Source organism: Aphelocoma coerulescens, chromosome 5 (genome assembly GCF_041296385.1).
Source record: "Aphelocoma coerulescens isolate FSJ_1873_10779 chromosome 5, UR_Acoe_1.0, whole genome shotgun sequence".
In the NCBI taxonomy this organism is placed as follows: Eukaryota; Metazoa; Chordata; class Aves; order Passeriformes; family Corvidae; genus Aphelocoma; species Aphelocoma coerulescens.
The window spans coordinates 26,365,661-26,426,608 of NC_091019.1; the positions used below are offsets into that span (position 1 = coordinate 26,365,661).

The window sequence follows — 60,948 nt, forward strand, 5'->3', positions numbered from 1 at the left end:
GGCTGTGGTGACTGCTGAGGAAGACCTGGAATTTGGGAAAGATTATAACTACATGCAGCAGTGGTCAACATGTGAAGCCCACTGGGGACAATACCTGGGTCTGTTCTCTCCTTGGGCATCTTAGCAGTCTGCAAACACTGCAGCCAAACAATTCCCAAAGTGCCTCCATCATGCCTAAACCATGTACTTATCCATCCTCTCTCCCAACGTGGCTGCATGTTCAGCCTCAGCCCAAAGTCACGCAAAACTCAGCTGTTAGCACTTATCTGAGCACCCCCTCCGGACACACAACCCACCCATCCCCTCCAGTCAGCAGCTTCCTAAATCTCTGTCCAGAGGAGTGATTTGCCTCAGGGATTCAGTTCTCTTGGAGAAAAGGTCCTGGTCAGGAGCTCAGCTCACCTTTCCATCACTGGGAGCTGGAGAGTTTCAGACAGCAAATCCTAGGACATAAATAAAAGTTTGGTTGAAACTTGGAAAGTGCCGGACGTGCAAAGAAATGACCTAAAAGGTAAAAGTCAAAGATAAATAAGAACAGTTCGTGTAAACTGTGTGCTCATCTTAACAATAAACAGAGCGGCTGCCGCAGAGAAACTTGAAAGGGCTCCACTCTGCAAAGATGAATGGTTTGCTGAGGCTGCTCTGGGCTCCGTTTGAGGGGCTTCAGCATGAGTAATTGGGTGTGAGAAGCACTGGCTCACCAGGGCCAGAGCAGGCGAGCTCCAAGGAGGGGAGCGTAATGATCACTGGGGTTATTTATTGTTTCGTTTGCTCATTAGCTTGGCATCACCTTAGCTCTCCAGCCGCAGCGCGTGACAGCTTTGAACTGGCGCCCCGGGTGTCGCGGACGCTGTGACATGCGGTTTGATGTGTGCCCCGCAGCTCCCGTAGGATTTCCGCTCTCCGCTCTGCTCAGCCCAGCCGTCCAGCTGGGGATAAATCACCCTTCCCTCCCCAGAACAGCTCAGGGCTTTATTGGTATTATCTATCATTGTATAGTCCTCGTCTGGACGCGTGCAAGCTTACTGTCTCTCAACAGTGAGGGCAGGATTTCAGAGTGCCGGGAGAGCTAAAACATGGGGAGCTAAAGCCTTGTGGGTTTCCCCAGGCTCACTATTCATCACAGGCAGCGTGAGGAACTGGAGACAGGACTGGGATGTAGCACGGTTGGTTCTGGCTGAAGGCTCTTGCCTGCAGAGGGGCAAGCGCTGCAGAAAGCCCATGCACCGCTCCCAAGGAGCCTGGCAGAGTCAGTTCTGCTCTCTGTGGCTCTTGGCTGGAGGCTGGCTGAACTTGCAGTCCCTTTACCCCCTTGGCAAGGGCAAGTCTTCCTTGCTGGCACTGCCTGGCCTGAGCAGTGTTGGAGAAGATGCAATGTTAAAAGACAAGCCCAAGGAGAAAAGAGGAACTTGGAGAGAAACTGTCAGTCCAGGGACACCTGCTCCAGTCCAAAACAGCTGCACAAATGCCAGTTGACTGCTTTTAAATGTAACGTTTGACTGAGGCTTTGGTCCAACAGTTGTGGACTTCAGCAGGTCATCTGCACAAAGGGAGACTGCCAGTATCAACATTTTGTGCCATTAACCACCTTCATTCCTTTTATTTGGCACCAATTTTCCCCTAACCTAAAGAAGGTGTGTGTTACAAGTGACAGACAGAGACCACAGGCTTCCTTAAGCTACCCTGATGTGACTTGTGATCATGACAATGTGTCATGCAACTGCCATGATAAAATACAAGCTCACCAAAACTACACTGGCAGGAGAATGCCAAGAAAACACCTCTGTGGCTTGAGAAAGCTGAATAAGATCCCAAACTGCTCAATTGCAGCAGCATTTACACTGTCCTTGTTCCCTAGCAGATCCGAGATCCGGTCCACTTGTCTTTCCGTCACTTTTTATTAAGAGGGTTTGACCATGTTCTGTTAATGGCTTGCTAGACCCTATTACTTAGGGTGAGCTTTAGAAAAGCACTTATGATCAGAAAGGGGCACATCATCAAACGTGGGTAGGCAGCTCCATTGCCCAACCTCCTACATCCTAGTGATGCCTATCAGTTAATGGAATGAGAGCTCAGTGGCGAAGGAAACACGGGAATTCCTCTCTCCCTCCTTTCATAAAAAACATCTAACTAGCAAAAGCTGATGTAAACAACTAAATGTTTCAAGATACAGCAAAAAGTATCAGGCTTTCAGTTCTGCTGGGGGAAAGCTCAAAAGTCCTCTGCCAAGAATTTTATGCACTCAGACAGGGAAAATTGTCAAGACCCTTTCAGAAGCTCCTAGTTGTTGGTAAAGAGCTCATGACATCTAACACAGAGAACAACAGTAAGCACATGGCTTGGCCAAATTCAAAGTCAGTAATATATCCAGGGGGATGGATGTGAGAGGCATTAGAAGGCAAAAAGGTGTCTTTGATGCTGTAGAGCCACTCACAACAAAAAGGTGTTTTTTTCTGTGAGTGCCCACACAGGAGACATCCCCCTAACTTCTCTGGAGACAGAACTACAATGCTGCCATGTGTTGCTCTGAGCATCCGTCCTGGCACAACCATCCTGCAAATGCCTCTGTAGTCTCACCAGCAGTTTTCAAGTTTTAGATAATACTAACAGCCTTTTACCCTTTCTCCCTAACTCCCTTCCCACCTTCCCATCCCAGCTCGATGCAACACGAGCAGCAGATCTCCCTTTTCAGGGCTGTTTTCCCATTTTTCCCTGTGATGCTCTGCTCTGACATGTGCCCCACATATGGGCCAGTGTTTGGCCCCCTGGGGTTGCAGGCAGGGGGCAGCTGCATGGCATGGATGATACCCTTATTAACACACTTCCTCTCCACATTCTCGGACTGGATGTCTCTGAAATGCTTTGGGTGGTGGTCCCAGTTCTCTGCCACCCCTCCTGCACTGGCACAGAGGACTGCTAGGAGGGGCAAAGCCAGGTTTTGCAACAGTGCCTCCATTCCCTCCTTTCTAGCTGTGAATGCACAGTAGCTCTGTGTCTGGACTTCCCCCACTGTTCCACCTGGAGCCATCCAGGTGAGCGTGGATGCAGTACCCAGGTAAGTGGACCCCAAAGAGTCCCTAGAAGCCTGAGGCAAAAGAGTTCTCCAGCTGAAAAACCCAAGTGCACCTCTGTGATGCTGGCTGACAGACACATTAAAGGCATCTATTTCAGCTCCTTGGAGCCAGATGCCTCCTCCTTCCTCTGCTGGGCAGAGAGCCGGCTCAGCATGGAGTTTTCTCTCCCATTTCCTAGGGATGTCAGTCAAAACCAGGCTCTTGGAAGTTCAAGCGTGGCCAAAAGGAAGCAGATTTCAAAACACACCCCTCCCTCCATTCCCCCCTTCCTAGGCCTTTTGTTTCCAGTTCCCCCTCCTCCCATCAAAGAAAGAAACAAGAAAAGATTCTGGAGTCACCAAGCCATGATCTATCATGCTTTCAGGGGAGTTTCTTCTAATATTAATCAACACAAGCCTCTCTCCCCGCCTCCCCTACCCCAAGGGAACAGTGGGCTTGGAAAGCTCAAGCGGGTTTCGAATGGATCTTGCAGCAAAATTCCTTAGTTCTCAGTTGGAGCGAGATGGTGTCGGTGCAGTTGCCAGGCTTTCTGAGATTCGTGGAAGATAAATGAGATTCACTGCCTATTGCCTAGTGCCATGAAGGAACAGGACACCCAGAAACTCCTCTGGTATTTGCAAATTAGGGCCAGAGCCCCTGCTTTGCTGCAATTGTCCCCAGTGAAGAAGGTGAGACTCCAGCTGGGAGCTGATGACACACACCTTCTGTATTTTGCTTTTCAACCCTGAACTGGATTGCAGAAGCATAAAGATTATCCTAAGTATGTCAGCTGCTGACAGACCTCTGGGGGTGGCTTCAAAGTGGCACAGAGTAAAAGTACAATTTCTCAGGCCACTTTTTCCCCTTCAGGTCCCTCCCCTTGGTCTCTCAGGGGGTTCCAGCAGATCAGCACAGGAGCGAGCTGTTTCCTTCCTGTGCCCAGTGGTGACAGCTTTGCACTAGGACATGAGGGAAGTTTGGGCAGTCTGAAGGGTGCAAAGGGACTAAAGAGATGCAGAGAAGTTGCCTTGCAATCTCTGCCCCAAGTACAACATGAATGCCTCTGGTGTTAAACTCTGCAGATGAGCCAAGGAATGTCCTCAGTGGCTGCCAAGTGGGACACTCCTGTCTGTGCAGTTCAAGATGCTGGGCCTGTAGACAGCAAGAGGCTTACAAAGAGCTTCCAGCTCATCCTTTCCTGGAGGTAAAGCAGGTGTCTAGCCAGTGGAAATTAAAACTATTACTCCATCACTGCTGATCTGGCTGTTTTGCAAAATATCATTTGCAAAACTTTGCACCCAGGCTGTTGAAATAATATTGCCACTAGATTTACTCCAGTCCATTAAAACCTCAGTGGCAGTTCTCTAATCTTTCATGAACCCTTGCCAGCTCTGCTGACTTCATGGGTTTTGGCATGATCTCTGCCCTCACATCCCTTTGACATCTTCTTTCTTTTGTTATTTATTTCATTTAAGCATTAAGAACCAATAAGAAACTGTGTTACTAGTCCTCCTGATAGCTCTAAAGACACAATAGATGAGGGAGAGCAAAGGGAAATCTTCCAAGATCCTGCATGAGAACCTGGGTTTTGAAGCATAAGTGGACTGCACCACCCATGAAAGATCTCCTGAGAGAGTCAAACCAAGTCACAGCAGAAGAATTTTCTGATAAAATAGTGTGGCCAAACACTTTAAGACAGCTAATTAATCTGATGTATAAAGATGGTAACATGAATATCCTCCACTACCAAAAGTAGGGACTGACTAAACTTACAGAAGTCGCCTTCTGATGACAGATAATCTGGTAACAATCCCTTCAGTATATGCTGCCAGCAACAAAGGTGTCCTCTCTAGATCATGATCTGAAGAATAGTCTAGCCATATTTTATTCACTTTTTATCTCAATCTAAAGGGAGATGATTTCATACTCCCTGATTTCTGATTTTCATTCCCATAGAAAAATACTTAATAATAGATTTTTTTCCAGCTATAATAATAATAATAGTGCTGGAGTTTCAAAAATACTATTTGATTTGGTTTGTTTTATCATTTCATTTATTTGTATGTTCTTCTTGCTTCCACTATTTCATTGCACTTCACCATAAACACATGCTGGACACTTGGAAGTAGTACAAAAAGGATAGCAAATATAATGTAGAAAGGAAGGAAGACAAAATGGTATTTTGAAATTTGACACTTTTCCAAAACCAGAAGCAGTATTTTTCTGAAACAATAGCTTTTATAAATGTCTGAGATTATCTTAAAATTCTGTTTCACTGAAAATTATAAACATATTAGTTTTCATTTTTAGTTTAGACAGAAAGGAAACTCATGGGTGACGACATCTCCTGTACAAGCAGTGTTCAGAGGCTGAAGCAGCCCTCGGTCTGTGTCTTTAAGAAGGAGGGATGACAAGGGGCTGGCGTGCAGTGGCTGTTAGCATTTCCAAGATGCTTTGTATTATGGCAGGGCAGAAGAGTTGACAGTCTCTTCTCAGTTCTGTGGTTAGCTGGCTACAGGCATGCAGTCATTACTTTATATTAATGTGAGATGTGAACATTGTTTTGCTGGTTGTAATTATTCTCCAAGTGGTACAACCTTAAAAATTACAGCTTTGGAGGATCTCTTCCTCTGTAGTTCTTCCTGGGAGTCGCTGCCTGGGTCGGTTCCCAATAATGAGATTTTCTAAGGAGGCTGGGAATGTATTGATTGATTTATTTGCTTTTGGATGCTAATTAACTTTGATGTTCTGCAGCCACACTCCTGGCTGCCATACTGCATGCAGGGGAACAGTGAAGCTGGGCCTCTGTTTAGGAACAGGACCACTGTGGGGGTCAGATGGGAATAAGTGTCACTGGTTTGTGTTGCATTTACTTCCTGAGCCCGAAGCAGAAGCCTTTCTGAAGGGCTCTTCTTTTCATGGGACATGCCAATGGACAGGAGCAGGGGAGTCCCTGCACACCAGGCTTTTCTAGTATGGGCAAGGCAGAAGGAGATGCCCCAGTGTGGGGCTGCCTTCCGGTGAACTGAGTGAGAACTGTCCCCCCCATCCAGGAAACTGTACCTTCTGGCAAAGGTTGTCCTGCAGCCTCTAGGGCCTCCAACTTCCACCCTGACCAGAACAAAAGCAAAGCAAAGACATCTGAAACAATTGCTTAAGCAGTGATGAAAGGGATCAGCCTCCCTTTATCGCCACAAAAGACAGTGTCATCAGTCTTTGCACCATATTTCAGCACTGTTCTCTCCACCGACCCTGCCAATGAGGGGCTGTGCAGCTGTGCAGATGTGGTGATGGCTTCAGTGTTGTTGAGTCTAAGGTTTGGATGAAACCCAAGTGGCTTCTCTCACACAGGCGAGAGCCATCAGCAGACATGACCTCTGGTAACACTCAGCTCTCAACGGGATCATAACCAGAGCCTTCCCCTCCATCACCATAGCCCCTCAGCACGCTTTGAAATGAGGTGCTGGAAAGCCAAGAAGCACACATGAGCCCTGCTAGGCTTTGGGATCATGTTGCTGTGGCACAATAATCCTCAGGCCAGCAGAGGGAATTTAGAAAGGAACATAGTTAGCCAATGCCACACACTGATGCTCCCTCCTCAGCCCAATACTGACAAACACACCAAAGGTGTCTGGCCTTCAGCTAGGGCACACAGTGTGCTTCAAGATCCAAGTGAAACTGCAACATTCAAACTCTTTGCATGCTGGAAGTGCAATCATATTTTTCTTCTTTACTGCCTCCCTCTCCACTCTCTCCTGGTTTTGTCTTAGTGTACATCAGGGCCAAGTGATAGGAGTGGAGAGATGCACTCATTTCTTCTGGTACTGCAAAAGAGAGATGGCCTTTTTTACAGGGGAAACAACCCTGTGCTTACAGAATACCATTTTAAGAGCTCTAACTCTTAAATGTTTACATGATGCTGCATCTACTAGAGCAACACGTGATACCCACATTTCTAGTAGCAGCCTCCTCAGCCATCATTTTGCCACACACATAAGTCAGCAAGACCTCCTGCGTGTTGCTCTTGGAGCTCTGGCTTTGTGCCTCTCCTCCAACCAATTTATACCACACTCACAGTATTTAGCAGCTTGCCACAGTGCCAGAGCCAAGGCATAAATCCCTTGTGGGGAGTTGTGCTATAAATGTCCACTTGGACCTCTACACTGCTAGGATGAATCAGGCCATCCCCTGGGGCCACCAGGAAGTGGCCTCTTCCCTGCTCCTAGTCACGCAGTCGCCCTTAGGGTGGAAAGGGCCAGGTACCTACTGCTGCTGATTAGGAAGGACCCAATCTGTCTGGAGCATGGTGCTGTTCAAGCACAGGATACAACATGCTGCCTGTACTTTCAGTTGTGTCCAACTCTGGGTAGTGGCCCCAGTTATCAATAGATGACATAAGGGTTTGAGACCTGGACACGGCTTGGTAGCTGCCTTTTTATGCCATATCTTAAAAGCCAGTCTACAAATGATGCTACTGAAAAGGTGAGTGAGGAGAGCCCCAGTTAAAGTGGAAAATTCACTCTTGAGCACGATGCAGAGAGCCTCACTGAACTTAGGGTGAGACAACTAAAGCTCTGCCATGTGGGGAGGGATCTAGCACAGAAGATGGCCCAATGGAGCAAAATCAAACTGTTTTCACATTGCAGCAAGAGGTGGCAAGATGAGAACAGGCAAAAAAAGCTGTGGAGATACCTCTTCCTGCTTGTGATATGGAGGCACCAGAGAGCTGGTGCTGCTCATCAGCAGGGTGGGTGCAATTATCCCTCTAGAGAGCAGGCAAGTAGTAGGGTGTAATCATTCATTCACAGTAAACTGATCTTTGGTCTCCTGCTTCCTCTCCCTTTCTAATCCTGGCTCTGATCCCCCATGATTACTCAGATATCAAACTTCTCTTTAGCTGCCATGATGTGCACTAAAAATCCAGCCATGTGCCAGCAGTCTGAGCTTAGTGACAGATCAGTGGGTGCTATGGGATCGTTCGTTGAGCTCTCAGACAATGAAGGGACAGTTTTTTCCAAACCTTCTTACTGACTGCCAAATTTAATGAAGATACATATTGGGACAGTCAGCACTCTAGGTGGTGAGACCATCAGTTGTCTTCTGCAATGAAAAGGGCATTTTTTTCACCCCTCTAGTTACTGAAGCTTATTGAGAGAGACTGCAAGAGATGAGTTATCCCAGCTGAAAAGTCTGGGCCTGCTAAATCTCGTAGGGTGGCTAGCTGGGCAGCACTATTGCAACACAAAATGACTCAGCCACATAGCATCTTTGTTGGCATCCCATTAACTGCTGTGGAGACGATTATTTCTTTATTACTAAACCAAGCCTGTCAGTGGCTTGGGGCATTTCTATGAAAAATGTAACAGAGGAGGAATAATAATTCAAAACATGTCAGACCAGAAAGCCATGGCTCATCATATCAGACTCCTTCTGCCTGAAAATCAACCAGTTCAGATCATTCAGAGTGGGTGAACCAATGCCACGGATGCTCATGACTTCACCGAAGGCAGCGCATCCTTCCAGGAAAGCAGGATCCTCTTCTCATACAAGTGCCCTTACAAATATAGAAACAGAGCAGAGCAGAGTAATTCTCAGAGTAGAAGCTACATCAGCAGAACTGACTCAGAAGAGAAATTTGCTTTTCAAAGTTTTCCAAGAGGCGTCAGCTGCTCCTGGGTGAAGTGATGCTAGCAGGCAGCATCCAAGTTACTTTCCCACTGTGGGAACCGAACCCTTTTAAAACTGTTTTGACTGTAACCAAGGAATTAGGGAGATGGATGAAGCCAGCCGAAAGTGTGACAATCTCCTAAAGGCACACAGATGGTAAGCAGACGCTGCAAACTGATTCACTTTGAGCGATCACTTTCCTGAAGCACATTTTGGACAGTTTTCAACCTCTCTGAGGACCTGAGGAAACCCGTAACTTCTCCAAGGCAAAATGAGGGGCAGGAAGGGAGAAGGAAAAAAAGCACGATTTTTCCTTGAAACGCACATTCACACATAGTTAGTTATTTATTTGCCCTTTGACATTGAGAGAAGCTCATCTCCAAGAATGATCACCCGTGGCTCAGCCCAGATGGAGGTGGGCTACAAATTTCATTGCTAGTGCTAACCATGGAAAAAATTTCCCATTTTACCAGAAACCACAATCTCCCATAGTTCCCAGACTGCTCAAGTGATGTATAGCTTGGTAATTGTCCTGAAAGATAAGGGAAAGCCTCCTCTGTGGTTGCATTTGATATTGGCCTGATGTATGGGATTGCTCAGTGCCGCTCGGTGGAGAGTGTCTAGAGACAGTGTGGAATATGTTTCTCTGCCTCTTCTCGCTGGGGAAACTCTGCTGGTGGCAAGCAGGATCCTGAGGCTTGAAAATTGCTTTCCCACATCTAACATCCCTTTCATAGCAGCCTTAGTCAGTTTTTGGCATGAGGACTAGAATTAAAGAGTTGTTTATAGCTGCTCCAGAGCCTCCTCTGCAGTGCTACCACCCCTGTGGCACCCCTGCACCAGGGACTAAGTGGAGCTGCTGAGACAACTCAAAAGGGTAGGAGTGAAATGGGGCATGGTGGGGAAAGTCTTGCAAGTGGAAGAGGGAAATATCTTCTGGAGAGGGAAATCTTCACCCACAGCAAGTGACAGAAGCTCTGTTTCTTGTGTCAGAGGAAGTGTCTGTGGACAAACCCCTGACTGATTGACTATTAGAAACACTGGTTGTTGAAAATCCAGCTAACCAGATGAAGCCTGATACAGAATCTTCCAGCTTGGTGCTATATGGAAGAGATGGACCACTTAAGGTTTCTAATAAGACTCTGTGATGTCTATTTTTCCACTTTCCACAGAGAAATGGGAATCCTGTTAATAATTTGTAGTAAGATTGTCCAAGTAATCGGGACAAGCAGCTGCTAGATGGCATGTCCATCCTCATCCAAACTCAGTATCTCACAGCCGTGAAAGTCGAGGATACCCCGCTCACCCCACGCAAGCACAGCAAAAGGATGATATTTATCTCAGCATCTGCTCTAAGAAAACGCTGGCACACTTTGCAGTTATTTTGCATTGGGGATCTGCAATCTGATGAACATTCCTCTGCGATTTTAAAAGGATTTAAAAGTAAGCTGCACACAGATTTTGCCAGCTTGCTCTCACTGGTTTCAGTGAAGATGTACTAGGCCTGCAAAGAGCACTTATGTGCAAAACAGCTCGTAAAAAGAAATATACAGTGCTTTGTTCTCCCACAGGAGGGCTAGCGAATTATTTGGATAGAACCCACATGAAGTAAGACGTTATTGGTAGATACTATTTTCCAGATCCTCAGCTGCTGTTATGTGGTATACTTCCCTCGTTTATACTAGCTGAGAGTCTAGTCTCCAGGTCTCCAGATCAGAATTAAGCAAGACACCAAGCAGTCTTTAGAGAAAGGAGCTTTTATTTGAGGGGACTGCCAAACACATTAGATTTGGACAACTTTCTCTCAGAGATTTAATCTCAGAGGAACTGGCAGAACAGAAAAGGCCCAGAAACAGGAGTGAATCAAGCACATTAGCATATTTATGCTATGAGCCACAGCGTTTTCCATGTAGCTGCAAATATCTGAAGTCTCTAAAGCAGAGAGTGCCAGTGTAGCTTTTGTCCCTGAAAAACTGGCTTGCACTATACATAAATTGAAAAGGATTTCCCTATCAAGTAATTCTTATATACTGTAAAGAAATTGGGTTCTAGTTCAAAAAAGCTGAAATCATCTCTCCCTTCTCTGAATGTTTTCCACTACAGTATGAAGAAAGCTTAGAAGTATCCCTTGCCTTTTCTGTTTCTGCTCAAGGGCAAAGAGTGTGCTTTGAAATTATTCAAAAAATACAATTTCATTAATTCAGTGAAGTAACACGTTGCATTCCTCTTGCATGCCTGTGAACTTCTCTAGCACTTACTAGAGGGCGAGTCAAGCCAGCCCTAGCTCTCTGTAACAAAAACTAGATCAAATTAGACAATGAATATATTACTTTCTCAAAGTAAAACAGTAACCAAAAATAAGTATTTGAATTTCCTAAAAACATTCAAAACTGATGGGAAGCATACAGCAAAGCTATACAGCTGGGGGGGAGGGAAATGGAGTCCCACATTTTGTGAGTTCTCTCTATTGCTAATCACGGGGGAGTCGTGGTGCACCACTGAAACTTAGGAGTGCTTTATATGGTGCAAATAACAAATATTCGTCCCCAGGAGAGCACTAGTGGAGTTCTAGCCCCAGATTTGAGACTAAAGGGAGACACCAAGTGGAAGAAAGACTCATGACTAATTGCAACTTGCCAGCGGCCCTCAGGGATTTAATTCCTCCGTGTGGTTTGCTGCAGCTTTATGTGCCTAAGTAGGTGATGCAGGGGTGCATTTGGGCACTTCACTGGCCGTGTGGTCATCGAAACTTGCATCTGTGTGAAAAAAGAGAGTGAGGTAAAGGCAGAAAACAGATTCTTTCCAATGCAAGATTTAAAAAGGGTTAACATAGCAAGGAGGAACTTGGATGCCTTAATAAATGAAATTGAAGGGAATTAAGTCTCTAAATACTTTTGTGGATCTGAGCTTATGTAAGAGGTATTAGTGTCATAGGATTGTTTGTTCCTCTCGCCTTGCTCCTTCAGGTAAATCATGCCAGTGTTGCACAATTCCCTGAGAAAATACCCAGCCTGCCAGTACCGGCTCCCAAATGCTCCCATTTACTTGGGCAGACCTTGAACTGGGTTCTCCTTCCTCAGGTTTCCTGAAGTGTTCACATTAACTGGACTGAAAAGGATGACTTCTCACTAGTCTCTGGAGCTGCGGGGTGTGGAAATAATACTGCCTAGGCAAGAGCATCTCTCCTGGCACACCCCTCACTCAGATCAATGGGCATCAGCAATGTTCATTCATCTCAGTCCAATGTAAAAGAAAGTTTCAAGATATAGATGAGTGTTCAAAAACATTTATTCAGCCTTCTATCAGATGAAGCTGGTCTAGGTCAACATGGGTGCCAGAAATGAATCGTGTATGAGATCTGCCCAGATGAGTCCATGTTTCTCTAGTGCCAATTCTCGTCTTCATATTTTGAAAGACAAGGGCAGATGCATTCAGCTCTGCATTCAAGCTACGAACTTAGGAGGAAAGCAATCTTATCAGCACTCTGGATCCTTCTTCCTACCATGCAGAAAAATGAATATACTTAGCCAGGCAGCCCAACCTCAGGAGGACTGTTATGGAAAGATATTAAGGAAAACAGCTCAAATCTTGTGGGAGGTGAGGAATATCATAGTGATTTGGCATTTTGTAACCCCACAGTGCAAAGCTGCACATAAAATCCAGAATATCACTTCAGTCTGTAAATATTAGATCAAAAGAAGCTTATAGGTGAAACTTACTGTGCTCCAGCAATCTACCTTTAGAAACAAGATTGTACTTGGCTCCTGGAAGAACAGTGAATATCCTTGTCGCCCTCTGAACAGGAGGTTGGCATTCAAAATAACCCCAGTGAGCAACCAAGCCCTCTGCAGCCACTTGCTCACTCCCCACCAACAGGATTGGGGGGGGGGGGAATTGGAAGGGTAAAAGCTGTAAAACTCTTGGGTTGAGATACAGACAGTTTAATCAAAAAAAGGAAACAAAGCCAGGCACACAAACAAATCAAAACAAGGAATTAATTCAGTTCTTCCCATGGACAAGCAGGTGTTCAGCCACCTCCAGGAGAGCAGGGCCCCATCACATGCAATGGTTACTTGGGAAGACAAATGCCACCACTCCAAAAGTCCCCTCTTTTTCCTTTTCCCCCACAGTTTACATACTGAGCATGAAGCCACACGGTCTGGAATATCCCTTTGGTCAGTTGGGGTCACCTGTCCTGGCTGTGTCTCCTCCCAACCTCCCATGCACCCCCAACTTTCTCACCACTGAGACAGCATGAAAAGCAGAAAAGGCCTTTGCTCTGTGTAAGCCCTGCTCAGCAGTAACAAAAACACCTTTGTTATCAACCCTGCGTTCAGCACAGATCCTAAGCACAGCCCTGTGCCAGCCACTGGGAAGGAAAGTAACTCTACCCCAGCCAAAATCAGCATGCCTGCAAAAGACACAAACAAAACACCTTGTCTCTCCAAGGAAACAGAGCACACCTGAAGAAGCAGGATACTGCTATGTAAGAGGAAGCAAAAAAAAAAATTTGGTGTCTACTACAGAAGCCTCAGGAATACAGTCCAGTTCTTCAGGTATTCATCTATATCTACAGGTGTTTAAAAGGACTGAGCCTGAATGCCACCCGTTTGAAATTAATTTCTGGTTATCAAGGATGACTGCAAAAGACACAAGGAGGACTGTAAAATTGGATTAAGTCCTAGATCCACCTAGTTTCACGAAGTTCCACTTAGAGTGTTGTTATCCCAGGCATGCCCATGGGCTCAGCAAAACAAGCAAGAGCTCCTTAGTGACTGGGAGGCATTTCTGAAACCCATCTAGAAATTTTCTGTCTTATCTGCCTCAAATGAGCAAGCCCATGGCAACCGTCATGGACTCTTAATCCAGAGACATCTGTGACCTGCTCCAGACCTTTTGAGATTTGTTTCTATGAGGACTTCTTTTAAAAGGGAGAAATTATGGTAAGCACAGGATGGTAAATCTTGATAATTTGTTCCAGCAAATTTCCTATCTCAAGGGTCAGATAGATATCCAACAGGTATGAGGGCACAGGCTTCCATACTTGCTACTGCTTAATAGATCACAAAAATGTAGAGTTCAATAGTCCCAAATCTAGTGCCTAGGAAGATACATCCCTGTGTGCTGGATTTTCCAGCACTTATTGAGGGGGATCAACATTTTCTCGCAAAATACCAAGTTTGGGAGTGCAGTCACCTCTGTAATAGTCAGCCGTGAGGGACCCATACCAGGATCCAAAATAACCCAACTACAGACAAATCTGCTTCCCAGTTATACGGTGCCTCTGGCAGAACAGTTTACTTTTAGCTTATCCAAGTCCAGCTTCTGGAAAACTTCAATTTGCCTGCATTTCTCATTTCATCCAGGGGAGGGCAACTGGTCATCAGGAAGATAAGATCCGTTTACTAAAGCTGCCGTGCGCTTGGTAGTCCTAAAGCACAGAATATTAAAAGTATTTTAGTCCTGAAAGCATACCTTTCGATAAACATGTCTTCCCCTAATATAAGTTAAAATAGTCCCCTCTTGCCACACAAGCTTCAGCAACCACTGCACTTCTATGGCTGTTCACTCTAACCATTATTATTTGTATATAATTAATATGATAGTAAATCACAGCTTGGGGCAAATAAAAGAGGATTCCACTTACGAAGCCATGAACACACTTCAAATTAGACTTGACAAAATCTGTAATTTTAAATTGTGCTTTGCATTCTTTCTATTTTATATTGTGCTATCAAACAGACACTAATCATGAACTCTACGTTGTTTGGATATTTTGTTTTTAACTTTGAGTTTAAACAGAAACACCCCCACCCCCTCCCCTGCACATAAATTCTTTGCTCTATTTTTGAATATTTGTCAAAGCAGCTTTGAAAGAACATATTCTTTTAAAGTCAGGCAGTTTGTACTGATAATTACAGCCCTTGTCACTACATCACCTGGACCACTCAATGTCTTGGTCCTATCAGCAAAGAAATCCTTCCTCTCTTGAAGTCACAGTAATGTGTGGCCAATTCAAAGACTTTTTAAGGGAAATTGATATGCAAACATTAGAAATCCACGTGTCTTCCTGTTTCTCTGTTCTCCCTAATGCCGAAGACTAATTTCCTCCTTCTGGTGCATGCAACACTGGGCAGCAACCTGTGCCAGCCAAACCTCAGACCCTTTATTCTCAGAGATCCTCTGAGACTAAAGAAGTTTGGCCCCTTCCACTCTGCAGCTTGCAGCCAAACAACCCTGAGACCTTCCATCCCAGCTTCAGAGAGACATGAAGAGCTGCCTGTACATAAAATGATGGAAACTTTTTTGCCTGCATCTGACTGTTCCAGGCATGGCCCCTACCCAGACAGACATGGGTTTACCAACAGAGAATGAGGGGACTGTAGCTCCCTCCATCATTAGCAGCCACCCATAATTAGCAGCCACCCATGCCATATTTGTATTTTCCATTGCAAAGCAGTGGGAACTGTGCAGCTTCTCACAACCCTGGGCAAGGTTGCAAGCAGCCATAAAAGCACAGCCAGCCAGCTCTGTGCAGGGCATTAGTATTCCCCTGTGCCTGAGGAAACAGACCTTGCGTACAAATGATTCAGAACCTGTACGAAGCTGCATCGCAAGGACTTGGACTCCTGTGCAGACTTCCCTTGTTTACCCACAGAATAGGCCATGACTTGATTTGGTACAGAGATTAATTCCTCCTAAAAAGAAAGTATTCATTTGACAGGGAATGGTTTTTGTGTTTGAAATGAAGATGGGCCAAGGCAAAAGCAGATTGCTTGGCTCAATGACCCAAATTGGCTGATCTCTGGCTGCCTTTGAAATGGTATTCGGTTTTCGGCCTTACATGCCACATAATGGTGGGTTTCTCCAGCCTGGGTGTTTTCTTACAAGCACTTTTGTCTAATCACTAGCTGAGAATCCAGCCCGATGTGTACATTGTAAAAGATGCTGTTTATACTTGGGCTTTTAGTCTGCCATCTGTGCACAGCTTAGCTGCAACATCTCAGTAGATCTGTTTCTCCTCTGCTGCCAAGTCCCTGTTGCAAGCCTTCAGAAGAGCATGATTCACGTCAGACTTTCTAATAAAATACAGGCACTTTGGAAGCTCTCTTTTAAAACCTATTCCCTTCTCTCAGCAAACGCAGTGGTATAGACTTAATGCTTTTTCTAGACTCACTGGTTCATATCCGAGTGGCACTCAAGCATAACCAGCCATACATGCAATCACTGATGCATACATACTCCCACCCTGCCCTTGCTAACACGTATCCCATTCTCAAAGCCTCTGACACAAATGAATTCAGGCACCAGAGCTGCTGGCACAATCCCTTTACACCACACCTTATAATCACTTTTTATTTAAGACCCATTTTCTTTAAGGAACAGCCTTTGCACTAATCCTCAGGGGAAATATTTTGAGCCCAGGCTTCCTTGCTCAAAGTAGGACACTTTTTGTAGGAATCAGAAACAAGCTACATGCTCAGTACCTGTAGGCTTGGATAATCTGTCAGCACACAGATGAGGAAGACTAAATATAAGAACAGGCAGATGCTATTTCACCTGCCCCACCGAGACTTGTGTCTTTATAGGTAAGCATTCTGGCTTACAGATTACAGGCATAAGCCTGAGCAGATGTTTCAATTAAAGACAAAAACTATAACAGAGAGAGAAGGGGTAAAGGAAAAGTACTTTTAATATTTTGTTTGAGAATAGAATTGTTTTTAATGAAGGTTAATTCAGCTTGAAAAGAGATGTTGGAGTGCTGCTGATTTCCAGAAAGACACAGTCTCCAAGACTGGTTGTAGATGAGTTTTCCAATACTGTCCCAAATAATTCTCATGCACAATTTGTCCTTGTCTTAGACACGAACAATGGGCCTTACAAATTTTTTTGGTATGAGAAAGGAATCTGAGCAAAAATAGACAGTTTGCAGGCCATGGATAGCCTGGTATCGCTGTGAACAGCTGCAGAAATAGGGGTGGTGAGACCACACCCACAAAAACCCCTTGGCAGAGCAAATCATTTCACTTCCACCTTCCTGTCCCTCTTCTGCCTCAGCACCTGCATTTCAATCCCCTCTCCCCAGCCAAGTTCTCATGCCAGCTGATGAGCCTGCAGTTACCTGCTGGTGGCACGGAGGAGGACATGGAGCCCAGGGTGCCACATGCAAGTGACACTTGCTCTCCCGGTGCAGCCTCCTCCCATGGGCCCCTCCTGCCTCACACTATCCAACATGCATGATGGAGGACCTGTTATGTGGCCTGGCTTTGCCCATTACATGACCACATGCTCGTCCTGACAAAAAAGCTGTCCACAGGATAAAGTACAGGCTAGTGGGAAGGCTGCCAAGTGCCACTACTGAAAAAGGGAAGGAAGATGTGGTTAATCCTGGTACCAGAGGAAATGATTGGGAGCTGCAGGGAAAGGTCTGGACTGCACGAGGTTCTAAAGGCAAGAACTAAAGTCAAGTAAATGCAATGAATAAAGTGTAGCCTAGAAAATGACCTTTTAAAATCTTTTCTTCAAAGCCTAGTGGCATAGTAAGGAATCAGCCTTCAGACACAGAAAGATGACCAAGAGGTATCTTGTTAGGAGAGAGTAAGGTGGCCACTGTACACCTGTCTCAGTACAAAAGCCAAACTGGTTTTTGCTGCTCCCTGGGAATGAGGACTGGGACCTTGAGCTGCATGGGTTTGCTGGTCCTCCTCGTGCCAGGACAGCAGAATACATGAAAGTGAGAAATGTTGCTCCTCAGAAGGGTGAGAGACTTCTTGATCTGCTTTCATTTTAGGATTGGCTTGATGGGTTTGGGTTTAGTACCTTTGAAATGAGGATTTACACAGGATCACGTTGTTGTTACTGTTAGACTGCCTTATCACTTTTATTTTTATTTGCGTTCTACCAGTAGAGGCAGGATCCCATTGGGCTAATTATGCCACGTGCCGAGAACAAAGAGCTGGTGGTTCGAGCTTGCTGCCTGCTGCGCAGAGTGGATACACTACACAAAACAGAGAAGCCCATGGAAACAATGCAGTGGCAGTGGTCAGCAGAGCAAACAGCAGCCACAGCATGCAAACACCTCATCATCTTCACAGTGCTGAAGGCACTGGGGCAAACACGAGCTTAACGGGGTTTGGAGGGGGAACAATGTGCGGCCCGGGTGATGTTTACAGGATTCACTCGGGCAACGAAATTGCCCATTGGAAAAATCTTTCGGTGGGTCATCAGGCTTGTTTTCACTGGGCCTGGAGCCACAGCATGGGTCTCGCAGGACCGGACAAGCTGCGAGCGGCCTTAAACGTTTAAGGGGTGTCAGTGTGTGTGTGCGCGCTCGTTGCACCTACTTGACGGGCCAGACAGGGCGCTCACGGGAGCGGACGGGCTCACGGCAAGTGCAGCGAGCAGGGCAAAGGGCCCCACACACTGCCTGGCCACCTGCCCGAGCGGAGCGGGGAGATTTGGTCTCAGGTGGAGAGGAAGAGGCAGCGGCCGAGGCCTCGCAGGTGGGCAATGGAAAACGCGTGACTCGGTTCGAGGAGCGGGCAGTGCCGGGCTCTGCGCGGAGCCCCGATGGCCGCAGGAGCCCACGGCCCGGAGCACGGCGGGGCCCCGGGCGAGCACAGCCCTGCGCAGGGCCCGGCGGGGGCCGGGCGGGGTCGGGGCCGGCGGCCCGCCCCGGGGCCGGCTCAGCCCAGGCACCGGCTCCGCCCCGGGGGCCACATCGGCGGAGGGGCAGTGCTCCGCTGAGCTCAGCCGTGCCCAGCCCGCCGAGTAGAGCAGGTAGGTGCTGCGGCCGCCCGCCCCAGAGAGGCCGGGGAGCGGGGCGGCACGAGAGGGGGAGGCGCGGGCCAGGACTGCCTCCACCGCGCCCGGACACCCCGCTCCTCTCGACCCGGGGGTCTCGGCGTGGCGGGACGGGGGCCGTGCTCGGCGGGGACTTCCCGGGGGTTTTCTGCGGGGCTTTCTGGTGGCCGGGGCGGGAGCCCCCGGTGCGGTTCGGCAGCCCCCGGCGGGGGCCGGCAGCCCCGGGGAGCCCCCGCGCCCCTCCTGGCGGGGGTGCGTGCGGGGCCGGGGCAGCCTCTCGGGGCGCCAGTCCCCGCTGCTGGACGTTCTCAGGCGCGCCCCTCCACACTCGGGTCGGGGGCTGAGCTGTGGTCCCTGGCGTAGCTGGTGTGTGGCCTGAGAGACACCGTGGCCAGGTGCAGCGGGTCCTGCGGGCCCGGCGGGTTGCTGTTGTGCGGGAATATCGGCCGGGTGCCTCTGCTGCCTGCTGATGAGACTGGGCATACGGCTGGCTTCAGTCGGCTCTGTCTTGATTGATTTCCAGGATGTGGATTAGATGATTTTGTAGCGATCTTACTCTATTACCACTACAGAAATCTAGTGCTGGCCCAGCATGCCCTGTCCCTTTTGCCCTCTTTTAAGAGCCCTGTGAGCAGTTCAGAGTAGTGCCTGCAGTTCAGCAGCTGGGTAGATGTTGGCTGCGAATTGCATTTGCAATGTGACTGGTAACAAATCTGTTGATAAGGGGCATAAGGGGATGGCGTCTTGTTACGCTCCAGGCGTGCTGATTCTGCCCCGGAGCATTAAAGCTCTGCTGTGTGCGCTTTAATGTAAAATGGAGTGTTTGGTACAAAAAAACAAACCAAAACCCCAAACCAAATCATCCTGAAATCTAAACATTGGCTTCAGTAAACTGTAAAGCTAGTTTAGGATAAAGTGTTCCTATGTCTTGGACGAGCTCTAGCATATTGTGTATAAGCTGAGAGCTTGAAACTTTACTAGCTGTGAGAGGGAGGGGCAGTGTTCTATTGCAGTGCTCTCAGAGGTAGTGGCTGGGGAGAAGAGCTGCTCTTGGAGGTGTTTGAGCTGCTATTGACGGTAGAGGTTCACAGGGATGTAACATATCCCACCACTTTTGAGGCCTCTGGATAGTTAGCTTCTGACAACAACCTTGTGCTTCTGTGCGAGCAAGGGCGAACAGCTGGAGAGTGCTGTCTTGAAATCTGCCACCAGTGATACTTCCTCTCCATGTTTTTCCTTTTTTTTTTTTTTTTACTTTCTCAGACATCTTGGGCTTGAGAAAAATCCCCTTCAAAGCCTGAGATGTGAACCTGCTGCTGTGAAGCTTGCTTGCTGCATGAGAACTGTCAAGCAGAAACCTGTGGCTAGTATCATTTTGATGGACCACAAGGTCAAAGTGTAGAAACGCTACTCTGAAAATCTAGATGGAAGTGTCTAGTGAGAGGAGCAGTCTCGGTAGTGTGCTGCTGTATGGTGATGTCAAGCATATGACAGACTGTAAAAATGAGAAATTACTCAGCTCTTACTAAATAGTTCATGAGCACTAAGTGGGAAGAAAGTGTTAATGAGGCAGAAGGGCACAGGGTGGTACAGTCAGTGACCTGTTCTGCAGTGTCCCAGCATGGGCAGTGGAAGACCCACAGTGTTCCATAGCAGAACCTCTTGCAACAGTGAGGTGGTTTTTAACATTTACACTTGGTTTTGGTCCTTTGGCTGGAGCAGGAACTCCTACAGCTGCAGTTGTGCTTTAAAAAGAAAAAAAAGAAAAGAAAATCCATGGGTGCTTGCTCATGTTTGGCTGCCCACACAGGTAAAAAGAACCTTTGCTAACTGCTCTGCAAACCTATGTGTGGATTTGGAGCGGCTCAGAGAAGAAAGTAGCCTCTCCTCGCTCCTAGCATTGTGTTATTTAACACCCCTTTCATAGAAGGATCTTGCTGCCAACATATCTTCACTTGGTGTAGCCTCTTCGGACCTGAACCCCTCTAAGCCTGTGTTTCTCCATCCTTGCCAAGGGCTCTGGGGATCACTGAGATGACATTCTCATCCCTGTGCTGCAGGGTGGGTGAAGTCTTGCAGTGTTTGTTCAGCTTCTTACCTGCGTGTGACAGAAATAGAGCAAGACACAAGCCGAGTGCCTGGAGAGAGCCCTTCCTGTGGGCAATCTCTGTCCTGCTGCATGGAAGCTCCTCCCTTAAGAGGATTTAGAGGCTTTAATGATGTGGCTCATCTGGACTCTCTTCATCACTGTTATTGTCTCTATTTTAGTTCTCGGGTGACAGGCAGGTGTAGTGTGACCTACAACTGTAAGCTGGTGCAGGAAATGCTCTAATGAGGCCTTCCCACAGCTCCATGGGGGTTTTCTTGTCCCTGATACTCAAACCACTCTGCGTCAAGCTCTGCGAAGTGCAAGGGGGAGTTTCACATGAAATTTCTCATCTGACTGTAACCAAGGAAAGGTTTTATCACTCCTGTTGCTCCGTGTCCTGGTTTCACAGCTGTAAGGCAGGATGGGTCCATCCAGGACTGCAGGTGTTCGTCCAGTAGATATTTAAGTCAGAGAGATGCAAGTGGGAGTTTTGCAGACCTCTGGTAACCACAGGCCCCAGGGCACTTTTCAACTCAAACCATGGCTGTGGTTCTTGGTGCCTGCTGGCGTTGTTACAGCGGGAAGCACACAGCGCAGGCAAAAGGCATTGCCACAAAGACCTTTGGGCACTGATGGGATAGGGTCTGTTATGGGAATGCCAGGGTGATGCTGGGAATTGGATCATGCCCCATACTATCTGAAGCAGTAATTATTGCTCCACTCTAATGGTGCCTATGGCATGGCAGCCACTTTCTTCCTGGTCTCGTTGGCTGGTGAGTGGGAGGTGCTAGAGGGGGTGCATCTGTCGGGGGTCAGGCTCTGAGTAACTTGGAAGGCTGGAGGAGGTAGCAATGTTTCCAGTGGGCCTGTGGAACAAGGGATGATCAGAGCCTCAGTTCTTGCACTCACTTCTCAGTTTCCTCTGTGGAAAAACTTACATGCACCAAAACTAACTTATTACTGTCAGGAATTATGGCATTCACCCTAGAGTGCCTTAACTTCATCTCTCTAAAATAGGAGCATGACGTCTGTATCCCCTTCTTCTCCTTCCCTGCCTTCCTTTGTCCCTGAACATGGATCATGCCATCCAGAGATCTGGAGTCCTTTTGTGCAGCAAAAAGGGGTAGCTGCGCCCAGTAGCCTGCCTCCCCACCATGTGGTTGTCAGCTTCAATGGGCAAAGAAATAAACTCTCTACTTGCACTAATGCATCTGTTGGCGGAATGTGGGATCGGAGCTTTCTACAGGCTACTGATTAATGACATTCGTGTGAAGGGATGGCTGAGTGAGCCACCTTTCCTTTAGCAACTGTGTAATGAGATGCAATCCTTATCTAACCACCTCTGTCTCTTTTTGGCTCTTCTCTATTCTTGGAGGGAATGAAGTAGACGAAAGGCTAAAAATTACAGGCTCTCTTGGCATGGTAAAAGGAATAATACAGGAGGCACAGTCGGGGCCAGCAGTTCCTTGACGGCTGGTTGGCTGTGTCAGAGCCTGTTTGCTGAAAGCTTTCTGGGCTATCAGGGCTTTGGAAACACTGAAGCAGTTAATGACTGACTTCAGTTTAGATGGGGTGATAAGTGAAGCAAAGGAACTGCGTAGTGGAGATTGCTTAAATCACTCCTTGTGTGCACTGACAGATTCAGAGCTAGCTAATTTTCTGGAAGGAAGATGAGGTGTTACTGTGGGCAGCTCTTCGAAAAGGACTGCCTAGTAGATCAGAGCAGGAAAAGGGAACAAAACAGTAGCCTGTGGGGATGGAAACAGGGATTGGAGACTGCCGACTCTGAACCCAAGCGTGTGTCCTTTTGAACACCGAAGAGCCAGGGAAGTTGGATGGTTTGTGGCTCATCCAAAGTAAATACAGGGGAGAAAGGGAAGGAGACTAAGCTGGGGACAGGCTTTGTCCTGTGGGAAGAGGTGCGTGCACAGGCTGTCTGGCTGACTGCTCTAGTTCTTTGTCTCCTTGATGGAGCTTCAGAACTGGGACACCACCGTTTAAAAGCGAGTCAAACCAAAAGTCCAGTGCATGTACTTAATTTCTGAAAGTTGCTGGTATGGTAAGTGCCCTGTTTGTCTTTAAGGAGCTCAGGAGCTGAGAAGGACCAGAGGAAGAGCCTTGCACATAAGGGAAGTACTGGTGGAATTTGTTAAGGATGCTGCTGGGCTGATGATTTTAGTTTCTTTACAGCACAGCCTTGAGACAGGTGCATTGTGAAAGCGCTTTACCCTTTACTACAAAATTGTTACTGAGCTGTAAGGAGATTGCTGATCTCTCCCAGTATGATGATAATCCCATGGCCATGTGTACTGGAGAAATGCTGATCTGGGACAAACTGTATACATTAGGATATCCAGCAGCCTGAAGATTTGAAGTTACATAATGGGGAGTTCCCTTTGTAGGCAAAACAAGTCTGCTTTAGTCTCTCATACGCAAGCAAAAGAATGGATGACCTGTCAGAGCTGCAGCCATGCACCTTAAGCTGATCTGATCTTCCCACAGCTGGAGTTGGGAACTGCCCTTGGTCCCTCCTGCTCCCCAGCCATTGCCATGGAGGTAGTTTGGGAAAGGGGAAGGAAAGAAATTAGAGGGGTTTGCATAGCAGGGACTGAGCATGCTGTAAAGTAGCTTTACCTGTTGGGAATGAAGGAGGCTGTTTCCCAGAGTTGTTCTGGAAAAGGTGTTATGGTCATGGGATCTAACCGTATTCTTCTCCAGCACCTTACTTTAGTCACTGCCTCTGTGATCTGTGAGGTTTCTGTGCCATCACCAGGATGGGTTCAGGGGGCTACACAGGAATTTGATGCCCTTAGCTCCTGCCTCTACAGGAGAGGCATCATGTGGCACCTTGTCTGTCTAGTTTTAAAAGCAGCCTGCTCCAGGATGTTGTTTTTGCTTGGGCTGGTGTACCAGACTGGCACAGGTTCAACTGAGCTGCCTCTGGGGTTTTGTGCATTGGGTTGCTGTGGGACTGTGACCTAAGCTGTGTTAGTGCAGGGCATCTGGAACACCATGGAAGGCAGGTGTGGAAAGGGCATCCTGGCACTTGACTAGGACTTCAAGGGCTGCTGCTGTCATCCCTTAATATAAGAATAGACAAATCCTAAATGCCCAGAGCTGGTATGTTTCCTGTGATGGATGGTTAGCAGTTTTGTTGGGAATCAGTTGTGAAGTCTAAATTAACTAGATTATCTCTAGTACTACACAAAATGCCTCAGTGCTCTAGTTAAGACCTTTCCAGGGAAGTTTCTATACCTTTTGTGGCATTTCAGTTTCTAAGTGTTCTAGTAATAGAGGAAAAAATACTTGTGTTGGGAGTGTCTTATTCCCTTCCTACATCATTTTTTTCTGATTTCTCATTGGTCCTGCAAATGGCTTACTTAACATTACTCAGAATATGTGTGGAAAGAAATTGAAAGAAGTTCTGTATTCAGTGGTGGCAGTATCAATGGGTTTTTTGGACTTTGGTCTCCAGAGATAACATGCCTGCTTTCAAAAGTCACCATGCACACTGCTCTGCTCCTCTCCTCTTGGCTTGTAATCAATTAATTTGCAGAGTACTCTTTGCAGAAAAAGGTGCTGTTCTGGCTGTTGTGGTGATAGGACACCATGTCTGGGGCTGATGCCTTAGGTTTTAACTTTTATATTTTTCAAATCCTGTACTGTTTAGTGTGTAACTCTGAAGTTTCTTGTAGCCTGTTAATTTCTGCTCTCTTATGCTAGGTAAACATAACAAAGCCTCTCCGGGCCTGCTCTTCAAGGACACCCAGACCATCCTAGGCCCAAAAAGTATAAACCAAAGAGCCTCTAAGGCAGGGCAAGTGGAGGGGAAATTACATCATTCAACTGAAGCTTTAATTGGAGAATTTACCCTGATATGCAAATAAACCAAACCTATAAAAGTGTGAAGAACTCATGACCTGTTGTCCATCTTGGCAATAGCCTCTGGCTCCCCAGGGCGTACCTTTGAAGGTCTTTCAAATAAATACCTACTTTTATTCTCTTACTCCTGTCTAGTCTCTGTTTCTAGGAGCTGCATTGGTTCTGGGGCTTCTTTCATGCAGTGGTGTGGCACAAAGCATCCTCTTGCCTGCCATGGAACTGGTCATGTGTCTGTCGTGGGTGTCATTGTGGATTGAAGTTGCTGGTGATGAGTCAGTCTTGAGTGGTTTTGCTGGAATGTCCTCAACTTCCCAGTGTGTTTCCTTGGTCTCTCGTCCCCTCGCTCCCTTTCTTCTGTGTCATGGAGCTACACTCCCTGTAAAACACAGAAGCAGAGTGGGATTTGGATTAAGGAGACAGACTGCTGCTGACCTGCAGGTTGCTTTGAATTTTGCTCTGACGAAACTGATACGGGAACTATTCTGCAGCATCTGTGCTGCATGCTTGAAGAAACTGGGGCTTAAAAGGCAGGCAGGAGTTCTAATTATGCTCACCTCTGAAGTCTTCCAGGGGAGAGAGGAACCCGAACCAGACAAAACTCCAGCTGCCTAAATGTACTTTCCCAACAGCCTAAGAAGCTGCTGGACTCTTCTTTGCATTCAGGTCCCTTTCTAATGCAGGCTTGAAGATATACACATGGAATAACTAAAGAGCGCTCTGAATTGTGCAGTAAATCTGCCAATTCCCGAAGGAAGCTCTTTTAATTAGAGAAGACTTCTGCTCAGCAGCTGCTGTGTGGGACAGTGCTAGACCACTGCTGTGTGGAGAAGCCCTGGTGAGCCGTGTGAAACAAGGTAAAGGCACAGCCCTTCCCTGGCTCCTAAGGGGTCTGTTGCACTTGTGTGGGGAGAGTGCATAGGAGTGGGGGAAGAGGCTGCAAGTACAACAGAAGTTCCTGCAGGCTGGTGGAGTTCTGTGTGATAGACCAGCCTTGCAAGCGAGCCCCAGCCCCTCCGTGGGACTTGCTGCAGGGGTGGCTGCTCCCCGTGCGCAGAGCTCAGCAGCTCCTTTGCACCAGAGCCTCCAAGGGTGAGAACACCTTGTGCAAGTGCAGCTAAAATGGGGGTGGTCCTGGCTGCTCCTGAGGGCTTAGAGGTGATGCCCACAGCTGCTGGTGCTTCTCCTGCCTGGTGTGAGAAGACCTGAAATGTCAGAGTTTCCTCTCACCTTTGCTCCCTGGGGGAGGTGTTGTGACTCATGGCTTCCTGGAATGAAACTGAGGTGACAAAAATGCAGTTGCCAAAACTTCACGGGAATTTTTTAATGTCAAAAACTGCATCAAACTGGCTGCTGCCTTGGCAGAAGCGGCTATTTCAAGGAAGGGCTATTTTGAGGAATAGCAAGCTGCTTTAATTCCTGAGTCCAAGACCTCAAAGGCTTCTTTGATTTGGTGCTGTAGTCCTGCTGGTGGCCTCAGAGCCTGAGTGTTTCTGCATTCATTATCAGTCTGTCGAGTTGCAGCTTTGGAGGCTGTTGTGGCAGTGATTTAGACTCGATCCTGTAGTAAAACACTAGGTTCCTGCTCTGTGTAGCTTCAGGCAGATAGGAAACGTCTTCCTATCCCAGCTGTCAGCTACCAGCAAGACCCACTGGCGTGTATACAAGTAGATGGCCGTGCACCCGATGCTGTCCCACGGGAACCTAAACAGTTGCTCCTTGTTTGCCCAGAAGAGAGACAGCCTTCGCCACAGGGTGTTTGCTGTCAGGAAGAGCAGCCTGTGCAGCCGTGTGTGAGCTGAGCCAGGTCAGCAGCTGTGTTACTGTCTGATGGTTATTCCCGTACCCAGGATCTCAGTGGAGAGCCCTGGTGACCTGTGATGGGTGGTTCTCCTGCTGGCAGCCTCCTGTCAGAGGAGGAGCAGGCAGTGGGGCTTTGCTGGGCTGGGTTTCAAGCTGCTGCACTAGTGAGAGGTGGGCGTGCATCCTGGGGGCACAGGGAGCATGTGTCACAGCCATAACCTGCCCAGGTAACATGCGTGAGACCCCTTGCTATAGTTTTAGGCGATTGGTAAGTTTGGCTTGATTAAAAATTGTGGAACTGATGTGAAGTGGACTGTGGGGGGAAAGACAACACAGTGGGACAGAGGAAAGTAAGAAAAATTGTGTCTGCAATCCTATTAAAAAGTAGTTTTAGCCTCAATCACGATTTACTGATTAAAGATGAAACAGACAGCTTTTATTTTTTCCCCTCTGAACTCGGAGCATTTATGTTTGCACTGAGGCTCATTGGACTATTAGTACATTAGTTATTCTGGGTTCTTTCTTATTTTAAAATAAATACCTCTGAACTACTCTTTTCCATCTTATTCTTCTAGCATTCCTCCATTAAATAGTCTCCTGAAATATTTGTGCTCTAAATATAGAAAAGGAGACCTTTTCAGGAAAGTAGAAAAGCCCACCCAGCCTCTCTTGGTTCAGGTTCAGCTGAACCCGTTTTCCAGACCACTGTGCATAGGTCTGCAGACTCCAAGGAGGCCCCTCTTTTTCCCAAAACAGACCCAGCTTTTCAAAGTCTTGCTGTCTACTTTAACTGCCAAGTTCCTAGGGAACCTATCCCACATGTCTGTTCTTCTTGGCTTGAAACAGTTCTGTCCAGAACCTACATATGTATTGCTTTGAAGGACTGATTGATTATTTTCTTTTTTGGGGATGGTGTTGGAGGAGTCATCTTAACTGCAGGTGGCAGGCCTATCATTGATTAGTGTTCTTGTATTGCTCCAATTAACTCTGCTGGGGTTGCCTGCATGGTAAGGTAACAATCATCAGGGTAGCAAAACACCTCTGTATTGCAGCCTGCCTTGGAGTTCAGGGCCATCTTCACAGAAGGGCTAGCAAAAGTTTTGGGGTATCTCTTCCAGCTGGCTAAGTGTTTTTTAGAGGACCCCTTTGTTTTCCAGCCTTGTCTGCTGAGATTTCTTACTGTGGCATTTCACTTCCTAAAATGCTTAGACTGGGAGCAAAGCAGCTTCGCTGCAGCTTCTGGAACAGCTCGTGCTGTGTTATGCTTTCTCCTCACAGTGCTGCCCTTTACTGCTGTACAGTGTAGCTTTCTTTTCCACTTTCTATCTCCTGTAGGATGAGCTTGGCATGAGGAGAGTGTTCTGTAAAGGTGAAAGGAAAAAGTGCAAGACAATGCTGCCGTACATCTTGGAGACTGTACAGCAGCCCCTGTGGGGACTGTCTGTTCCAGAGCAAGGTTTGAAATAGGTTCTGAGTTGCATCCTCACGGTGATCAGGCCAGCAAGGGGTTTGGCTGTTGTGGCCAGGTGCTGCCAGTTACAAATGTGAAACTATTTGTATGATTTACCGTGATGTTGGAGAGGGAAAATGTGGTTGAGGTGAATGTTTTTGAATAGCAGGAAATGACTCAAAATATCTATGGTTTAAAGTTCTGTACTTCGGGACTTTTCTTGCCCTCCTGCCCTCTGTATGTCATCATTTTGGAAACAAGGTCTGCTTGAGACAGAATCCCTTCCTCAGGAGCTTTTTATAGTTCTGGCTTTCTCTTTTAATTCGTACCCTTTGGTAGTGTCAAGTGGCATCTGTGGCATGAAACTCAGGATGTTGTGAAATGTTCATCCTCTGACTGTCTGTGACAATGCTCCTCTCAGCAGGCAGGCAGACTGTGCTCCAGCAGGGCACAAGGTCTGGTGTGACCCTGGGATGGTCTGGTGGAAGTACAGCTTCTTCTAGGACAGAGGCTGGGTCCGGGAGTAACCTTTTGTGGCTGTGTCACTGCTGCCACAGCATGTGTGATTCTGTACCACTGAGTTTGGAGACCCCAGGCTCATCTAGCCCGGTCTGTAACAAATGGTTTGGCTGAGTTGCCTCCCTTGTCCTCCCTGGTGTGCAGATCTGGGAGAGATCACAAGATACTTTGTGTGAGAATCTAGCAGGAATCCTGTACTTCTGATTCCTGTACGGTCAGCCTGCAGTGGGGGCCTTCAGATTGGAGGTGCATGGTGATGGTAGGGCAGACTTTGCCAAAGAGGGGAGATTGTTACAGCTGCTGATCTGTCCTATTGTGCTCCAGAGTCACAGGTAGCAGTGCCAACATACTAGCAGGGGCACAGGAGTGGTTCAGGTAACTACGTATTAGCAAATGATCTATTTGGCAAAACCCAAGTTTCCTAAGATTACAAATAGTAGAGGGACTGTTTCTGGTAACATGCCAAAAGATTAATCCCCTTGTGGCCTGAGGCACTTTCCTGTGCCAGTAGGACTTCTTTTCACTTTCCAGTCATGATGGATTTGCAGTACTCTTCCAGCTCTACTTGATCTGTGGGCTAAAGGGTTAAAGCCTCTGCTTCTTGAGATCAGTGCCTTGCTATCAGCAAAGGATCTGATATAAAGCATGTGGTATGATTAAAGTAGACTACTAACCTGTCTCTTCTGTTGTTCAAGGAATATTACTTAATTCTAAAGCTTCACAGTCATTTGCAATAACAAGCCAGAGGCTTCTTCTGTTTGCTTTGTGGTGGGTTTTGGCTTTTTGGTTTGTTTTGGCTTTTTTTCCTTTCTGCCACTTGAGATCATGTGAATGTACTCTAGGGGGAGAGGTCTTGGAGAGAGGTCTTAAGGTGAATCCTGGTGCCAGAAGACACTTGCATTCTCCAGTAGACTGGTCTGTCAGCTGCAAGGGACTTCATTGCTGTGATGAGTTGGCTAGTTTGGCAGGGTGTCTCCAGAGGGTTGATCTGAGAAGGACAAGGGAGTGCTCATTGCCCTATGCCCTTCTGAAGAGGCAGTCTCTGGTGCTTTGACTTCTAGAAGTGTCTGGCTTCAGCTATGAAATGTACTCCAGGAGAACCTGCAATTACTGGGAATGGTGCTGGGTAAGCTCAGCTTCCCTCCCATGCTGGGTGCTGGTGCCCAGGCTCTGCTCAGCCCCATCCACCTGTCTTTGGAGGCATGTAGTCTGAAGTCTCAATAAGCAGAGGGGAGGTAGAGAGAGAGGTTGTTTGTTTAAGGGCTGTGCAAGTTGCTAAGCTGGGGAAAACTTCCTGCCCTTGAAGTAAAACTACTTTCTCTGCTAATTCCTGAAAATAATCAAGAGAATAGGAAACCTCATTTCCCAGGTCAAGCAGATACTGTAACTTCTCAGAAACATGTTTGTCATGGGCGTGCTGAATCTTATCACCCTGTAGTTATTTGCCCTAGTGTCTGAGAAAATGGAAGTAACTGAAAACCAGTTTGTTTGGAAAGGGAACTTCACAGTAAAAAGTCCTCGACCTTGACCTCTTGCATTTTATGGGAGGAGGAGGCAGAAAAGATAAAAATCAGTTATACTACCTGGCTCCTACCTAAGTCTCACAGTCTGTGCTGCTGTCTCATAAAATAGAAAAAAAGGCTTTCTTCCTGAGTGGATTGTGGTAGCTTTTGGGTGCTCTGGCAGGAGGGGAAAGCTGCTGGGTCTGGGGAAGGTATCTCCAAGCCAAGTGGCATTGGGAGGGATATTGAGCAACTCCTTGGAGGAGATTCGTTGACCTCCAAGGCATTGCTTGCATGAGAAGGGAGGCAGAGGAGCCTGTCCTGTGCATGTACTTGCACCTGTTATTTGCAGGCTGATGACTGGCATGGAGAAACACTTTGAAGCATCCCCTGTGCTGCAGAACCATGCTGGGGAGAAGCTTACCTGAGCACAAGCAGAGTGCTGCTTTTCTGTGCTGGTCACCCTGCTGCAGTTCAGAGTGCAGGTCCTGCTCACAGGTTTTGCTCCTCTGTGGGGAGGTGTGGGGCAGGCCAGAGTGGGGGACTGCTTTTGACACACTGGTGCCACTGACAGGTGTGGGAGCTGGTGGGCACATCCATTTCAGAGGTTAAGTTTGCAGCCTGATAGCTCCAAGTGTAGAAAACAAAGCTGAGCTGGTCTTGTTGTTGAAGCTGTTAAAGAGCCAATGTAGTCAAGTGACAGAGTTGCCCAACCAGTTTTGTGAAAACTCTGCATTTTTACTGCATTGTACGCTGGCTTTAGTTAGTGTGGAGACCTCTTTCTGGACCTGACCTGCAGAGCTTGTTGCACAACTAACATTCTAATACGTGGTAATTTAAAAGAGAAAGTCCACTAAACTGTACTTTTGGCTATTTCTCCTGTCTGCTATTTTTGGTAAGTTGATTAATTTCCTTTTTTTTTTTTGGGGGGGGGGGAGAGGAGAATCAAATGACTACTGGGACAGTTTGTGGGGTTTTGGGTTGGTTTTTTCCTCCCATTTTTTTGGCAGAGTTGTATCTCTGGTCTTGATGCATGGAAAGTTTTGCTTAAATCGGAGAAATGCTGTCCTGCAAATACTGTCATGCTATGCAAGCATGAGTATGTAGAAAATAGCAAAGAACTTTCTCAATTTGCCAGTTGTAGGGACTGAAGACCTACTTAAATGCTGGCTTTCAAACTGAAGTGTGAAGGCCAGATGTTCTCAAAACCTATTGCACTGCTTGTAAATACAGAGATGAAAACAGACGCTTCTAAAACCTCTGCTGCTCTTTGATACTGAGCTGTGAACTTGGTTTCCTTTTAGCGATATGATAGTGGTTTATAAATATCTGATCACTTCCTGTCGAGCATCAAAAGTACATTTCTAAAATACGCATTTCCTTTTTACAAGATGCACGACATGTGCTTGCTGTGATAAAACATACTGAAAAATCTGAGCCGTTGTAGGTAGTCCTACGGTGCATTCTAATCCAGGATCTTGCTGGAGGACGCAGTTGCTAGTCAGATAATTCACACAACAGTATATTGACTACAGAAGTCAGACAGAAAAGCTGAATGTCTCACCAGGAGCAAGTGTGAACTGATGAGTTTCCTCAGAAACTGTTCTGAGAAATCTGTTCTTTCCAGGGTATTTCTGCAGTACTTGCAGCCAGCTGTTGCCTTGCTCTAGTCTGCTCTCTTTGCCCCAGGAATAGAAAATGCGAAGGGACTGCATGCACGTTTGAGTCTCTGTCCTGCAGATGTCTTGCAGATGCTGTTTGGGTCTCACTGTACATGTCTGTGCTGGTAGTTCAAAGTTTGCTGACAACTAATTGTGATTCTGCTGTTTGCAGGCTGTTGTAGCTGGTCTCTCTGTTCTTAGCCCTCAGATCACCTCCTCTACCTTGAAGACAATTACTTCTGCTTAAGAAGAAACTGTCTCTAGTAGTGGATGGAATAAGAGAGGGTCTGCTGTTTTGTTCTGTTTTCCAAATTTGTATTATGCAGAAATAGTTTTCCACCTTGTACTGACACTTTCCTTCAAAAAGAAGCTGTAGCTGTATCACTGAGATACACACATATAAATATATATAAAATATGTAATAATATATATACACCTTAATTTTTAGTATCCAGCTTCTCCCTCAATCCTTCCACTGTAACTTGTGAAGAGATGCTATTTGGAAAATCTCCACAACAAACATAATCTTGTTTATGTTTTCAAGGTCATTACACAGCTGGTATTATCTCAGTGAAGCTTAAAGGAAAGTTCAGTGAATTCAGACTTGGGTCACTCATCAGCTTTGTGGTTATTTGCTTGCCAGAGACAAGATGTACCTCCCAGGTGTACTGAAAGTCCAAGGCCTTTGTATATTAACGTCAGCAAGATGAACTCCTTAGGATATTCTTTGTATGTTAATGGGGCTGTAGCTTACAGTCCCTGCCCTGAGGGCAGAGATGTACCTGGTTAACAGCAGACTTAGTAACTCTGTCATTGTTCATTAACTGGTACTGTTGTGTGAAGCTGTCCTGTCCCATCAGTCATGATCAGGAGACTTTCTGATTGCCCAATGTCTGTTCTACATGTGCATGGATAGAGAAGCAGCTGGCCTTTGGGGTGCAGGGGTTCAGAATCCTGCAAAAAATAACCCGTTTCTTCCTCTGCCCCATGGCTTTCTGAGCTGCCCCTTCCCCAGTCTCTCCTGCATGGGGATGTCTGCCTTGGAGCTGGAAAGTGACCATTTAGTGAGCAACTTATTTAGCGTGCTGGCTTCTGTGGGCCTCTATCCAGCTATAGGTCTAATCTGGTTCTGGCTTCTGGGTTGGGATAATACTGCAGCAAGTAACTGCTCTGGCCTTCAAAATGGCCTCAGCCTCATGGAAATTACTGTGGAGATAAACATCTTTATGGAACCAGCAGCATGCTGATCCCTTCCTAGGGACACCTGCTGGTTGCTTTGGGCAGAGGGAGCTGGCTATGCAACCTGAGTACAGCAGTGGGAGCTCCTCCATCTCCAGGATTTCTTGGTCAATCTGTCTGCAAATGAACCCAGCTAACTTTGGTCAATGTTATGGTGTGAGAAAGAAAAGACAGGGTGGTGAGACCAGATCAGGGACAGCTTTAGATATTTTAAGTGTCCAGCCTTGTAATATCTTGAGGGAAATGACCTGTTGCAATGTGTAAGACTTAGATAAGTGAGGAAGATGATGCTTGCTTCTTGTGTCAAGAAGCACCTGCAGTGCTTGAGGTCAGCTGAGGCTGCTTTGGTGGTTGCTTCAGTGGGCCAGCTGGACTTTCACCCAAAGATCCCACCTTCCACATCAGATGCAAGATGCAAAGAAGGATCAGGAGCCTTAGGGTATGTTGCAGAACCTTAGTTCATAGTGCTGGCTTCTGCATCTCTGCATCTGTCAAACTGGAAGTTTCTCCTTGAGCAGGCAGGGGGGATAGCAGAACTGAGCCAACATGCCAGCCGTACAGGGCAGTCGAGGGGTTTGTGAGGGCAAGGGAAATAACAACTTGTGAAGGCCAAATCTGGTGCTGGTTTGAACTCATCCTAGCCTGGTAGAAGCTGGTAGTAGCGCATCCTATAGGGTCTGCCTTTGGTTTATGTCCCCTGGTGTTAGAGCCTGAGGGGTGGTGGTGGTGGAGTGCAACACAGAAACAACCTGCAGCTTCTTTGTAACCAATCATTTCCTTTCCTTAAGCAAGAGGATCTGGGGAAGGGGGGATAGCATCCTCAGGCTATGTAGGTGCAGTCAAATGTGAAACCTCTTTACCTGAGTTGGAGTACTCGGGCTGACTGTCAGAGCTCAGTGCTCTTGGGAACATGTGTGCTGTCCTTAAGGGTTTGCATGAACTTTGCACTTTTTTGTTAATCTACTGAGATGGTGATTTCCACAGCTGTTCTGCTCTGGTTTGCTTTGTGGTTCTTCTTCCTTTTCTTTCATTGCACTCATAAATGAGCCCCTTATTTGTGCTGTACAGTAACTTGGCAGCTGAGGTATTTTAGCTGCCAGAGCTCATCAGGGAGAAACCTGCGGAGTGAGCGGAGGGGTGGTGCTGCAGAGGAGGGCTGAGCCCTTCCCAGCAATGCTGCGTGGCCCAGGCATGTACAGCTCTAGCCTGGGCCAAATATCATAAACTTCACTGAGCACCAAGCATGCAGTGCTTGGTGGGTGGAGGCAGTACAGGATCTAATTGGATAGAGCAGAATTGCAATTAAAAATTAACTTAGCCTCTCTGCCCCTTGACTGGTGTGGTTATAACATCTGCGCATGAATTTTCCCCCTCCTGCCTCTGTGGCCAATGGTGGGGTCGGGAGGCAGAGGTATTCAACTCTCCCCATATCACCTGTCCTTTTCTGGGGTCACCTTTTACAGGAGGGGGGCTGGGAGTTTCACAGGCTCCTGTGACAAAAATAAGCTAATCTCTGAGCTGTGAGGGGACTCCTCTGCAGTCACTAACAAAGCAGGGATCTGTCTGCAGTTCCTCAGGCACATGTGTCCTGGATTTTATGTTCCTGCTCCACATACACGTCTTGCTGTCATTGCTGTTGCTGGGAGAGCGACAGGCCTGAGAACTAGAGGTCATGGAGGGGGCAGGAAGCCATCCCCTGATGCCAGTCTAGCCTGTGTAGATCTCTTCCATTTCCTCCTGGTAGGAAACCCCTGAGTTCTGGATCAATTGCTGCCTTCCTGGAATTAGTTCTCCCTGAAGGTCCTGGGACTGAACCTGGGCTAGGAAAGGCCCTGGATCAACTACACAGCAGCTGACCAGGCTGTGTTGGCAACCAAGTTTTTATGGCAGTAGTGCTTCAAAGCAACACACTGCATAAATAGTCCTGCATATCTTTATAAGATGGAGAATGAGAGGTTGGGAGAAAAGCTGATGGTCTCTTCCGAAATCCTCTGCAAAGCTAGCATCAATCTGGAGAATGGCAGGGAAAATTTGGATGTGTACATACAAGATTGTTGAAAAGAATGGGTGTTGCTGCTTGGGGATGAAAATTCAAATGCTCAAAGCAGTAGGAGTGAAGAGGGAAAGGAAAAAACAAATAATTGTGGACAATCAGGGGAATTTGAAAACTGCAAACTTCATGTATTGAACCTCTGCATGCACTACTGCAAGACATTAAGGCCCAAAACTTGACCAGCTTCAGAAGGCAAATGGGCAGCTCTGACTGGAACACTGGCTATGGTACTTAAGCTGGCTTTTTGCTGCCGAGTGGCCTGTGGATATGCCTGGTTTTGATAACTCCAAGCTCATCTGCTTCCAAACCTGACCTATCTCAAATTTTGTTGAGCTGCTGCTTCTACTGTATGACAGTGTTGCTAGTCTTGTGACTGCGCAATTTCAGAAGATAGAGTTTTGAGGACTTTCATTGATGTAATGAACAAAAATAAGTTAATTTGCAAAGAACAGAAAACTGGAAAATCTTTAATACTCAGTGGAGCTCTAAAGTATCTTAAAAACTCAAAGGTTTTGCTTTTTCTCTTCTGACTTGAAAACTGTGCTTTGAATTACTTTGTGTCTAGGAGCTATGAAGGAGATGTGTTGCCCTGTGGCAAGAAGAGAATGGTACATAGTGCTGTAATGTACAGTTGGGGTTGGCTGTTTGTTTTGGTTTTTTTTTAACAAACATTGAAGATGGTATGTCTTTACCAAGTAACTAGAAGAGCCCTGAAAGCAATATCTTACTCTTGTTACCTCAGGTATATCTTCATCCACTGTAAACTTGCTTAACTGCCTAATTAGCTGAAATAACTTTTATAAAGATCCTAACAGTTCTGCAAATCTCTGTTTTCCTGACTAATCAAAACAGCGTGGGCAGAGTTGGAAATAGGCAGCGTATGGCTTTTAGTGCTAGGATGCAAGTCAGTGAGTACTGGGACTTGCCCCTCCAGTTTGAAAATTAGGAGGATTGCACCTGGGATCAGATGTCTTAAGTTAAGAAGTCCAGTGCGTTGTGGAGGAGGTTGTTACCTAGCTTAGTTCTTGGCTAGGTTAAAGAGGAGAAAAATATTTGTAACCCCCACAACAGAAATTCATCATTGCCTAGGGATCTGGCTGCCTTCACGTTCTGGTTAGACTGCCAGGCTCCAGTTTGTGATGCTATTAAGAGGAGATGTGCTCATGGTGAAGCCAGGAAGCAAGCCAGCTGGATGGGAAAATTTACACCTTAGTTATCCTTTCCAAGTGCTCTCTTAGGTGTTGGTACCTTCCAGGACTAGTGGCCTGAGAGAATGTTTTTCCCACAGAGGAAAGGAGGAATTCTGCCAGCAGAGAGCCTTCATTCACTTTTCCTAGGTTGGTAGTGATGCAGCTGTTGTAGAGTGCATCTGTGCTGGAACAGAACCTGCTCATAACTGGTGGCTGCACCCAGGGGCACTGGATATGGGAATGTTGTGTGTTTGGTATTTGGTGTACATATGGACCAGAAACTATTACAGAGCTTTTCCATGGCTCATTTGAAGGACCTGTTTTTGGGTGCTGCTGGCTTTATGGCCTTTGACCTGAGGAGTTAACTGAAGAAAATCTGACTCACATGCTGCTAACCTGGCTGTATAGTAAGCTTCTTAGGTGTGATGACTGCTATACAGATGAGATTTTTTTGAGATAAGTCTGTAGCACAGCTGGCTGACATTTTATATCTGTGCTGCTTTCCCATCTCAATAACATCTTGCTAGGTGCTGTGCAGTGATGGGCTTAGCACAGTCTCTAGCCATGGCATTCCTTGAAGTTAGAGCAGCAACTTCAGCCACAGAGTTCAGACTTCTGCTCTCTCCTGGTAGTTTTAGGGTGACCATTGCTTGTTGGGAAGGCTAGCCAGTTAACAAGGCCCACATACCAGTTTAGCTCCAGAGTTAACCTAAATATTTAATAGGATTAAGCAAAAGCCTTTGATTGAAACAAAAGAACGTACTGGATTCCAGTGATCCTTGGTACACCCAGGCTGACAGCAGAGAACCTTGCTGACCTTGCTCTCTCTTGGGGCTGTTTCTTCCCAGGCCAGACTGGTGACCCCAGCCCTGGTATTGTTCTTCCTCTGGCTGGTGATTCTTAAAGTGGCATGGTCTGTTTGAAGAAAGGAGCTTGGTAGAGAAAATTTTAAGGAACTTAAAAGTTCTCTGTTGTTTATATAGGAAACGTAACTGAGTCTGGGGAGGAAGGAGAGGCAGGAAAGCTGACAGAGCCACAGAATGGGTCATGTTAGAAGGGATGATCCAGTGGATCATCTGGTCCAACCTCCCTGCTCAGGCAGGGTCATCCTAGAGTGCATGACACAGGATTGCATCCAGATGGTTCTTGAATATCTCCAGTGAGGGAGACTCCACACCCTCTCTGGGCAACTTCTGGTGTGTGGTCACACACACAGCAAAGGCGTTCTTCCTCATGTTCAGGTGGAACTTCCTGTGCACCCATTTCTGCCTGTTGCCGCTTGTCCTATTGCTTGGCACCACCAAGAAGAGCCTGGTTCATCCTCTGACACCCTCCCTTCAGATACTGACAGACATTAATGAGGTCCCCTCTCAGTCATCTCTTCTCTAGGCTGAACAGGTCTTACTCTCTCAGCCTGTCCTTATAAGAGAGAAGCTCCAGCCCCTTAATAATCTTTGTTGCCTTTAATAATCTGTGTTGCTCCAGAAGCTCCATGCATCTGTCTTACTGCTGTCAGGGAATTGAAGTGGCTTGCATCACTTTCCACCACCAGTGGTAGCTAGGGTTGGTGTTTTGGTTAATGCCACTATTGCAAAGTCCATATAAATAGTGATGGAATTAGCAGTGTATTTGTGATTAAATCTGTTCCATAACTGCTGATAGCTCTGTGTCACTCTCCAGGAGATCTTGGCAGCAGCGGTGGTGGTATCCTGCTTTGCTGTCCTGAAAAGGCAACTCAGATATTCTATGCTGTCTGTGCATGTGCTCTGAGACCCACCAGATGATCCAGAACTCTGCACAGGGTTAGGGTGCTGCTCTGAAGCTGCCCAGAGGACCTGTCTGTAACATAATGCATTATCTGTCTGCTTTCCCCTTAGGTCCTGCAAGTGAAAGAAGATGGGGTCTGGCTGTGTAAAAGTCACCAAGTACTTCCTCTTCCTTTTCAATCTCCTGTTCCTTGTAAGTATTGTGAGCATCTGTGGAGTAAGAAGGAAGGTCTGGACCAAAATTAGCTAGAAGATGGTTTTTATTTTTGGGGTTTTTTTTGGGTGTTGGCCCAGTCTCTTCCTTAAATAAAATGGCCACAGTTTTGGAAGGAGGGAGGGGAACCCCTGAAGCTGAGGGATGTCAGAGCTGCTGTGTGTGTCTCAGGTAAGCCAAGCAGCTCCACTCCCAGTACCCACCTGCTGCCTCCAGTGCAAACAGCTCCCTCCCTGTGCTGGGAGGAGAAAGCAGGAGTTACGGGTTCTTTCTGGGAGGAGAGTTGTTGTAACTACTTTCTCTGACACATCTGGAGCAGCAGCTGAACTGTCCCTGAGCAACAAAGCTACAAAGCCTGCCAAGTAATGGCAGTGCCCTCCTAAATAGGCCAGGCAGGCTTCAAAGAACAACTCTAATTTTGTTTGAGTCCCAACGGCTGGTTTTGATTTGTAACAAGATGAATTAGTCCAAGTCTCCTGTTTGAAATGGAGTTGGGAGGTGGGGGAGACTGGGACAGGCTTGTCTGGGGAAATAAAACAGCCCACTGGCTGCAGTCATTTTCAAGTGTGAGGCTTAGCAAAAGGTGAACTCCTTTTGGAACAGGTTGGGTCTGGGAGGGCCACACATATTCTTGCATGTGTCTTTCTGATGCTTAGATATTGTGTGACCTGTGGATGGTGATGGTACTGTTGGTGATGCCTTCCTGCAGTGGAATGGTGTAGTGGGGAAGTGCAAGGTTTCAGCTTTCCACGTCAGCAAGAAAATAGCCTGTCTGATATCGTTATCCTTTGTGCAGTGTGTAAGGAAAAGGAAGGGTCAGGCTGGAAGAGGAGGGAGGGAAGTAAATCATGATAAGGTGAGCACTGCTTTCTGGTCTCTGTCCCTGCACACAGCTTCACTCCTGCTTCCTGCATGGCTGCACTGTGCTGGTAGCACACAGGATGAACTTGAGGCACATCTGGATCTGGTTTCCCTTGGCTTACTGTGCTCACTCTTTGCTCTCTGTGTTTACTTCCATCCTAAGCGTCGTTAACTGTGGTCTTATGGTCTGAAGCCAGAGGTGTTCAGAGCATCCATGGGGAAGGCTCTTGGGAGGGAGAGGTATTTCAAGTGCCACTAGGTCTTTCTGAGTATGATTTAGTCCACTTTAAAGATAGGAAAAATCATCTGAGTCCAAACCTGTTCTCCTACTAGTGCAGGACTCCTCTACAGAGATCAGCATCCAGTCTCTCTCCTCTGTTGAAGTGATAAATTTTAAGCAGCATATAACAACCAGTCTACCCTGGGAGCTGTATTTGTTAAGACAGTGTTTGAGTCTTGCTGAAGCCCAGTAGCTGGGCACTGTCTGGTATTCCTTTATGCCCAAACCTCAGTCTGAGTCCATTAGCTAATCCCTGCATAGAGAAAGTTCTCTCCAAGAAAGCCAGCCTAGCATGTAGGAAAGGAGGAAGATGACAGCCTGAAATACTACAGTACCATACAACACTGTCACTGTTTCTGCTGTATGCTGTCAATGGTCATTGTGACATCTCTGTTCCACATTGGCTGTCTCTCCCGGCTCTGCTGAGCCAGGCATGGTTGCAGGCAGCCTGTGGGGATGGATGTGCTCTCGAGAGGCAGAGTTGAACTGCTTTGTTGGGCTGACCCACATCCGCACTGCACTTTCCTATATTTTGCAAGACTGTGGGGATGGCAGGCACTGAATCCATCTCTGGGTCCTGGAGATGTTTGAGAGCTCCTGTCTGGGTGGCAAGTGATTGGAAGTAGCTGTTCTTTGTCTTGTGCACACCCTGCTCCAAGCCAGCTCCTCTGGTGTAGCACCCAGACCCCCTCCAGCTTGTGGAAAGCTGATCTGATTCACTGAGCTGGGCCTGGAGAGCAAGAACTGTAGGGTAGGATGTGTTGTGAGAAGGTCTGTGCTGACTGAAGGGAGAAGCTGCTTTAAATGAGCTCTTTAACCCTGCTGTGCAGCACAGGCACTGTCTTCCCCTCGGACTGCTCTGTCACAGTGAGGTCTTCAAAGTCACTGCATTCTGGCTGAGCTTGATAACTCTCTAGAGTGAAGATTTTCAGTGTGCTTCTGCCTTGACTGATGTCAGGCTTTTTGCATGTGCCAAATGTTGAGGAAGGTAGCATACATTACTCCCTCCCTCTCATAGGAAGTAGTTGACCTGAGACCTTTTTCCATTGTTGTTGTTCAAGGTCTGAATTGGGGAGGGTAGTTGGTGATTCTTGAGCTTGTACAGTGTGGTAAAGCAATATTAGTCTAGCAGAGAAACTGCTTGTATTGAGTTGCTGTGAGCTGTCAGCACAGACAGGTTTTGAATGCCTTGTGCTGATTTCCTGAAGCTGCTGAGCTTTGGTGAGGAGAGTGCTTGTGCAAAGGTGAGCACTATGCTACTGACAGAGCCCTGTGTCTGCTCTGACCTTGAGCTGAGCCTATGTGATTGTACCTTGTGCAGGCCAAATTGTACCTTGCTGGCTAAAGTGTGCTCTTCAGCCTTGCTGGTGATTGAAGCCTTTAGAGACATGCTGGTGACTCTTTTTAGAAGTTAGTCATTAAAATAGCACTTCTCTACAGCTTGAGGTCTGTGAGAGGGTCTCTTGCTGTAGCTGAAGTAGTTCGGGGACTTAGTGGTATTTTGCAGTCTTGGAGCCTTAACTTCAGGGAAGGGTTTGACCTGCTTTGGTTAAAGGGAAGAAGGTTACTTGGATTGCCTGCCTGCTTGCTAGAAAAGATACCAGATAAGTTTGGAGTATAATCTTAGTTTCCTAATCAGAATTTAACATGTCTACCTTCTTGGCTAGCAGACATGTGCTGCAGCACATGCTTCTCCTTAAAGGAAAAACAGGTCTGTGAGACAAGTTTAACAGTCTCTGGAAAGTATTTGTTTGGAATATATCTGTCTGTCCTACTTCTAACCCTTCAGTAAATGCAGCAGAAGGCTACTACCTAAAGCAAGAGCCTTTCTGTTGGTCCCTGTGCCAGTCTCAGTGTTACGTCACACAATTTGAGCATGAAGGAAAGCAGTGCTGGGCAAGGACAGCTGGGAACCCCCAGCTGTTCTTTCCAGAAAGATGAGTCAGCTCTATCACAGCTTAGTTTTTCCAAGCCCCTCTTGGCTAGCTCTCTGTGGGAAACTGCTGACCCTGTCTTGAGGGATCTGCATCCTTCTGGCTTGGGTGTAGAAGGAGATTTTGCTGAAACTGGGGGTGAAACCTCCACCCCCCCAGGGAGGAGGGGAGGCATGTGTTCCCCATTTCAGAAGTTTACAGCAGTGGAACAGAGGAATTAAACTCCATGGAAAGCAGATGTGATTTCTTCTATGGAGGGTCTGAAGCCAAGCCAGTAGCAGAAGCATCCTTGCTATGCGATGCACACTCCTGAAGATGCTGAGCAGAGATACTATCCTCCTAGGAAGTAAATATACCTTTGTTAATGGGACAGTGTTTTCTCCCTGTAGTTATTGTCTCCCTGCCTTCCCCTTGTAGTGTTTTCTGCAGCAGCTCCTGGCATATGCACAAGTTGTGGACTGAAGCAAGGATCAGAGTGAAAACAGGCCTTGGATAGTCTGAGCATCTCATAACAAATAACTTCCCAGGAACTCTGCTCAGCAGCCCTTCTGTGTTTTGTCAGCAACAGCAAAACTTAGGTGACATTTCAGGGTCAGTGAACCAAAAGGGATGTCGCATATAGCCCGGTTTGCATCTTTAAGGCAAATGTTTATTAAAACCATAGTTTAAATGTGAGACTGCCTTAAACTGTCAGTTCAGCAGTTCTTGATAGCACCAAGTTTGAGAGAAAGTTTTTAGGTGTCCTGGTTGTTGCATGTTCAAGGGGCCTTTCTAGCTTGATCAGCAGACTGAGCGTTGCGGGTGCGGCATGTTGGGACAAAAGACAAGGGGGAATTCTTTTTTTCTGGGATACAACAGCTACATGCTTTCTGAAGCTGAGTCAGTGTGCTCTTCATAGGTGGGAACTTGCTTGATGACTTTCTAAAGCTGTCCCCAGAGCTGACTACGTGTTGCACCTTCTGCCAAGATGAGACAGCTTGCAAGCAGCTTATATCAGGCTGTGGCTTTATCTTTGTTCAGAAAAGCTTCTTTGTATGAGGAGTTGAAGCCTAGTGTAAGCTTTCAAAATGTGGAGCCAATGCCTGTCCATATAACCCTCTGCCAGCTTGCTTCAGGTGGTGGTTTGGCATTTTCCTTGTCTCCCAAGTGTTAGAACATTATCTGGTGAAGCACAGAATTGCAATCTCTCTTTGGCCCTGTTACTTTATTTCACTTCATCCTATCTTGAAATCCTGCTGATGTGAGAACAGCTTCTTGGAGTTCGCTTGCAGTTCTTGTCTGCTCCTTGTTTCTTCAAAGCCTGTTTTAGACCTTTGCACACGTGTTTTCCAGTCCTAGTTGGCTGAACAGCGCAAGTTTCAGGTTCTTATCAAACCTGAAGACTTGCTGATACTTGAAGGCTAAAACAGAACATGCTTGCCCCCACCTTTCTAAGTGAGATGGGAAAACGAGTGTGTTGCTTGACTACTGAATTCAGTGTCTGGATTCAGCTGAGTCCTCACAGGGGCATATTGCTCTACTAATCCTTGCCCTAGATAAGGCTGTGTGGTGAGCAAGGCAGAGGCCACGGCTAATGTTTCATAACTGTTGACTCTGTTGGGGCTCAGATGTGTTGGCTTGGGGGGCTGAGGTATTCTGGCACAAAGTAGCAGCCAATCCAAAATGCCTAAGCTTGGCTTTGGAAGGGGTGAAGCACTTTGCTCAGGGGAATCTGCTGCTGGATTTTTGTCTTCTTGGTTTGAGGCCATAACATCGTAACAGAGCCTGACAAGCCAAAGATTTCCTGCCTGGAGAGGTTCCTGGTGCCAGATATCTAATCCTTTGTCAGCTATCTTCCAGCCTGGCCCTTAGAGTCACGGGTTTGTCTATTAAAAAAAATATTGAAAATCATATGTGTTTGTCTTGTCTTGGTTCTTCACAGAAGCAGTGCACTTACCTTTTGCTTCTGACAACAATGTTCTAGCAGGAGGGTGTCTCTTCCTCAGACTGTTTTGAATGGTCCTCCTATACAACATCATGTGCTATGAAAATACTGTGTGAAAAACTGCCAAGCAGATCCTGGGGCTCCTGTGCAGTTGCCTGAGGCATTCTTCCTGGAGTTGTGCTAATCCTGTTTACTCTGGGAGGAGTACCATAGGGGAGATGGGTGGGAACAGCAAAGGAATGATTGTTTTTAGTCTGGAAGTATTGATAATAGTGACTGCCTCCTCTTATTTATCTAAGCTTATAACTTACACAAAACCGTGTATGTTTTGTTCTTGCTCTTTCAGATTCTGGGTGCTGTGATCCTGGGGTTTGGAATATGGATCCTGGCCGACAAAACCAGTTTCATTGCGGTTCTACGTAAGACTGCGTTTCTTCATCTTCCTTCTTTTTCTGAGTTGGCTCTACTCTGGGGGGCTGTGTTTGACCATGGTGTAGTCAGGAATAGCAATACTTTTGTGCATGGTCTGTGGCCTGAGCAGTAACATGGTGTTTAGCGAGATGAGATTGCTCCCTTTCACTGTGTTCCTGATAACAATCATGGAGACACAGCATTCCTCTTAGTCTTGTGGATTGAAATGCCAGGGCCAGACTGAGTGAGACCATTGCCTCTTCAACCAACAATCCAGATATTTTGTCTTGAACACGGGCTAATATTTCATCCTATTTTCACTGCATGCTCTGTGTTTCCACAATGGTTTCCTTATTACCATCACGTGCAAAGGCCCCCAATGCCTTAACACAGTTTTGCTGTGCGAGTCCTCCATGCTTCCACTGCTTTCTTTCTGTAATGATCTATTTCAATTTGAATGTTTTAAATGCCAAAGAAAGTAAGTACCTGGTTTTATTGGTGCTTTATGTACATTGAAAGTAGATGCTGTGTTTGTTCCTAAGCAGTGGAGGATGCCAGTTTGGGGGGTGTGGCTGTGTGAAGTCTTTAGTGCTTTGACTTCTAAAACATACTCTTGTATACACTTGATGAGACTTACCGTGGGCATCAGAGCTGTTCTGTGTTGTGCAAGTCAGCCACAAACTTTGACTTGAGTCTTAACAGAGGGTCTGCTTTCTGCAAAAACCAAAAAACTAAGCTGTCTTAGCAGAGTCTGGTCTTCACAGGACTGTAAGTGGCCTTTCACCAAATGAGTATCTCAGCTCTGTCTTTCACAAGATCCTCTTCCTTTGAGCTTTTTCCTAGAAACACTTCAAACTTTTCTGCTTGGTGGCTCTGGTTACTTGTTGTCACTACCTCCAGAATTGCTGAGTTGGGCAGCAGCCTCAGACAGTGCAGGAGGGCTGCCTGCATATGGGGAATGAACAGTACTGGCATTCGTAGCCCTGTTCCCAACTACAATGATTCTGCAAAGAGCTTTATCTCCCAAGGCCTGCTGAGCACCCTGGCCTGGTTTGGAAGGTGCTGGGTGGTGAAGACACCCCTGCTAATACCACACATGCAGATACTGCTCCTTACTCTGCTTTTGTGCTGTGGCATCTGGCTTGCTCCTACAGCACTAGAAGGTCAAGAAGCACAACAAGGGTGTTGGTTAATAAAGTGGGGGCATGAGCAGAAACAACTTTCAATACATGGAGGCTAAAAGGAGCCTGTTGTGGCCTGGCTGTTTGCAGTACCCCTTTGCAGTCTGAGGTGGGCTTAGTACCAGTGTGTCAGCAGCTGATTCCCTCAGGTTGATGGGTGTTGCAGCCACTTGTGGAGGGAGAAGTCCCTAAACTTGGCTCCGTTTCTTCCCATTTACTCCGAATCTCTGCTAACAGAGCATTTAAGGATTTAGTTTCCTTCCTGGAGATTTCCAGTATCAGCTCTCTCCCTGCCCCCTCACTTCCTTTCCCATGCCTTGCCCCTCTTTCCCTCTGCTTTAGTAACCTAGGCATCAGGGAGGGCACTCCAGCTGCTGCCAAAGGAGCCTGTTGTACTTGCTTGGCTGCCTGCCCAGCGCAGGGAAAAACACGGAGTGACAGCAAACAAGCAGGAGTTGAACGCCCTCAGAGCCTTCTCTTGCAAGACAAGACTATTGCAGATGAGAACTGCAAGTGTGGCTCCTGTCCCCTGACACTGTCAGTTCTCCAAGGGGCTTTTGAGTTGGAAATACCTTTTTCTTTCTTCTAATGGGAATTTGATGAAGCAACTGCTTTCTAGCACTGTGGAGGTGCTGCAGCCCGGGCACTTGAACACTGACTTGTGTGATAGCTGAGCTGATTTTGAGGGAGGGAATAGGGTAGATTTGTGAAGGCCACTCCTGTAAGGCTGCTGCTTCAGTAAATGCTTTGCAGTATCAGCACGTAACCTGCGCAGCAAGAGTCACAGAACTGGTGAGGGAGCAGGATCCTGGGGTTTGTGGCATATGTCCAGCCAGGGAGAATCTGGCCTGGAAATTAATCAAGGCTGAAGTGATCTGTGTGGCAAATGGATCTGCTTCATTTCTCCATAACTGAACTTTCCTCTGTTCAGCATATTTTGGGGAAAAAAGTTGGGAAGCTGGTGGCTTGTGCCAGGTATCACAAGCAGGAGGAAATATATATTTGGGGGGAAAGCATCAGCCTGGACTTGATTATCCTCCTTTAACATATTTCAGGAGGAGCTCAGAGGAAGCTTGCCTCCTGGGACTTCTTTAGTTCAGGAAACTAAATGCTGAGGTCTAAGAATGTTATTTTTATTAATCACTGGATGTACAGAATTCCCCTACACTCTGCAGCTTGCAGATTTCCCTATGTCTCCTAATGATAAATAAGGTTCCTAGTTACTGTTTCTAGACAGAGTATCTCTTCAAATTTTATGCTGTAATGATTGCTCTCTCCAATCCTATTCTGCAAGAAATAGTCTGCTGACCAACTCAAATGTAAGGGTTTTTCTTCTGTTGCTTGCAGTACTAAGTGCTAAGGGGAGAGGGCTGACAGCACCAGCATGTCTGAAATAGTCTGACCTAAACTTGGTTGAAAAACTGTTGAGCATTAAAAGGTGCAGACATTACAAACAATAGTGGGGGATAGCTAAGAGGATTTGTAAAAGTAGCTAATTTGAGCATTATATCTGTTTTGATCCTGGAATAGCATCTGTTTGCAGGGTGCTGTGCACAGGTGCTGCAACAGCCTGTGGTAAGTGCCTGGCTACAAGCCATTCAGCACTGACTTGCTAAGTAACCTGTCACATCATCTGTGCTCGACACTAGCTGTAGCTTGCTTCATGTTTCACTCCACAGAGTTAGTGTGTCCCTGTGTTAACTGTAAGTGGCTAAGTGAAAACAGGATGGCTACAACAAGAAATATTGTATTAAAAATGAAAAGACTGTCCAAAAAGGGGGTGTAAGACTTGCAACAAAGCTTCTCTGAAGATAGCAAAGGGAATTGAAGCAAATAGTAGTTGTGGAGTAGATCATCTTTTATCTTACTCAAAGTACATTCATGAGGGAGTAAAATTCCAGTAAGGAAAAAACTTTCTCCAAACAAGGTCCATTTGTTTGGAGTGACCTTGAGTCTTCCAGACTCTGGAGACCTGCAGGATGGCTTTTAAGTCTACCTTAATCAAAAGACAGCCACGTTTGGCACACCTCTATGTAGTCTCTTTGTAGCAGACAAAGACCATTATCCATAGATATGGAGGCAGTTCTATAAATGGTGATGGCAGATGTATTTTTTGTCAGTAGCTGATGTTGTTCTCTCTCCTGGCTCCTACAGAAATGTCATCTCCCTCCCTGAAGACTGGTGCATGCATCCTCATCGGTGTTGGGGCGCTCACCATGCTGATGGGGTTCCTGGGCTGTCTTGGCGCAGTCAATGAAATCCGATGTCTCTTGGGTCTGGTGAGAGTATTCATGCCTCTTTTAGAGCCAACCTTTAATACCTCTCCTGCAAAATATCTGTTGGATTGTAGGTGGGGGCTTTAGTCTCCTGGGGATGTTATTTCTGCTAGGTCAACTTGGATCTAGTTCTTAATTTGCACACATTAAGTTCTCCAGCAGTCAGCAGACTGTAGCAGAGCTCGTCAGGCATTACTGATGATGAGATTGTAACTCTGAATGAGGGAGGGTCACTGACACTTTCTGCACACAGGGGGTTGAGGACTGCCAGCTGAGAAGTGTACCCTGTCCCCCTCACCCTGACTTCCCAGTTGGCACTGTGCTCTCAATGGTGGAAGAGCAAGTTCCAAGGGCAGTGAAAGACAAGAGGAAGAGTGACAGTGTCCTGCTGTGTTAGATCTGTGGAAAGTGCAAAAGTCAAGAGAGACCCAACTAGGAATGTCCTGTGTGTCAGGACCTCTCTTCAAACAGTTAATCTCTAGGAAGTTTTCTGTCCATGATGGGTGAGATGATACCAGCTTCATACACCTCAGCCTGCTACTTGACTCTGGTGTATTCAGAGCACGTCTGTATTGGAAACCAAGCATGGCACACATTGTGTTTCCTGGTATTAGGAGCGTGGTAGGAGCGTCTCCTAGTCTAACAATAGTAACTGCCACCACTTAAAAGTAACCTCAGAAGTTTGCTGCTGGATCTTAAATTTAGATCCTCAAATAAATTAAATAGAATTTTTTAAAAAGGTAATTGATTTTTAAAAAAATTTAAAATGAGGTTTGTAAAATTGACTCTTTTTTTCTTTCTGTTGAGGCTTGGGTAGGCAGAGTCCAACTGATTGACTGAGGCCACAATGGTCTGGGAATGGAGTTGGATGTGGGAGAGAGAGTCCTAGCTGGAGTGACACATGTAGAGAGTGCTTGTAAACCCTTTCCCTCCTGAAGCCTTTCTGTTGGCCTGATGGGAGAAGTGCTGAACTGCACTTGTCTGATGTTGGTGCTTGTACTTAAGCCTTTTCCTGGAAAAGCATTGTTGATAGCAGAGTTTGTCTGCGGGCAAAGAGGTGTTAGCTCAATGTTGTGATTTCTCTTGTATATGAAATTTTATTAACTTTTATGTACAGACCTTTCTAAAGACTGATAGTGCTCACCTATTGTTTTTTGTTTCCAGTACTTCACCTGCCTCATGTTAATCCTCTTAACTCAGATTGCTGCTGCACTGGTCATCTACTTCCAGAGAGAAACGGTAAGTCCTTATTACTGTGTGTCTTTTCCTTGGTCTTGGCTTGGGAGAGGGGTGACATCTAGAAATTCTTTCTTCCAAACTGGGCTGTACTGTTAGCAGGCATAACTGGACTCTCCTTTTCTCTACCCCAGCTTAATAGCTTTGCTGTTTGATTTTTCTGTATCTGCCTCAATAGTGCTGCTTTCTCAAGGATTATGAAACTTTATTTGGTATGCAGGCTTTATTTTTGGTTAGTGGGAACAGTGGGGAAAAAAAAAGTCCTGGAATGCTTTAGACCACACGTCCTCTTGGTCCTGCTGTAGACAGTTATTTGGGCATGTAGTAGCAGTGGTTACTACCATGTTGCCATCACTGGTGCCTTGAGGAGTTACCAGCCTGAGCGCTTTTTTGACTGGTCTTCCTCCTTGTTCTGTCCTTTCAGTCTTTCTGTATCAGTGTGTAGAACTCTTCTTGGAAGAGCTGTCCTCTTTCCCCAGGAGCAAACCCAGGTATCTGGCGGTTCCTGTTCTACAGCTGGAGCTTAAAGCCAAGTGGTTGAATATTTTGAAGTGGATCCCTTTGTCAGGAAGGCAGTTTCACAGTGTGTGCTTTTAGAGCTCCAACATGCTCTGTAGTGTAAAAGGGAATAATTTTTGAGCTACCTAAGTGCATTGCAACAATCCATCCTGGCTACAGGTTTCCTAGCCAAGGCAGTGCCTGGTCAGGCCTTCAGCTACTTGACAGCTAAACTGGGAGCCACATTTATGCAGTGGGAACAAGTTATAGCTGTGGGGTCACTATTGGCTTCTGATACCAGTTGTGGGTAACGCTGTCCTTCGCTACATAACTGTATATCTATACCACTGTTTGGCTGTGCTTGCCTCTCCTAAGTCAACCCTTTAGCTAGATGCTTACAGAAAGCAGAATGGTTGAGGAAGTTATGGATGGGCCTGGTGGAGAAGTTTAGGGGCAGGGGGATGTACGTGCCACCAGCAGATCTGATCTGAGCTTTGTACTGTGGTGACTGTGAGCAGCTGTTGGCTGGGTTCCTTGCCAAATGTGGTGTGACCGTAGCTTGCTCTCTGGGATGGCAGAAGCTGAGGGAGAAACTAAAACAGTGACTAAAACTGGTGTGTAAAGATGATTCTCAACGCACAGCTCTGACTAATGCAGATGTGGAGGTGGGGGGATGGGCATTCCCCTGCAATGGGGAAATGTGACTTCAGATCAGGAAATTCTGTATCTCTGTTAGCATTTCTCCTCCAGCTGCCAATCTACTCTAGAAAACTCCAACTTTTAAGCTATAGCTCTTCATTTAAACCTCAGTCAGACCAGGGAGAGTTTAAAAGTGCTGGGGGTTGTTCTGCACAGCTGTTGGAGACAGAGTGACTGAGATCATCACTTGTACAGGTCTGGGAGAATGGGCAGGGAAGCTGGGCTTTGAACAGGTGCTCCTGTTCAGTCCCTAATGTACAAAATTAATGGAAAAGCTCTTCTAGAGCCATTCTGTTTCAGGGATCCTCCAAAGTACCTGCCTAGAGCACTAAGAAAAACTGTTTGAGGAAGGTCTTGGCTGAAACCTCCAGCACAGTGGTTTGGGGCTGCGCTTCAGTGCTGCTGTGTGAGTTGCTCTGCTTCGCTGGCTGTACGTCATCCCAGGGCAGCTTGGAGCATAGTGAGGCACACTGAAACTGCTCAACAGCCAGTCCCTAGATAACTATTGTGTTCTTTGTGTTACTTCTTTCTGACTTCAGGAACTTGGTTAGATATAAAACAAGGAATAGCAGGAGTGAAGGAAAGGATTTCAGATCCAGAATGTAGCAAGGTGATACTCGCTCCTTCACTTGTAACTGAAGTATTTATTTGTATGGATTCACTTGATGTTATTGTTGGCATATCTGTTCCTTTTGGGTGTCAAAATCCTCCCCCACACTGAAATATGAAAGTATACTGAAATAGAGTTAGTGTAACTGTAAAAGGCTGGGCCTCTGACAGGGAGGCTGCTGCTTTGCCTCTCCCATGGGCATTGTTAGAGGAATGCCCCTTCAGACTGGAATTGCCCAGTACTTCTGGGAGGATGTTGATGCAACATTCTTTTTCCTACATTTGTTGGTGACTGAAACTGTGGGGTGGGTTTTTTTTATGGACAACAAAATAGTAACATCATAAATGTCGCAAATGATATTCTACTTCCTGAACTGAATGTTGATACTCACCTACTCACAAGCCCCTAAACAGAGCCTGGGCAAGTTCTCTCTTGGCCTAGTTCACACAGGTCTGTGCAGCTTGGCTCTAAGTGCCTTGAGTAAAGGAGAACAGTGGTGTTTTGGGAATAGCCCTACTTGCTAGCTATTGTTTGCAGCAAACAGGCCTGTGTGATTGCATGCAGTGACTTGTCTGGGGCTATGGACTATGCATGAGTTTCAGAATCTGAAGTGACAAGGCAGAGGAGAGGTCCCTCCTGGTTTTTTGAGCCTAGTTTTTTGTGCAGCCTAGATGCTAATAAATGCTGAGAGATGGATCTAGCTTGTGTCGGACAGGGACAGGATAGATGACTGACAGTGTCTAATAGGGGAAGAAGCCTGCGCAATCCATTCTGTGATCAAAGGTCTGCTCTTGCCTCTGGCGTTCAGCCTTCCCCATCCCCTGCTTCAGTAGCCCATGTGATGGGGAGACTGACAGCCTTGCTGCTTTTTGTCAGTGAGCTGTGCCTTTGGTGCCTAGGATCTAGGTGCCCCTGCTTTGAGGTGGTGACATTGTGCCTTTCTGACAGTGGGCTTGCTAGAGCTGGGAAGGAGCAGGAAGCCCTGAAAGCAATGGTAGTAGCCATTTCCTGAGGCATTCATGTCTCACACAGTACTGAATCCTGATAGCTTTAAGTGGGTGAAGATGGTGAGGATGTTGAAAGCCCAAGGGTTCCCTGTGCCTCTCTAGGTTGTTGCTCTTCAGTTTTCCTCTGCCAGGTGCTTAAGGGTGAACAGCTGCAGGTGCTTGTGTTTTCCCTTTGGGCTGCTCTGCCGGTTAAACCCACAAGCAAGCTGCCTGTGTGTGTGCTCTCCAGAGCTGTGCCATTGTTTGCATAACATTCCCCCTCTCTCAGATTGCTTGCTGAAACACCTAGGAATGCCTGATTTTTTTCTTTAATTTGAAGTGCCTCACTTTTTGAAACAAGAGCTGTTTGCAAGACTTCTTGCCTGTTCTTTTGTAAGAGTAAGGGCAGAGCAGACGCACAGCTTCCCTATGTAGCTGTGATTGAGGGCATCAGGTTCAGGTCCTGTCTTTGCTTGTGGTGGGGTTCTGGGATTCTTGCAGAAGTGACACTAGGCTCCATCTGACCCAATAGCTAAGGGGCTAGATGGACCGGGGTAGGAGAACCAACCCAGCTCTCCTTGCCTCCCTCTGCATGTGGAGCAGCAGTGTGCAGGAGGGGTCAGGGTGGCAACTCAGAGGTTCAGTAACTGATAAGGCTTATGGCAGCAGCCAAGGCCAATCTCATTAGTGAGAACCAGGTCAGGTTGCCTTGATTTGAAGGGAAGGAAAAAGGGAAGTGAAGTAATTAAAAGGGGAAGAGCTAGACATCATGAGAAGAAAGATCATGCAGCTCCCATCTGTCTGGCCTGACATAGCTGATCCCAGTGAACTGAGCTGCAGTTTTCCAAGGAAGAAGAGTTGCTGATGTAGAGAAGCTTCTCTCAAAAGTAGGCAGTGCATCCTCTTACTGAGTGTCCTGGTATTTGTCGTGATCATTGAAAATGCTTGATAGTAGAAGAAAAGAGAAAACCCATTTCCACTGATTTGAAATATGCTGTAGCACCACAGTCAAAAAGGTAACATGTGGTATGGGAACATCGTAGTGCTTAGGTTGATATAACTCTATCCTATCCCTCAGGCAGTCTAATGACACTTTTTTCCAACCTCTTGTGAATCTGGGTCTGTCCTTAGCAGTCCTCATGTACAGGCTGGTTAAGAAGAGCTTCAGAAGGAGGTGGGAAGGAAAAAGGTGAAGAAGTCTGCCAGGTGGTAGCTTGCACTTCTCATCAAACTGAAGAGTGTTGTAAATACCTCTGGAGAAGGAATGGTGGTGAAGGGATGATTTGATACACCGAATGTTGCGATAAGACTGTTAATGAGCAGTTTAGGTAGTTGTAATAATTCCTGTCCTAATATAGAAACAGCAGTTGTGGGAGTTTGGGGAGAGGTAGATCAACACCTTGTGAAAAAGGCAAGTTTCCACCAGCTGTATATCAGAAAACCCATCTGCATTCAGGAGCAGAGTGGCTCACTGCTTCCCTGAGCAGGGGAGATGAACTGCAGTGGCTGAGATTCTGGACCAAGGTCTTGCCTGCAGTATGAGGTTAGAAACACATGACCTGTGAGTCCTTAAGGCAATGTTGTCCTTCAGCTTGCACTTACTTTGCACATCTGTCTTATCTGGGGTGGGCAGTTAGTCATTCAGCCTGTGTCTTAGCAGCATAACCATACCCAGTTCTGTTTCCTTATTGCTCATCAGGTTTGTACCCTTTCCCTGTGCCCAGACACTTGCTGGTGCTTTGGCTGTTGCAGCAACAAAGCTGCTGTCCTTACCTGTACTTGTTAACTTTTTGCAGTCAACTTTTATGAGTGACTGTAGCTTTATATATGTATCTGAAACACTGAAGAAAAGGCTACAAGAATTGGTAATCTAACTCTCCTGCCTCTTTTTTTCTTGCCAGCTGAAGGTTGAGTTGTCCGACATAGTTGTGGATCTGATTAAAGATTATGACCCTTTGAATGAAGATAAGAGGAACTTGCAAGATGCGTGGGACTATGTGCAGATGCAGGTGAGTCCTGGGGGGCAGCAAGAGGTAGATGATGCTATTTGTCAGTGCAGGCAATGGCCTTTAAAGCTAGGCTGAGGACAGAGAAACAACTATTGCACGTTGATCTGGCTGATCTACAAAGTGGCCTGTGAGGTTTGGTGCCTGCAGACTAGAAAATGGTCTGGCTTGCTGCTTCTTTGTCAGACCCTGAACCATTCCTGCATGCTGCGTGTTAGAACTAGCTAGTGTTGGCTGCATGGCCTAATGTATCCAATCTGTCAAGTGGTACTCCAACACTTCTCTTTGTTCTGCTGGGCCTCCTGAATACTAACATGTGTGAAAAACATTTTTCACATGATTTTTGTAGCAAAAAGTCCCTAGTTTATTACCGGGCAAGTCAGCAGCACCACTTGCCTTACTACTTGGTACATGTTGCTTGCTTATTGTGATGGTTCTTCTGCAAGTATCAGCATTCTTGGGAGCCATCCAACTGCCCATGGTTTCTGTTTTAGCATCAGGGTCAGCACTTGAGCAGCTAGAGAATATTCAAGCACTCTGGAGTCATGACAGCTGTTTACTGCCAAACCACAAGCTTGAGAGCTGGCTGGCTGTTGTGGTTAAATACATACCCAACATGGGACTGATGTGTAGTAAGTACAAGTAACAGCATTTGTCTTCTGTCTGTTCTTTGGTCTGCAAAACACTGACCTGCAGTATTTCTCCTCCTTGGAGAATGATTTATGTGTTTTGTTGTTGTAGTTGCAACTCCTTGTTAGTGAACTCAAGAGAAGCCTCAGTCTACTGTGGAGAGAGGCTTGTGCTTGAGCCCTTCTTTTATGTAGGAACAGAAGAAAAATGTTTTGCAGAGATGGAGAAGTCGAGTGTTAGGGGTCTATGTCGTCTCACACATTGGAGTTAGCATTTGAAAGAGGGTGGGGTTCTGTAAACCAGTCTTGGAGTTAAAGTCCAAACTTCTCGCGAGGGAGAGGTAGTTCCTTCTGGAGGCTGGGTTTTAACAACACTCTTTTGGAAACCAAATGCTTGTCCTGGTGTGAGTTTTCAGCTGTTTGTATCTCATGTCTATTGTAACAGAAACATTACTTTTCCCTTCTGAGCAGAAGAGGATTTTCCCTAAACTTCTTCCTCGACATTGACAGCCTTTCTGCTCTGTACCACTGGGCAAGCACTGGGATCCATGCTTAAGATCTTACTCCTTGCTAGACTTCTCCATGTGCTTTCCCCTCCAGCAAATAAGGTTTTATCACGTGGCTCTGTAGGAATGTAAGTGTTTCTTTGGATGGAAAGTTTTCCCCATCCCGTGCTCCAGCTGGTCCGTAGTACATCCAGGCGGGCACTGGCGTGCAGTGATGTGCTGGGGCTTGGTGGCATGGGAACGCCACCGTGCGGTGGCTGCTGCTGTCTCCGGGGCCACAGCTGAGACCCGGGGCCCTTTAACTCTTGTTTTGCTAGCAGAGTGACTCTTTAGTAGGAAATTATGTCCCTGTCTTCTGGACAGCTCTATACATAGGTAACCGGGGTGGTGTTTAGTGCAGCTAATTTGTGCAAAATGTGTGGCCTGACTGTTGTTTCACAGAGAGCTCCTGAGTACTTCTGACTGCTTATTTTCACGTGCAGCTATCTTACCAGTGCAAAGTGTAACACTGTAATGACTTCTTTCCCATTATTAGATTGCCTGCTGTGGCTGGACTGGAGCAAAGGAATGGGAAAATAATGAGATTCTTAGGAACAAAAGCAATACTGAGTATCCGTGCTCCTGCTCCAATAGATCTAAGGACTTAGTGGAAGGAAGAGGTTTCTGTGTTCTGGATGACCCTGTCAATGGCACTGCAACATATGCTGACTGGCCTGTTCATGAGCAGGTGAGTGAGCATGTCTGGGCCCTGTGAAGCTTCCACTGAAGCTGCCTTGTCTTTGCTCCCCTGAAAATTTAGAGCACTTCTTTCTCGTCCTTATTGCTTGAAGTACCTGGGGAATTTGGGGCAAGAAGGGCAGAGTGACAGGGATCCTGCCCTTTTCTGCAAAACTTCCATGAAACATGGTATAGCATGTAACTGGGATAATTCCTGTTTGCAAAGATATGTTACAGATTTTCAGTTTTGAGATATTTGGAATCATGCCTCTTCTTTTTGGCCGTGTTTTCTCTATAGGGATGCATGGATGGTGTAGAGCAGTGGCTGAAGGACAACCTTGGTATCATTCTTGGAGTTTGCACTGGTGTTGCTGTTGTAGAGGTAAGTCACTTCCTGACATGAACCTATACAGTCTTATCATGGAGACCCTTTTAAAGGCAAAGCTGTTTTCTCAAGTGATTGACACCTGGTTTAATGGCAGCGCAGTTCTAGCTCTTGGTTGTGTCTGCCTGGACCTTTGAACTCTGCTTTTATTGATTGGATTAAAAATCAAACAAAGCAGACAAGCTTGTGGTTCCTCCTGCTGTATCTGACTCTTGGCAATTCTGTAACCAGAATACCAAGGCAAGCAAAATCCCACGTTAGTGAAATCCCACTTGTTGCCTTAAAAAGCCCATAACATAGATTGCAGATGAAGTCACATTTTTATGAAGCCCAAATTTTTGTCATTCCAATTACTGCATTTGCCTTGTGTTGCAGACTAACTCTGTTCACCTGTGTGGTGTCATTAAAAGATGTTCACTGTATTCTGCTCCCCTGTACCACCCGTTCTTCCCACCTTACCTGTCTGGTTGCTGATTTTGTTCCCATTCTTCATACTTATTCCAGCTGCTGGGGATGATACTGTCCATTTCGCTTTGCAAGAACATACACAGCGAAGACTACACCAAAGTGCCCAAGTCTTGAGTTGGCTGGCTCCAGAGCTACAGCACCACAGAGAAAGGAGCAAACAGAACATTCCTGCCTCATACCCAGACTGTCCAACCATTGACCATTATTCCTGTGACATCCCATTTCTGATACCACTCTGCTAAGAACTGTTAGAGCTGCAACACAGCCTGATCTTCTGGCAATAGGGCCCCTGGGCCACCTGCATCCTGCCTCTGGATTGTTTCTACTTCAAGAAGCAGAACTTAAACTGTCTCATATCACATGAGACACCGATTAACCTGAGGGGACAATGCTTTTGCTGCCTGCTCCATGTTAAACAATACTATTCATATCTTAATTCTACAACCCACTGGGCCTAACATACAACAATATTTCTCCCCCCTTGCTCTTCTCCTGCACATCTTTTCACCTCCCCCCTGAAGTCCCATGAGCCAGGAATTCTGCTGAGATTCCAGTGCTTTGGTAGCTTCACTTGCTTCACTGACTTGTGGTGATAACTAGTCATGCTTTATAGACCTTCTTGTCCCCTGCAGTTAACCTGATTCAGCTCCTCCTATGCATCTTCCAGCCTAGGTTCCCATCTGAAATACAGAGTGCTACTGTCACACTCGCTTCTCCCGTTTCTGGAGTCAGCTATGCCTTGCCTTCAGTGGAGCTCTTCCCTTTGAGCGTGATGAGAAGCCACTGGGAGGGAGCCAAGCCTGCCTATTTATTCCTAGTGTGACGTGGCAGATTGTGGTGGTGATGCTCAGCTACTGCTGGAAGGGATCCCTTGGGTTTTGGATTTGACACTTACATGTTTCTCCCATTTGCCTGTTTACCTTTTCCTCTCCCCTAGCTCTGCTTTGCTGGCTCCTGTCAGCATGGAGGTACATCAGAGACTGCTGCATAGTGTGGACTCAGCCCCAGGCTGGGTCTGCTGGTTGCATTCTCGGGTTGCCAACTTTATAGAGGTTGCAATTAATTTGATTCTTCCCCTGCTCCTTCATGAACATAAAATTTGTTAGCTGTGGGTTTAGATATGAGTATGGAGGGATCTGACTGGATTGTTGATGCTGTATATTAGAAATATAACTGCTATCAGTGCCCAGTATAGGTTGTGTAGTTTGGATGTAAAGACAAATTGCTTTTATTTCAGTTGTCCATTTTTCTGACTCCACTGTGGTCTGGAGCCATGGCTGCGTCCTGAGTTCTGCCTCAAGTGCCAGCACTGCAGCAGAGAAGTAGCAGGTTCTGCAGTTGGGCAGGCTGCAGGTTTCTGTGCTAATGGCTGGGCCGTTTGCTCTATTCAACCAGTGGCCAGCAGCAAGGAGTGGTGTAGACCAGTAGAAAGTAGGAAATGCACATGAAACACTGCCCCAACTGCTTACATAAGAGAGCTGGGTGCAAATCCTCACTCTTGGAGGTGTCTGAGGCACAGCAGATTTCCTGCTGTTACACATGGTACAATCACCCTGACATCAGGAAGCTGTATGGGAGAGAAGTGGGTGGTCCTTGCCAGGGACCTGTTACAAGGTACTTGGTGAGAGAGCCTTTGCCTTACAGAGGTGGTTCCAGGACTGTCTCTGGTCAGGGGTGGGGCAGGTAGTAATAACACTCATAGCAGTTCCAAGGGATGGTTTCAGTACTTACTTGGTTTTCCTTCTGGGAAGAAAGGTTGGTGCAGGGGATCAGGGCCCCAGCAGTGGGTTCCTGCTCTGTCCTCATCTTTGGAGAGAGCAGTGACTGGGGAGAGTAGCTATGACTGGGTGAGTGGTTTTTATGGAGGTCTGATAAGGCTTTGCAATTTTGAGATATCTGCCCCTTCCTGCACAGATCCTTCAAGCTGACCTTTGCTATAGCAGAAGGCACCCTTAGCAGTAAGCTTGCTAGCTTTTGTAACACAAAGTCTATTCTCTAATGCGTTCTTATTTGTAAGATTCTTGTTCAGTTACAGATGCCAATGCTGAGCAGCAAGTAAAAAGGAGCCCATTCTGGGAATTCCTTTTTTGTTTTTGTCTGTTTTTAGCAGCATCTTCCTACTGGAAGAAATGCATGTACAGATATAAAAGTCTAGAGGGTGAATATTTCTGTAATAAAGACTTTGCTAAAAAATATGTATCTCTGCCTATGACTTGTGCATTGAAGTGTTTTCCCCCTGCTTCCTCTCCACCCCTTTCTGCTTTACATGCAGATTACTGACATCTTGTTTGTTCAAGGTATCAAAAAGCTGGTCTGGGCACATGTGTGAGATCAGTGTGGACAGTGAAGATACTGCCCAGCAGGGGGAGGTGACAATTTTTCTGGGCTGCATTCTAAAGTAAACTTTGTCTTGTTTTATGAAGTATGTTTGTCTTATGGTGAGCTGGATGAGTGGTAGTTCCTTGAATTACCTGCTATCTCCTAAGCTAAGTGTTTGAAGATGTTGCTTCAAACCTGCACAGTCTGCAGTCATAAACCTTGAGGACTAATTCTGATAAAATACAAGCTTGCTGCTATGCCCACTGTGCATACAGCTCTTGCTAGCTTAACTATATAATTTTTTCCTACTCACCTTCAGTAGGATTCTGCCTCCAGGCTGCTATTTAAAAAAAGGTTCCTCAGCCCCTGCCCTGCCACTGTGAGAAAGAAGCTAGATAGCCATTTTTTGTAGTTTATGTCCCCACATGCTGGTCTTGACTGAAAAGCTCTTGAGAAGCAGATAGACCAAATACATAAATCTTCTTGCTTTTGTTACCTAAGCGGCTGAGAAATGGATACGAGCTAGATCTCAAAATTCCTTCAGATCCTGCACCATGTTGGTGCACCTGGGCATTTAAAATGGCTTAGAAGAACCTAAGGTAGTGTGCTAATGAATTTTACAGCTGTTGCTGTAGGAAGTAATAAGCATGACCTAAGTCCTCATACGTGTTTGAAGAAACAGAACGAAGTTTGCAGAGGAGGTACTGGGGTGTTACCAGCAAACACTGGTGGCAACTGCTTGAAGTCAGGACTTCAGTAACCCTGACCAGATGAGTGCAGAGCAAGAGGGGCTTAAATGGATCCTAGAGCCACAGTAGGGTGCAATGATCAGTCCTAGCTGTGAGTACAACTTGATCCTTTAGGCTGTCCTTGAGATCTTGGTTCTTGGTCGTAGGGAGTCTCTCCTTTCTGGTTGGTTTCCCGGAGCACCCTGCTTTAATCAGCTGGTGATGCTTTCGCAGAGCTCCACTTCCTGGCAAAGCTGCCAACCCTGATCTGATGGCTCCTAGGTGGGCAAGGGTGCTGCTGGTTTCCGTCTGTTGTGGAGCGGGACGGAGAAAGTAGGGAGGGTGAGGACAATTGCTCGTCCGCAGCTTAGGTCCCTAACTGCCCGGGCTCTGTGGAAATCACTTGCCTTTGGCCACTGGAGGGAGGTGTTCCACCAAGAAAACCCAGCCTGGGCTGGTCCCAGGGGAACGAGAAGATGACACTGATCGTTTCCTTCTGCTCCCAGTTACTCCTGGCAGCAGGGTAGCTAAAATAACTTGTAATTACAAGTGTATTCTCCTTGTAAACGATTTGTGCTACATGCTTGATATTTTTAGGGATAATTTTCCCTTCCATTTCTTGGAGAAGAACACAGTTGGATATTTTGTTGTATGTCTTCCACTGCTGTGAGAGTTGTGTTTCTTTCTTGTGTTTCTGCTCTACCTAGCTGTGGAAGTTCAGCATGAGGAAATTCTCATGATGGTTCTTTCCTTGTCCCCATTTTTTCCCGTTTCCCTCCATGCTCAATTCCTTTGAGTTGGCAGTCTGTGGGGAAGGAGAGAGCATTGAATACTTATAAATCTGATCTAAAAAAGATCCCTGGAAAAACGTCCTCAGACCTTCAGAGAGCATGAAATCTGCTGCTGCTCCTTGGGCCAGGCTCCCAGCTGCTCTCCAGAGGTGAACGTTTGCTGCTGGAACTAGAAATCAAACGAGCACTCAGGCTTCTGGGGAGCTGCAGTGTTTGTCTAGCAAAGCCCACAGCACCAGCCTCTGCAGAAGCTCAGCACATGGAAGCATTTTGTGCTAGCCAGTAAGCTGCTCTATAGCCGTCCCAGGCCAATAATTAATATTGCAAGAGTAGAGCTGTGACCGCCCTGTGGCCTGAAGCAAGGCCCCTAGTAATGAACTGGTGATGTTCCTCATTCTGTGTGATCGTGAAGCACTCACAAGCTGCTATAATTCTTTCCATGAGGTGTTTTTTCCTTCTGGAGAGGGAAGAGGAATTGCATTAGTTAGCATGACTATGGGTAAGTGTATAGGTTGCAGTGCATCTTGTTTTCTGTATGGCACGTACTCAAATTTAACATGTGGCAGCTGTTCTTTTCCCTGTAATTCTCCCATGTGTGGTGGTGTGGCTGGTGCCTGCCAGCTTTGTTCAGGATTTGGGCTGAATGTGGTAGACTTCAGAAAAGCCTGGTTTCTGGCTGCCAAAGGACAGACTGCAAGTGGTGGTGTCAGCCTCTGTGACGTTGTTGGGGAAAGAGGAACAGGCAGCCACAGGGGCTCACTGCTGAAAAGCCAAAGGACCCTGGGATTCCCACAAATGCTACCACTCAATGCCATAAATGGAGAACATAGCCTCAATTACTCATGGTCTGGCTCTATCCCATTAGCCTCTGAGACTCTGCTCTAGCCTTGGACTTTTATTAAACCTCAGCTAGCAGCCACGATTTCTGAATGACATCTTAAACCAGGTTGATACTAAAAGCTTGTCAGTGTAAAAATCTACTAGCATGGAAGTCTTCAAACACTTGTAAACTGGCAAAAGGCCCTTAGCAAAAAATATGCAATTAGTGAATCAAAGCTATTAGTAAAATGCTGCTAGTAAGGTACTAAGTGTGCTTTAGCCATTGTAAACAGTTTCTAGCAGGTGTGTGCTGGCAGAGTTCATGCAACTTGTTTGCCTTGTGGCAGGAATGTTCTCTGCCAAACATCAGAAATTACCTTCTCCTAAGTAAATTCTGTAACCCTGGCCATGAATTCTTTCTTCACACAGGTATAAATTTCCTGCTTTCTCTCCTCTGTGCTCCTAATAATACAATTGACTGGGGTTTGTGTGCTGTTTGGCTTTTGTGGGGAGGGATTAAAAGAATATTGGATGCTGTGTACCTGGAGAGAAGTTATTCTCAGTTCTCTGGGCAAAAAATATTACCTCCATTTAAAATAGGGGTTTAAGAGAAGGATAATACCCCACATAGTACATAGATGCTCTATAAGGTATGGAATCTGAGGGGGAAAATCCTACTTTAGGCTCCAAGGATGGTATTTTTATGCACTTGAATTAAATTTCGCTCTGGCATCTTCTTTGCTGTAACTCTCTCACTGATGAGTGGTGTCGTGGAGTAACTCCTCTGTCCTCAAC

At 46.5% G+C, this 60,948-nt stretch overlaps 1 protein-coding gene across 2 annotated transcripts; it reads left to right on the plus strand.

Moving 5' to 3' along the window:
- The first annotated feature begins 18,414 nt into the window (after positions 1 to 18,414).
- On the plus strand, positions 18,415 to 57,691 carry CD82 (CD82 molecule). 2 transcript variants are annotated; one of them, XM_069017180.1, is made up of 9 exons: positions 18,415 to 18,500; positions 37,787 to 37,868; positions 43,235 to 43,307; positions 46,635 to 46,759; positions 47,921 to 47,995; positions 52,687 to 52,794; positions 54,462 to 54,653; positions 54,942 to 55,025; positions 55,533 to 57,691. In XM_069017180.1, exons 2-9 carry the CDS (start codon positions 37,806 to 37,808, stop codon positions 55,608 to 55,610), a joined length of 798 nt encoding a protein of 265 aa, XP_068873281.1. In that variant the 5' UTR covers positions 18,415 to 18,500; positions 37,787 to 37,805; the 3' UTR covers positions 55,611 to 57,691. The 2 variants fall into 2 exon arrangements, with proteins under 2 accessions (XP_068873281.1, XP_068873283.1); XM_069017182.1 differs by lacking the exon at positions 18,415 to 18,500 and adding an exon at positions 30,521 to 30,661.
- Positions 57,692 to 60,948: the final 3,257 nt, after the last annotated feature.

Coding starts and splice junctions, on each gene's coding strand:
- CD82 (XM_069017180.1), top strand. CDS start 37,806: ATGGGGTCTGGCTGTGTAAAAGTCACCAAGTACTTCCTCTTCCTTTTC. Junction 43,308..46,634: donor CAGTTTCATTGCGGTTCTAC/GTAAGACTGCGT, acceptor TGGCTCCTACAG/AAATGTCATCTCCCTCCCTG. Junction 54,654..54,941: donor ACTGGCCTGTTCATGAGCAG/GTGAGTGAGCAT, acceptor TTTTCTCTATAG/GGATGCATGGATGGTGTAGA.